The sequence below is a fragment of the Gouania willdenowi genome, chromosome 9, assembly GCF_900634775.1.
Source record: "Gouania willdenowi chromosome 9, fGouWil2.1, whole genome shotgun sequence".
Classification (NCBI taxonomy): Eukaryota; Metazoa; Chordata; class Actinopteri; order Blenniiformes; family Gobiesocidae; genus Gouania; species Gouania willdenowi.
Genome location: NC_041052.1, coordinates 19060471 through 19123558, shown reverse-complemented (window position 1 = coordinate 19123558; position 63088 = coordinate 19060471). Strand labels below are relative to the sequence as shown.

General features: G+C 37.0%; 1 protein-coding gene across 1 annotated transcript; it reads left to right on the top strand.

Moving 5' to 3' along the window:
- The first annotated feature begins 10762 nt into the window (after nucleotides 1-10762).
- Nucleotides 10763-44912, top strand: LOC114470320 (drebrin-like protein A). Its single transcript, XM_028458459.1, has 16 exons — nucleotides 10763-11027; nucleotides 28428-28483; nucleotides 28643-28752; nucleotides 30978-31052; nucleotides 37630-37773; nucleotides 38564-38641; nucleotides 38726-38877; nucleotides 39498-39552; nucleotides 39837-39911; nucleotides 40449-40554; nucleotides 40678-41160; nucleotides 41721-42080; nucleotides 42151-42255; nucleotides 42360-42484; nucleotides 43669-43720; nucleotides 43840-44912. The coding sequence occupies exons 1-16, from the start codon at nucleotides 10828-10830 to the stop codon at nucleotides 43974-43976; spliced, it is 2313 nt and encodes a 770-aa protein (XP_028314260.1). The 5' UTR covers nucleotides 10763-10827; the 3' UTR covers nucleotides 43977-44912.
- The last annotated feature ends 18176 nt before the right edge of the window (nucleotides 44913-63088 follow it).

The following is a 63088-nucleotide window of genomic DNA, read 5'->3' as shown; positions in this document are numbered from 1 at the left end:
ATCGATGTATTCATTTAGCATAAACATGAGAGGAACAGCGGTGTTTGTACAGTCAGACATGGTGTGATTAACCCCTGGTTTATACGATAAGATTTATTGGATGGTATTTACTGTATAGTATTGTTATGCACTTTTGTTTCATTTGAGTTTTTGTCCTTGAAATAACTTTCTGTCTTTTGTTGTTGTTGTTTAATGCGATAAATGGCTAAGAAAAGCACACCACTCACACACTTTTGAAGGGCTTTCATAAAACAATCAGAATGTTTTGCTGCTGTAACAAAAAACAAAAAAAAAAAAAACAGCGTTTTTGACACAAAAATTTTGTAATATTTTTGAACCACTGATTTGTAAAAAGAAAATAAAAAAAATCCGTCTTTTTCCCCCCATTTTTGCCATTTCAGTATTTTGATGTTTGACATGGATTTTATTAAAAAATGTTAATCTTTTGAACAGACTTGTCGTGTTTGCTTTTCATTTTCAGATGTCACATGTACATTTGTACATATGAAGTTACTATCATTAATAAACACTAAGGCAGAGGTGACGAGTAGTGAAGTACAAATACTTGTATTTATTTTTCGGGGGGATTTTTTTACTTTTACTCCTTACTTTTTTGAAATATATATCTACACTTTCAATTCCTTCAATTTAAAAAAAATGAGCTTGTTACTTTTAAGAGCTTCAAAGCTGACGTCACGACGTAAAGAGACGCCAAATGTTGGTAGTTTGAGCCTTTTTCTGTTAGGCAGGTCACTTAGTTTTATGGTTAACAGTTTAAGTTTTTTTTTAAACGAGTACTAAATTCTCTCTGTGTTCAAAAGTAACAGATTTAACTCGTTTCCATGTAGTGGTTTTCTACTTTTTTACTTTTACTCAAGTAAGGGAGCAACTTCAGTATTTTACTAAAGTCATTTTTATTCAAATATCTATACTTTTACTTCAATACTGAAAACAAGCACCTCTGGTGTTTTATTGTGTTGCAGTGAAAGGCTAGATTTGAATACAAAGTTAGGTTATTATTTAATTATTCCTTTATCTGCACATCACAAAAAAGATCACGACTTTTTTTTTTTTTTTTTTTTTTAAATGAGGTTCCCATGATCTTTAAAATCTGTTACACTACCAACACTGTAGCATCAAATGGTATTTGTGAATAGTTTGCAAAGCAGCAGTGATCACATACACACACACATACAGACACATGAAACCATTTCCACTCTAAGTTATTGTCTGTTTTTTATTTGTGTCTGGAACCAGCGGCAGTACTCAAAAAAAAAAAAAAATGGACAGGAAAATAAAATCCAATAGGGTCCAAAGCAGCATATTTAAAGTCCAATAAAACAATCAACATTCTCTACTGAAGTATGTATTTTAAGTTTGAATCGGTTTCACATACATACATAGATAGATAGATAGATAGAAAAACCCTTGATTAAATAAAAAATAATCAAATGTTGGTATTGTGCCATTCTGCTGAGGCTACTTTATCTATAAACTATGTCCTCAGTGCTGCACAGATATATATGTTTAGTGCTGCTGTGCCATCTAGTGAAAACCTGATAAAAATGCATGCACAACATGCAAACTACAGTATCTGGATTAATAAAATCACCAACACTATATTTTACACTGTATAAGCAAATAAAACCGACGTTTTTAGGAACAAAACAAATATTGAAACTTCAGTTCTTTCAGGACATTTTTTAATATAAGAGTTTGCAGACCCTCACTCCTATTGCAAATGAAGTTACTTTATAAAATTAGGAAACTGTATTGGAAAATCTGCTCAGCTGATTTCCTGTGTTGATTTTATATCTGTAGTCTTTCATTTTTTTTCTTCTTCTTGGCTTTTATCCTCATATTGAGTTTATTAATCTTATTTGGATTAGTGCAATTGATTCCAGGGAATAATCGATGCAGTTACATTGTGACATAATAATCGATAATCGATGTATATACTTTTAATAATCACTTATTTAAATGGGAAAATAAAATAAAAATAAAATAATAATAAAAATACTGTCGTTGGAATGTTACAATATTAAATAAATAAAGCACTATGGCTGAGCTGCTGATTTAATAACACAATAATAACAATAGACTATATATATATATATATATGTCTCCTGTGTCTGAATGCAAATGCTATGGTTTTTTTTTTGTTTAAAAAAACAGCAATTCATCAGTAATCATGGTGCAAAACAAAGAAATGCTGCGGAAAATGTGCATTTTAAGTTAAACTAATGGTTACTTTGCCCTTTAAAAATGTATTGTTTGGTGGATTTTAGTTCAAGTTTGCACTTCCTGTTGTAAATTAGACATAAAGTATGTCAGGTATCAACAACTAAGCAATAAGTGACAGAGTTCTGTGATTTATTTATTTTTTAACCAATTTTTATTTAATTTGAGAAAAATTGCAGTATTTAGTTTTCTCAACAACAATTTACAACTGAACGATTTGGTAATTTACACAACGATTCATTTCCTCCACCGGGTTGAATAGGATGCTCTAACGCAGGGGTGTCAAACTCACTTTAGTTCAAGGATCACAGTTCAAAATCAAGTTGGCCGGACCAAACATTTTTTTTTTTAAATGTTTTTCTGAAAGAAAAAGCACAAATTCAAACAAAATCCTGAATGTTAAGCAAAATTCCTTGACTTTGCAACACACTTTATTCTCTATCTCTATCATCCTTTATATTTATCATTATTATTATTGTTGCTGGCTTGTTTCTTTGTTTTTTGTTTCGAGCACTGATTACCATCTCAAATTCCTTAAAAACCGTATAAACCATTTCTGATTCTGATTTTCTGAATATTTGCACCGTAATTTGCCAGAGGGATGTAATTTGAGAGAATTTTCCGGGTTTTTCCCAAAATAAATGCAATTTAATATTACCGTAAATAATGTTGTTCTGCAACCTCCATTGTATTTTATCTACAACGTGATAATTTACAATTAAAACAAAATCTTCCTGTGGGCCGCACTTGGTGCTCTGGCGGTCCGAACTAGGCCTGCGGGCCTTGAGTTTGACATATCTGATATAGATGTTTCATGCTATGACCAGCATGTAAAATGGGGTTGGACGTGTGGGTGCACGTGTGTGTGTGCATGTTGTTTCACTCAACCTCTTTTAATGGGATCTCTCATCGCAATCAAGCAGCCAACCAAAACACTCCGTATCGATGATTCTCATCCACTTCCCTCTCATTCTCTTGTAAACAGAGAAATTCATCGCCGTGACCGAAACATTCACTGCCACGAGTCTCTGCTTTAAAAACTGATTGTTGGCTTTTTTTACGCTTGCGTCAGCTATTTAATAGTTGTGGGTAACTTTCCACTAAACTCTGCTCCTGCTTTTACACCACAGTCTAGTTGAACGCAGCCATGAGAGCCGAACGCAAGCTGACGTCACCACATCTGGCTCTCATTTTTATAAGGTTCTCTGAGGAACAGAGAAAAATGAGTGGAACTGCAGCCAGGAAGAGTGTTGTAACCGTGTAAGGCAGCAAAAATGTGATTATACATTTGGTATATTGTCCTAATATTCAAGGATGATGAAGTCAAATACTTACACAATACACCTGATGGTGTTTATTGGGAGTCAAAAATAGTCTTAGAGTTTGGGAAAGACATTGGTATCTTTTGTTCTTCCAGTGAGAGAACATATGGTGAGACCTTCAAGGACAGAGTCACACGCAAACACTACGGCCCACCTTGTTTTAAAAAAAAAAAAAAAAGACAGACCAAACATGGTTGACTAATTAGGCCAATAGCACATTCCTGTGTACTTCATCCTCCTCAAAATCTGTTCTGGATACATGATGTTTATCTAAACCTCCCGACAGGCTGCTCCAAAAACAAAGACGCTTCCTACACACACCGACAGAGAACATACACCCGACACACATATTCCTTTTTATGGGTGCTGATGATGATGCCGTGTTTCATTCCTTGCAAAACTGCTTTTGTTTGTTTTCGGTTTATCAAAAAAAAAAAAAAAAAAAAATTCGACAAAATGTCCAAGGCCTGGATGTTTATTTGACACCAAGGAGACCACGTCAATAAAAACACAGCCAACTGTCTGTGAATCCCCTTTTCTTTGGTTATTTTCTCTAAGGTGTGAATGTGATTATTGAGCACAGGCTCTCACATGTGCACACCCATCTATGTACAGCGTGCACCCAGTCCCAAGAGAAAGATTTTTCAGAGTTGTTGTCAAGACACATAGCTGAGCAGTTAGCTCACCTGGAAGAGTGATTGTGATGTGAAGACACCCACATTCACAAAGCATGAGCGCAGACGCAGACATTGTGTGTTTGACTTTTATTCTCAACATCGTCTCAAACCAGAGTCTTTTATCTCCAACTTAGCCCCATAGTCCTGATACTTCCTTCCCCTCAACATGTTGATGTGACACCTGCGTTGACCTCCATTGTCCTTGTGTGGTGTTATGGCCTCCCAGGTGCTCTAATATGTCTGAGCTCTGACGTCGTATCCCACCCAGCACTGGTGTCACAAAGATCTCACTCAGTCTCACACATCAGATACACACTTTCCAGTCATATTATTAAGTAGGAAATAATGCAGCCATGCCTGTACACTGAAGTTAACTGAAAGTAATTAAAAATAACTGTAGTGTGTTTATTCTATTTATTTCAGGTTCTAGTTGTGTAAAAAAATAAAAAAAAAAACAGACACAAAAAGTACCAGTATCACTAATGGTTCAATGTCCATTCACCCCAGAGTGGAGCAGCAATTTTATAAGTGAGGGTGTTCTAAGGGTATGGGGCAACTGTCAACTCCCAATTTAGTTTAAAGTATTTTTTTAAACTTCCTTTGTCCCATTTTTGCCCCCCTTTTTTTTTTTTTTTTTTTTTTTTTTCAGATTTCAGTTTCCTTTTGTCAATAAATATCCCTTGTTTTTCAAATTTTTGACCATTTTTGTAAGTTGTTTTCGACACTTATCAAAGTGTCTATTTGTACGGTTGCTGTACGGACAACCCCCGGTGCTATTGGTACGGTTACCGACGTACACGTACGTAGCGTCTTAGGGTTAGGTTATAACCCTGTATTGCAACAATTTTTAGGGCTAGGGTTAGGTTTAGTCTTAGTCACGTGACCTAAACTGGCCAATGAGGGGCACTGCGTACGGATAGAATGTTGGTATATTGATACGGCAACTGTACGGATAGCTGCTGCCTTTATTTTTTTTTGCCAGTTTTCATCCAAATAGCTACCTTGTTTCATTTTTTTTTTTGCCCTTTTTCACTATTGTTTGCCATATTTTGCTCATTTAAGCTGCCTTTTGCCATTACATACCACCTGTTTCCTCTTTTTTGTCAAGTTTTTAGACACTCGACTGCTTTTGGCTCATTTCAGTCATTTCTAACCCTTTTCTTGCAGATGTTTTTTGCCACTTTTTCTCCATTTTATGCCACCTGTTACTCATATTTTGTTACTTTACTCACACATTACTCATTGCTGTTTATTCTTTGTTTACCTTCTTGGAACGGCGGTTTCGTCAAATGGCTGGTTGTGATTGGCTTGATCACCATTCAATCAATCTAACTGGACCAATACGTTTTCAACAATGAATCCCTCTGTAGAAAGTGAGGTGGATGAGTTTTTGTTGAATGTGTTTATTTGTACGGTTGCCGTACGGACAACCCCTGGTGCTATTGGTACGGTTACCGACGTACACGTACGTAGCGTCTTAGGGTTAGGTTATAACCCTGTATTGCAACAATTTTTAGGGCTAGGGTTAGGTTTAGTCTTAGTCACGTGACCTAAACTGGCCAATGAGGGGCACTGCGTACGGATAGAATGTTGGTATATTGATACGGCAACTGTACGGATAGCTGCTGCCTTTATTTTTTTTGCCAGTTTTCATCCAAATAGCTACCTTGTTTCATTTTTTTTTTTGCCCTTTTTCACTATTGTTTGCCATATTTTGCTCATTTAAGCTGCCTTTTGCCATTACATACCACCTGTTTCCTCTTTTTTGTCAAGTTTTTAGACACTCGACTGCTTTTGGCTCATTTCAGTCATTTCTAACCCTTTTCTTGCAGATGTTTTTTGCCACTTTTTCTCCATTTTATGCCACCTGTTACTCATATTTTGTTACTTTACTTACACATTACTCATTGCTGTTTATTCTTTGTTTACCTTCTTGGAACGGCGGTTTCGTCAAATGGCTGGTTGTGATTGGCTTGATCACCATTCAATCAATCTAACTGGACCAATACGTTTTCAACAATGAATCCCTCTGTAGAAAGTGAGGTGGATGAGTTTTTGTTGAATGTGTTTATTTGTACGGTTGCCGTACGGACAACCCCTGGTGCTATTGGTATGGTTACTGAAGTGCACGTACGTAGTGTCTTAGGGTTAGGATTAGGTTTGGGGTTAGGTTATAACCCAATATCCCAACAATTTTTAGGGTTAGGTTTAGGGTAAGGTTTAGTTTTAGTCACGTGACCTAAACTGGCCAAACGGGGCGCTGCATACGAATAGAATGTTGGTATATTGATACGGTAACCGTACGGATAGCCAGTGCCATTTTTGTTTTTATGAAAGTGCGGGTGTCGCATCCCCCGCACATCAGTCGTCCTCTTTCCACCCTTGGGTTTAATTATACATTAGACTTCTAAGTCGTTTAAATGTCTTGCACCAATGTCAAACTAGCATTTAGACCACTGCTCATTTTCACATCATCACCTTAATTTGACAAAGTGCGTGCATGCACTTACGCCTGACCACAATCTCCAAGCATTGCATTTGGTTTGTTTCAAGCTCTGTGCTCCGCTTGCAAATCTCAAGATGTGACCCGTTTAATTCCAAGCATATGTTTGACCTTTTTTTATTTCTCAACCTCTGCAGACATATGCCTGCCATGCACGCCCTTCTCCTCAGGGGTTTGCATTGAAGACATTAGAGATGATAAAAAGGAGTTACAGAAATAGCGTCTTGTTAGTAGCGCACGTTACATATGTGGGTTTCATTTTAGGATTAATCTCGGAGACTCTCACAGGATGTTGCCATAAACTGGACCATTCAGCACCCCATCACTCACGCTCAGCTATTAGTTTGGACTCCACCAGGAAGGCCGGAAGCGGAACAAAAGGCTCTAAACAATTGGTAGAGTTCAGTAAGAGAGAAGTAAAATCCCCATTAGTGTGCACACGTGCACGCTCACCAACACAAGCATGTTTGAATCCCCAGTGGACTTGCATTCACTGCTAACTTTTAACCCCATCTTCAACAACAGCTGGTACCGCACCTCTGTGAAGGAAATGCCAGAGTCCTCTGAAGTGGAGCAGAGAAGAAATTTAGATCATATCCAGGGTGAAGGGTGGGGGGTGGGGGGTGGTTGGTGTGTGTGTGTGTGTCTTTAATAACAGGAAGTTGGAAGAATAATGGTATTTGTGTGGCGTTTCTTTGCTCTTTTTGGGGCAGATCCTTATAAAATCAGTCTGCTGAGCTATTGTCTATTCCAGTGGTTCTCAAACATTTTTGACTCAAGAATCTTCTTACTTTTGAACGCAAGTACCCCCTTATGTCCGACTGCAACATTTTGCTCAAATTCTGTGGAAAAAACAACTATGAAACATAATGATGGACTGAATGAGTGATAACACACATTTTGAAGAATCTCATTTTGTGAATGAGTGGAATGAAATAGATTTATTTCTATAGTTTTTATCATTTACGGTCATCTTCCTCCTGATGTGGGACCAAAACTGGCTTTTGTATTTTCATTTCATGTTCCAATCAAGATCATTTCTATCACCATTTTGTGTGTTTTGTGTATTTTGTTGTTTTCTCTTATTTTTCTGTGTTGTTATTGTCAGTTTTGTGTGTTATTCTATCTCAGTGTGTGTGTTTTTGGTGTCGTTTGGTTGTTTGTGTTGTTTCTCTGTTATTTTTGTGCATTTTGTTGTGATCTTGTGTACTTTTCTCTCATTTAGTGTGTCTTTGTTGTTGTTTTGTGTGTCGCTGGCAAAGATAAGTATTTTTTTCGTATAGTGCGCGTGTGTTTTTGGTGTTATTTTGTGTGTGATGTTGTCGTTTGTTCTTTTTATTATTCACTATATTCCTTTTATTTTGTGTGTTTTTGTTGTCGTTTTGTGAGTTGCTGATAATCAGTGTGATTGTAATTTTTAACTAAAAAAACAAAACTCCATGTTTTTAAATTCTTTCATTTGTTAATTTTGCTCTCTCTCTCTTTCGTACCCCCTGCAGTGCCATTGCCTACCCCAGGGTGTACAGAGTTTTACCATGTATAATCCAATATTGACAGTAAATAACACTATCCAGATCCAGTTGGTATTAAAATGTAAAAATATGCTGTGTGCATACTTTGCAAATGGATTCGCAGACAATCTTGAGAACATTCCCACAATCCACGATGTTATTTTTCTGTTCCAATGACCCACAGGCTAGTACCGTTACACCAGTGCGTGTTTGCGAGTCCACATATTTGTTTCTACTCCAACAGGGAGTGTGAGAAGTTGTGCGTGTGTGAGCATGTGGTCACTTTGTGAGTCACAGAGAGGCAGTAGTGATCATGACCGTCACCAACATCTGAGTAGCTTTTCTGACATGGAAAACTAATGCAGACCGAGTGAAACCTTTGTTCCCATGAAATAAGTCCTTTGTCTTCTGGAAATGGTGCCAGGGAGGTCAGTGGGTTTCCTGGAGTCTGCCCAAGGGCCACTAGGACGGATTCAACCACTGAGGTGCACTAAGGGGAACTGGCACATCTAAAGCTGTTGCACTTTTCTTTCAGTCTAAGAGTAACCATGTTCCGTGTTCAGTTTTTATATGATTTGTTCATGCGTAGACACAGTACTACTAGCGAAATAAAGAGTAACCAAACTTCCTATTAGAACATGAGTAATGTTATTGACAAAGGTTTTTTAAAAAAGCAACAGACTAGGGCTGGGCAATTTTGCCTAAAAAAAAAAAAAAATCTCTGAATTTCTAAAGAAAAATTCGAGTTTCAATTTGAATTCTATTTTTTTTAATGCACTTAAAAATGACTACAAACATCAGATATATTGTCAAAAGTGCAACTCTGTTACTGTGATTGTCCTCAAGAGTTAAAATGCATAGAACAATCCCCAAATAAAAAGTAAATGAGACTCTGTCATTCAACAATTTCAAGTTTTAACCCAGGTTTAACCAAACGTGCAACAGCAACTTCACAGTAGCTTCAATTTTCTGATGAAGAAATCAGAAAACTACATAATATATAACATAACATTACAATTAAAAAAATAAACTCTTCCCTTAGCATCTCAGCATAGTGCAAATAAAAAATGTACATGTCTGTGGCACATATATAGCCTACTCAAATGGTAAACATGTAAACAAAGAGGGGGCGGGCTCATAACGGAATGCAAAAAAGTCTGAAAAAACTGTGGTGGGAATTTTTTTTTTAATTTAAAAAAATAAATAAATAAAAATTAAACTCAAATTTGCAAAATAAAAATCGTTTTTATCTACAAATTCGATTAAATCGATATTTTTGGCCCAGCCCTACAACAGACTAAAATTGTGTTTGCAATCATTTGTCTGCAAAACGTCCTTCGGTTTCTGAAAGGTCACATCAAATATCACGTCAACCACTCCGAGCCATAAAAATATGTATGGAAGTTTCAGATCATTATTTCTGAAAAGATGTTTAAGTTTATATAACATTGTTCTCAAGGCAGCTACTTCCTGATTATCGACTCAAGTTACTGTGATTTAAAAAAAAAACCTCAATCCAATGCATTTTGTATTCTGCGTTATATAAATAAAGTTGAAATGAATTGAATTTTGTAAGAAATAAAGATCATATTTCTCATTGCTGTTCACACGGTTGCAGCATATTAACATTTAACAACAAGAGAGCAAACCTTTTTGAAAAATTGCAATGAAATGGGTAATCCGGATCCTATCCGGAAAAAACTCTGTAGGATAAGTATATTGATCCAGATCCCATCCAAAATTGAATGGAATCTTCCATGGCGTAAGGTCTATCATTGGTTACAATTTTGTCAAAATCGGTAAAAATGCTTTTGACATAATCCTACAAATAGACGAGCCCTGAATACACACAATAAAAAAATTATCTTCAATTAAAACTTACTATAGCATTGCAGAGTTGTTTATAATAATAATAATAATGTATTGGATTTATATAGTGCCTTATTTTGGTCACTCAAAGCACTTCATATGGCATTATTCTTTCACTCCACACTTAGTTGTGGTAAGCTACTACTGTAGCCACAGCTGCCCTGGGGCAGACTGACAGAAGCGAGGCTGCCATAGTGCACCATCGGCCCCTCCGACCACCACATTCATATTAGGCAATGTGGGTAAAGTACAATGATTTGTTTAGAGTGGGATTCAAACATCCAACCCTTCGGTTATTGGACAAACTCTACCACTGCGTTACGGTCGCCCTAAACTTTAAACTTGTTGAATAAAAGCAAACTAAACTATTTAAATAAATAAACCTCTTTATTTAAATCCACGGTCCCCAAGAATGCAGTTCTTATAATCTACAGTAGCACCTCCAAGAATAAGGTGAATAAACAACCAGTTGAAAGAAAAAAACAACTACACGTTAGGCAACACTTCTTTTTTGTTTGAATAGAATCTCGGATTATTGTATTTGGTTATGAACAGGGAGGAACACATGAAATCCTTTCAATGGTCTTCTACTAGTGACGTCATTGTGCTTTCCACTCCACAAACAGGAGGTGGGGCTTTGCACTGGGAGCCCCAGCCTCCTCCACAGTGAGTCCACACTCACTCACTGCTCGGACCAGCAGTGCATGAACCTGCAGGGCTGCAGCTGCTCTTCTCTTCTTTTTATTTTATTTTTTTATCCAGAAAGCAGACGGATCGGGACTTGCAGCAGTGATCTGTCAACTATTGCCACGATGGGGACTCGAACCGTCAACCTTGACACGTACAGCCTGTCGCTGCTCACAGCCAAAGAGGACATCCTCAACCCCAGATCCTCCACCAACTGGTAACAGGATCTGATCTTTTGTCATTAAACCAAAATCTGTTACTTTCACTCTTGTGTAATAAAGTAGTCGCGTTTAAACTCCTCCAGAAAAGTGATTGCACAACTTCATGTACTTAATGCACAGCTTCTGGAAAACACGCACCCCCAAGTCTGTTATTCACAGGGCGGTGTTCAAAAAGGGTGTCCCTAACCAGAGGTGTAAAAAGTACTGATCTATCATAATCAAGAATAAGTACTGTTATATCTCATGTGTAAAAAGGAAGAGACCAAATCTTGCACAATTGGAACTTAATTCAAGTAAAAATACTGGTTTAGAAATATACAGAAAAAAGTAATTATAGTAAAGTGAGTATTTTACTATACTGTTACTGTTACTAACCCTACATAGAAACATATGTTTATTTATTATCTAACATTATGCACACATATTGTGGCACAACTTCTTAAAACACTTTAAAAGGTGAAAATACAAATCTAAAATGGCCAAAACATTGGAAATGGATGGTAAAAATGACTGACAGTAGTTTGGATAATCTTAATGGAGACTATGGCATTATGCACAGCCAAATTATGATCTCACCTCTGTACGTGAGCAAAGCTTGTAGAATTAGTCCTATGTATATGTTAAGTAACCATGATGCTAATTTGAAAAAGAAACATTACATTTTATAGGGTAAAATAGTACAACTTTCACAGTTGAAAATATGTAGTAGGCCTACATTATGTACAATGCTCATAATAAATTATAAGAAAGCTCAATCTGGAATTTATGCGACCCTCCTTTCGAAACCACACCCCCTCCTCTCACAGGGATCACATAGTCAGATAGATGAGTTATTAGCAGCCATGTTTTACTAACTCATTCACGAATATTAAGTGGATTCAAATATTAGCGTTGACGTCATTGCTTTTTGTTGCAAGCCAAAGTTTGAGGAGCTGCTAAAGGTTATGATTGAAAGAATTAATGCATTTCCCCCTGATGTTACATCAGAGGGTTTTTCGTAACACGAACCTTGGCACACAATACCAATGTCAACTTCTGTTTTACTAGTTCCCTTCAGCATGTGCAAGGGTAACATATCAAAGTCCTTTTTTGTTTTTGATTACACAGAATACCTTTTACTTGCAGTTGGCCGAGCTCACATGTGCAACATTTGCTCAAGTCTGTTTCATCCTACTCTGTCTCACATAACGTTTCCCAGCCCAGTATGACTCTACCTTGTTCCTGGCATCAGTTCGAAACCCATTCAGGAAATTAGATTCAGGCTGAGCTCACTCACTTTCCAGTCTCCATCAAATTTGGAAAAATCTCCTCAAAGTTCCATGTTCAGTATCATTCTCGTGTTCCTACGGTGATTCAGAAGTTCTTTGTTGGAGTTGGATTTTCCCTGAAATGCTTTCAACATCTCTGGATAACGTCTCTGCTCACCAGATGCTGCTTAAACATTCACACAAACAAACACTTATCCAGGCACTTAGAATAAACTGTTTGCTTATGTTTGCAGAGGAAAATAAGAATATGTATTTTTATTGTACTTAGACCTACTGTGTATCTTTTGCAAAGAAGTGGGAGGTGGATGCAATGACGTCATAGATGAGTGAAACAGAGAAGCATATTTTATTGATTATATACGTATGCTGTCGTGTTTGCACATTAGTTTTTTTTCCTTTATGTGTACGAGCATCCTACAGAAACCTTTGTTGTGAGTTGAAGGCGTGAAGAAGTTTGCACGAAGAAGGCAGGAGGGTTGTTTTGTTGAAATGTCCCTCCCCCTCTCTGTGGCCTTGAGGTCCCTGGGTGTATTATCTAATGACCTTGTGTCTTGAATGGGAAACAGACCTTTTGTGGGTGCAACTAAAGAGAAAAAGGAGCAATTTTAATGCATCTCTAGTTCAGACCTCCATGCTAAAAACACAGCTTTGGAGGTCTTTGCTCAGTCTCACAAAGTTCAGAAGATTGGTCACTGGCCTAGATTGGTCACTGGCCTAGATTGGTCACTGGGATAGATTGGTCACTGGGATAGATTGGTCACTGGGATAGATTGGTCACTGGGATAGATTGGTCTCTAGCCTAGATTGGTCTCTAGCCTAGATTGGTCTCTAGCCTAGATTGGTCACTGGGATAGATTGGTCACTGGGATAGATTGGTCTCTAGCCTAGATTGGTCTCTAGCCTAGATTGGTCTCTAGCCTAGATTGGTCTCTAGCCTAGATTGGTCACTGGGATAGATTGGTCACTGGGATAGATTGGTCACTAGCCTAGATTGGTCACTAAAGAGGAAAAGGAGCAATTTTAATGCATCTCTAGTTCAGACCTCCATGCTAAAAACACAGCTTTGGCCTAGATTGGTCACTAGGCTCATTTAAAGTCGTCAACGTGCTGTGTTTGGTGTGGGATCAAGAAAAAGGTTTCCACTTTGGGGGATTGTGATTTTTTGGGAGGCATTTTTAAATGAAAATAAGACGAAGTACTTGAAAAACCAAATGGAGAACAGAATGAACCAAACCAAGCTTGTCAAAAAAAGAAGGAAGTGGGAGTTAAGAAGCATAATTACTTTGTACTGCTCCTGCCCCTGTAAAGTTTATTCATCAAATAAGAACTCCATACCCACATCTTTTTTTTCACTCCTTGTGTAAACTTTATTTTTCCGAGGTTTGTTTGTGGTAATTAATTTTTTTTCGCGACACACAAAGTAAATATCTGATTTCACCGCAGTTAAAGGAGCCATTCTAGACCAACTATTCACACAGAAATCAATGTATTATTCATTTGTACCGTCTCAACTCGTTAACCTGAAAATACATTTTAAGGACATTCTATTTGTGAAGCACAGAGTGTTTTAAAATGTTTTGTGTGTAACTTCCAATATGAGAACACAGTGAATTTGCTAAAGTTGAAGACAGTGCTATTCTAGTTGCTTTCATTACTAGCAACACTTAAAGGACAACCTAGGCGTGTAATTGTTTATTATTATAACCTGTTAAGATGTTATCTTTCAATATTATTAAATTATACTTCAGATACTTTTCTGCACAGGTTCCTCCTGTTTTTGTGGTTGGTGTTTTATGGCAAATATTTGCAACTTGAGCCACTTAAAAGGATTTTTTGATAATAAACTTAACTAATCCATTTCACAGTTTGGACGAAACCTTCAACTAATTTTGTTCTTTTAACACACTAACCTTCTTCGAAGGGATTGTTGCAGATGATAAATGGTGACGTCTTTAAGTTCAGATCGACCTGCATTGTTTTTTATGTGCGTGGTTTCCAGAATGTTCCATTAAGCTCATGCATGAATAAATGATACCCAAAGAGTTCTTGGGTCTAATGTTACATGTTAGATGCATTGCACCTGTGCGTGAGGAGGTAGGAAGGTAACCAGCTGTGCTGTCAGTGTGGATGTAAATGCATACAGTCTGTTTACTGCCCCTCTGCTTCGTCACGGATACGTGCACGTGGAAGTGAGTTTAAATAGAGACAACAGGCTTCTTCCCCAAGAAGTAACCGTTTTCCCGAACTAACTCATTTAAGGGCTTTGTTTTGTATTCAGTTCCGTATTTATTCTCAACAAGCCACCGCAAACAGGAATAATCGTGCTGTGCATTGATACACAAGCTGTAGTGTAAGAAATGTTAGTGTACGTTTAAAGTCTTTCTCCACTGTAAAAACCCAGAGAAAGAACAAAGCTGTCTGCTTGGCTTCCTCTTATATGGCTTTGATGTTTGTGCAGATTTTTTCAAAATCTGGTTAAATAGGAAATGTTGAATGAATCTAGCATTTTATTTTCTGAGTAATTTTCTAACACTTCACTAATACACTTTTTTACGTAATGCCTCGCCATGTGGCCACTACAACTATTTCCCCTGTTAATCAGCCATTATTCAGCTACGTGTATGTTCTTCACACGCCGTAATCGTAGCAATCACTGATCTAAATTAAATAATTTTGTCAACGTGACATTAACGTTAGACCTACCCGTTGGGTCTGCTCGGCAGGCTCGATGCCTATAGCGGATGCTTTCGGCTCAGGTGCTGTAGCATTGAAGAAGTGCTGTTACTGTTAGGAAAGCTAATTCTGTCTTGCAGTGCACACATTTCATTGTGCTTAGCGTCCAAATCAGTTTATAATGGTCCCACACTTTTGACAGTTTACGTTGTTTTCTTTGCTCTCCCTGTTGCTTGCCTCCGTTGGTCTCCGTCTCCATTTTGCATTCCGTGCTGCGTGCGCAGGTGACGTCATGAAAAGCGGAAGTGGCTTAAGCGAAGCATCGAGTCAGAGAATTTTGCCTCAACGCATTTTAGTAATTGAATAACTCGAATAACTCTAGTAACACCCAAAAGAGTTCATGGAGTATTATGTTTGTAGAAGATCTCTGATTGGCTGGATTTCTAAAGCTTGAATACAGAGGCAAGAGAAAGAGCAGAGGTCCAGAGTAGTCTCAAACCACTCTGAATTACAACATGCTTAAAGGTTATTGTAGATTTTGATGCCAAAAAAAAAAAAAAAAAAATACATACTGCAGCTTTAATGTGCAGTAATGTTTCTATGGCCCTTGATTGTTAATGAAGGCAGGTCACAAAATTGGGTTTACTGTTCCAATCTTCCTTCCGTGTTTAGGCTACTCTACTGTTTTTATTTAGGGCACACAAATAATTCATATACTGTCATTTATGTCTAAACATAAAGTTAAATTTGTTGAAGGGAAATAGGTTTTATAATCATCATAAAAAAATTAAACACCTCATTTTCTTCCCTGTTATTGCTTCTGCATGCTAATGTGGAAATTACATTTATTTTTCTTTAAAATACCTTATTTAATTAGCTGTAAAATTGGGCCATGAGATGACTGAGGGTATTTGACAAAAGATATAAAAATCTATATAGATTAAATTGATCAATGCCCATTAGAAAGTCCCAGAAATATATAAAAACAAAACAAAACAGTGCCTTCTTGATAAAAGGCCAACGTGCCGAACACCCACGCTACTACAACTAAAAAGACCCATTAGATCTTTTGTAAACTCGTACCCTCTGCTTACCTAGAAACCTTTGTATGCACTTTACGGGTGGCATGCTGGAAGATGACAGCTATAATGGCTGTTATGAGTATCTGTTTAGGTGAAGTAGAAGGGTGATTAGAGCAATACAGAATTAACCACTTAAATACTGTTTAGGCTCATGTGTGGGATGAAATGTGGGCGTGGGGTAATGCTAGGGTTTAGACATAATGAGACATGTCTTGCTAAAGGGTGTACTATATGTATATATTAAGTGTGTTTCATGTTTGAACTCCGGAGTGTGTAAACTTGTAAATTAACGATTGAAACACACTGTGTCCGTGTGGGACTATGTACTACCCTACAGGGAATACAGGAAGTTGCTGATTGCTTTCTTTTGTGGCAGTACTGCTGTCTCATGAAACAAAATGCATCATGCTTTAGTTATTGTCATGGTTTCTATACTCAAATCTGAAAACAATAGACTTTTGAATATTGTCAGTATTTTGCACACATGCCCTTTACATCATACCACCCCCTTTTGTTCATTCCAGTGCCCACATATGATTTTAATGCAGAAGTCCTTTGACACATTGTTTCCATGAGGTCCGTCCTTTATGCCGACAGAAGTGGGCAAAGACAATCACAATATTGTTTTCCTGGTCAGTTTGAGATAAAGGTGGGGACGTTCAGTTAGAAAAATGGTTTCTTTGTTGGAAGAGGATGTTTATCAAGTTAAAACTATGAAAGATTCACGATACTGGTATGATTTTTGAGTGTTGCAGATAGATTACCAAAAGTCTTCAAGATTCCTATTGAACCATTGTAATAGAGTGATGTGTGATTGATTTTGTGTCAAATGTTCCAACTATAAGCACTTACATATTGACTTGTCAGTCAAATTCATTTAATTCAAATTAAGAAAAAAGATATTCCGGTTATACAACTATCGTACTATTACATGAATCCCTTATTCTCATCATCTGTACTTATTCTACAAAGTGTCACCAATCCCAGATATCAACGTATTTAGACAAGTAATTCTATTAAAGATCACTTAAAAGATGATAAAAATGATGAAGTTCAGAGTTTTGTAAGCAGGACAAAGTGGTATTTAATAGCATGTTGATGCTAGAAAAGCTAACAAGCTGCAGATACTGATAGTCATTAGTGCTACCTGACTTTCCATAATATCCATTTCTAGATTAAGAATTGAGATGTTCCCTAACAAAGTCATCACATTCAATAATCTCATTAACACACATTTAATCCGACCTATGATTATCATTGAATAAATAGTAAGAGTTTGTTTTAGCAGCAGATCCCAAAGGTGTAGACATACTCATTAGACTCTGACTGAATTTGATGCTTCATGTTCACACAGGCTTATTTGTTGTTTTTTCCTGTAACGTGCATTGATGTTAGTCAGGTATGAACCCAGCAGGTCTCTCACATCTGTTGACACAGGTCAGATAGTGGAGCACAGAGTTCATAGCAAACATGGTGAAGCAGCTTTTAGTCGTTACGCTGCAAAGAAGTGGAACAAATTGCCCGCAGAGCTGAAGTCAGCATCCAATGGGAACATCTTTAGAATCTAAGTTAAAAGTGCTCTTTTTTTCCACTGCTTATGACAGAGTGAGATGTTTAATGTTGTTATTGTTGATTTTTAAACTCCTATTTTACGTTTTCAACATCTAAAGAACATTGAATGGCCTCGTGTATGAAAGTACTGTACAAATAGATTTGCCTTGCCTTGTGAACTGATCTAACTTTTGTTTTGGGAGAAGTTAGTGTTACTTGCTTCTCTGGCATTCACAACAGTCCCTGCACCCCACGGTCAACATGAACATTGTGTTAAGACTACACAACTGGGATTTACGTTTTAATGGATATACGAATAAAATAAATGACCCTAATTTTGTGGCTACATTGCTTTATTATGAAGCCTCAGGCTACAGTCAGAATTTAACATGTTCTGTGCCACTGATTATGAAATGTGACAAACACACAGTGTTTGTGCCCAATAGTTACAAAGTGCCTGACAGACAACATGTTAATAGTTAATTGGTTCAAGTCATAACTCAAAGTATGTGACAAAATCTCATGTTTTGTGTCTTGACAAGTACAAGACACAACCACAACAGAACACTGGGGGCACTATTCAACAAACACCCCACCACCACCACCACCACCACCACTGTTCTTCCCATAGCTGTCTAGACTCTGCAACATTTCACAAGTTGTGTTCATTAGGCTGCTCAAACATTTGCCCCAACTTCACCATAGTTACGATAGAGCAGGCTGGTTATTCTTCCAGTTTGTTTTAGTCTGTTCCTCAACTGGGAACACCACTTGCCTTTCTTTTGTCATGTTTGTTCATTTGCTGCTGGTGGATTGGGTTGTTAGTCCTTGTAGAGAGTTAGGGTAATCTCTGTTGTCTTGACGACCCTGGTGGGAAAAATGGCTTGTGTGCCAAGAGTGAATAAATGGAATGAGCTGTATGAGCTGACTAGGGAGGATGTGAAGGAGTTGCAGATGAATGGTGCAAAACAGAGGAATAATGAAATGAGAAAGGACAACATGAGGGAGGAAAGTAGAGAAATCATTGGCAACTTGAGGAGAAGTTCATCAAAGCTGTCAAGACATGGAGGATCAGCGAATTGTATATTGTAAAGGATGTGACAAAAGCTGTGTTTCCATTACCCTTGGAAATGCGCAAAATCTAAATAGCGCATTAAAAAATGGTAATGAAAACGCCTGAATTTCAAAAAAACTATCAAATATTGCTAAAAGGTTTTTAAGCTTTCATGGGGAGGAATTTCAGACGTTTCGAAATTGAAATGTGTCGCAAAAGTGCTATGGAAACCACTTCTCTCCGAGAAAATATGGCGCGGTACGTGTAAACAGAAGAAGAGACCGGGACATTTCTTAGCATTATACTTAAAAATAATTACTGCCACATTAGACATTAAATAAAGGAATATAGAGTGTTAGGAGGTTTGTATTATTGCTGCAAAGTCTCGCGGGATGAGATTTCATGGGAGTTATGAGGCTCTTGCCCAAAACAACGTTCAATGGACACAATTATACTTTGTCGACATTTAGAAACATCACTTTTATTTAAATCGGTAATGGAAACAGCTAGAGATGACGAAAAAGAAGACAGAGTAAAGCTTTCAATGAGGCTGCAGAGGAGATGGACCACATCAGGTCTGAGTAGTCATGGGATACTTTAAGTTTGTTTAGTTTAACAGGAGGAAACCATTTAAGATAAGATGCCATCATGAGGTTCCATAATAACTGAGAATCGTGTGCGCACATACACAGGAAATGCCACAAAGGGCCCAAATTCAGCTGTCAGAATTTATTACCATAATGTTCTCTTCCTTCTGTCCATCCCTTCTTCAGTCATCTTACTCCTTTATACCTCAAGGGGGAAAACAAAAATATAGAACCTCCAGTGATAACACACCATAGAGACCTACAAGAAACTTGCTTTTCACTTTCATCCAAACGTTTGTCTCCATGGACTACATACTCTTGACCCCAAAGAAACCACTCAGCTTTTCTCCCCCACCATGACCTACTAATACCTAAGCCTTTCCATTTATACTTGTCTACATCCCCTGATGCTTGTTCCGTTGTATGACTCATATATTACACCTTCACAAGCCGCATTATTCCTGAAGCATACTTCCTCTTGACATTGAACTTAATGTATGAGGTTATTTACCATTATCATAAGTGATCTCATGCTTTTTCTACAGTGCAGAGGGCCATACGCCTGTTTTTTTTCTTAAATCTCATACTTTGACAATTGTGTAGAAGGATCAAAAAGCTTTGTTAATCAGCAGTATTTAGAAGACCTCTGGCTTTTGGTTATGCAACTCCTGCCTTTGATCTGTTCATTGATAAAACTGATGCAGACAGAGGAGGCCTCAGAGTATTTGTTGCTCTCGCTCTGCACAATTAGCAGCATTAAGCTATGCATTTTTTAAGACCTTTAAAATGTTCTAGATCAAGTGACACAAAGAAGGACACCATAGCTAGAAGGTGTGTATCTCTGCTCTCATGCTGACTGGATATTGATGTCTATGGACTGACTGAAGACTGTAACATGAGAACTAACGTGCTACGAGGACTGCCTCAAACAATACCATACCAGCACCTTTGTTGTTACCTAACCCAGCATTAAAAGCATTTTTTTTTTGTTTGTTTTTTTTTGCTTTGCCTGTATTTGACAAAACAATATTTATTCAGGAGATTCTGACCCAACATCTTCCTTCACACAATCATTGTTTATCTTTTCCTTCTAGGCCCTTTCTTTGCACTTTTTCACTTTCCTCAGCACAGGGAGGGCTGTTTTCTCTCACTGGTCCTTGGCAGTGATTTAATGACTTATTTGTTTAGTTTGTCATATTCCAAACTTCTGGCTTTGTGTTTTGCTGAGAACAGAAATTGCTTTCCCTCCCTTCCTCCTCCATGCAACATTCCATCCAGTCTCTCTCTCTTCCTCTCACTCCCTCACCCCTTCTAGATGATAGTGTATGCAATCTAATGGTAAACATTTGAAACTAATTTACTGACATTTAAATGCTTTGCTTTGAGTTCTTTCTTATCATTTGGTTCCGGATTTCCTCTGTCATTTCTCTCTCAGGGCCAAATAGCTGCAATGGTCTGTAATAGGCTCCAGGGGACCAAGATTTACTCTGTGCCCTTCTAGATATAACAGTCATTGTTATTGTCTGTGCTGGATTCAAACAAGCACTCTTATGGTTCAAACAAACAATCAACTGAGTGTGTTTGTATCTGTTTGCTGTGGATTTATAATCCACAAACCCAAACACATCTGTGTACGGTACTTTTAAAAATGAGAATGATTTCCTTAAGTACAGTATGTAAGTCATACAGCTCAGAAAGCCATCAGTGCTTTTTGGCCAATTAGAAACCATGCAAGCAGAAGCTACACAGTTTATTAATGATGCAACAGAATGAGGACTTCCACACCTCTGCAAGGGTCCATGTGCAATATTAGAAGATGGAATCAGCTTTTGGATGAGATCCTAAAATCTGGTTATGTTATCATATTTTTGATGCTTGTAACCTCATTCAAACAATGTGTGATGTTGTCTTATCTTTATATTTTATAGATATTTCCACATACCACCAGCACTGAATGTTTTAACAGTCCTGGTTGGAAATGACTGCTGTACAATGACAGCTAAGTGAGCCATCTTCATGTCATCATGAGTATGACAAATACAAGTTTAGCTCTTTGATCTTGGAGTATAATTCTTGTCCCGGGTTCAGATCCTGGACAAGCCCCCATTTTGTATCGCAAACACTTTATTTGAGGCCACGCAATCTGAGCAATTCATAGAGACGCTGTCAGTATGCAGGGTAGGGAGGAGCCTCCAGACACTAATCACAGCTAACCTGCAACACAGACAGACCAAAACAGAGAAGGCGTGCTTGTTGGCTGTGCCACCATCACTACATTTTGCCCAACAATGCGTTTGTTGCATCAACTTAAAAAGACAGACTGCGTAATTCTTTGTTTGCCGTTTCTCACACTATACATTTATTTCACAGTCTTTTTAACAGACTTTTTTTGCACTGCATTTTGTGATATCGCAAGTTAATAATGAAAAATGAGTACTGTACCTAATAATGTCTGTTGTATTCCCTTATTCAAAAGTCTCCATGCTCCACACTGGGGAGGGGGAGTAATGCTTGGACCACTGAGGTCATGGTTTTGGGGGAAGGGTTTCTTTTCAGTAGTCATGTTTGAGTAGACTTATTTTTCCCATGTTTGGAGAGAGGAAACCCATCCTGTGTGCTAATGGGGGGTATTTCTGAATTCCCCCATACCAAGATCATGACAGAGTGACCAACTATAAATAGAAGTGTGAACTTGAGTCAGCTTTGAGCCAGAGCCAAGACTACAAATTAAAAACAAATCCCTACTAAACTGTTGGTCTCTTTTGGTTTTTAAAGCATTCACTTTTGAGCTGTTGGGACCAAATTAAAAAGGTGAAAACATTGGGTTAATTGACACTCGCAATCACTTCTTTAGTTTATCTTGCTTATTCAAAGATTCATTTTACAAAAGCGTACTGTACAAGCAGTAAATGAATCAATAGGGTGATTTCACAGACCTCTTCTATCCACACCGTGCTTCGTGTCCTCGGATAGTCCGGTCTTTTTCCGAAACTTGTTTGTTGCGGAGCAAACAAGCGAACTCTGGTGTGGTCTTTAATCATGTGAGAAAAACAAAACAGGTCCAAATATAGGACTTTACGTTGAAGCGCAATTGTGCCGAAGCAACTTCATCAGTGACAGGGCAGCAACATACAGCAATCACACAAACTGCCGTCGCAGCAACAGGCACGCGCACGCAACCCAGCGCTCCTGTAGGCAGCACACACAAATATCCGTCCATCGATCCATTCATCCATTTTCAGACCCGCTTTGTCAGCAGACAAATAAACATGTCAAACATTTCCTCACTCCCTTCCGTATTACTCCTACATCATTCATTTATTTCACTTCTCTCTCTTCCTCAAACGGTTCACTTGGTCAACCATGGCTGCACACCTGACTGCTCCGTTTCACCTGCTCATACAATCAGATCTTCACACATTATACATCCTTACCAGTAAGTTACCGGTGACACGACGCCTCCGAGCGCTGAAAGGTGTGACGTGGAGCGGCATCATCTCTGTGCTTAAGTAGTGCATTTCTGATTCTGATTCGCGCAGGTTGTGGGATTGTGTGATTATGGGTTATTTGTTGTTATTATAATGACGTTTCTGGGGGGTTTGTATTAGGATTTCCTTTGGAAAACATAGGAAGAAGGACCAAATATAGGACGCGACGGTGCAGCTCGGTTAAGAATCACACACACTGTCGTCCTGGCAACGAGCACATGCACACACCCAGTGCTCCTCCTTCCTGCAGCAACACGCATACATACACAACACAAACATTTCCACACTCATTGTGTTTATGGGTCATTTCTGGAGGGTTTGTTTGAGGATTTCCTTTGGAAAATGCATTTTTCTGACAGAAGTGTTGTTTTTGTCTATGGGGGCTGAAATATTCTGTCCAATGGGCGACAGACCATTTTGCCTGCGTGACGTTGTTCAGAAAGTTTGGTGCGCTTAGCAAATGGCATGTGTGAAAGTGGACCGGACCAAATGAAAATGCAACAGTGTTGCAGATTCACTGCCTGAACCGCACCGAGTCCACAGGAATGTGTGAAAGCTATACCTACTTGAACTTGACGGGAGGATGGAATGCAGTATTTTTCAGAGCAGTGTTTTGTGCTTTTGAATGAAAATAACGAAATGAAATGCACTTTTGGTTAAAGTAGAGATCAGTATAATGAATCTGTAATAGTTAAAGTGAGTTTTCTTTTTTTTTTTTTTATAAAGGGACAAGTCAGGGATGAGATTGTTTACACTGGATATGAAAAATATTTATTGGTTTTTGGAGGTTGGAATATATTTGTGACTGATTCGTTTTCGTCCTTGTTACAATACAATAAAAATAAGTACAATATAGTGCGTTCTTTTAGAAAAAAAATAAAAGTTTAAAGCACAAGAAAATGTCTGTGTGGTGTTCAAGCATTTCCCGGCATGTTACCACAGTCTATTAGTTGTGAGTTGATCCCAATGCAGTGGAATGCCTGGATAAATGACAACGAGAACTTTTCCAGCGTGGCTCACCATCTGCTTCTGTTATGCTAATCTTGAAATGAGTAGAGCGTAGCATGTTTGGGGGTGTTACAGGGTCTCCGACTGTCCAAAACAAACAATTCCCTTTCATTACTGGCTGAGGCACGGCGCAAATTATGTGTATATGGGCTATATGTTTGCATTTGTTATGCTTTTCATATTATGAAAATGGCAGCTTAGTTGTACTGCAGTAACCGGTCATTTCACAGTATTAAATCATTACTTTGTCTTGCTTTTTTTGCTTTGCAACGGCCTACGTTTCTACCTTTTTTTTTTCCTTCTCATCTCTTCTTCTCTCACACCCCGTCTCCTCTATTTCACAGTGAGGTCATAGCTGGCTAGCTTCTAAAGTGGGCTGCAGCACAGACACAAGAGAGGCTGTTTTTCTCATTAGTCAGTATCTGTGTGGGGAAGTCTACCTCCTCCATCTGCTGGATAAAACCTTTACACCTTCTTAAAGTGCTAACTGTACTTCAGCAAAAGTCACTAAACAAGTAGTGGTGGTTAACCAATGGCTTGTGCTGATATTGTATGATATGATGCTTATCGCAGCTATGCTAAAACTGAACTTGAGGTCTGTGATTTTGTTGTTTGAACTGGGGGAAGGATAGACTCATAACCTGAACATTGGACCATTGCATAAACTACACACAATCGTTTTTGGTTTACACTGAAGAAGCTGTTCTGTTTCAGTACTGCTGTAAACACGTGCAAAAATCTTTAATGGCATAATTTTATGGAATTACTTTAAATTCGAGATTTTCCATTTGTGGGTCAGCAGTGAAAAAAAAACGTAAAAGATCAAAGTATCATCACTCGATGACTTCACCATGTAGTGATATTTTGTTTAACTTCATTTTGTAGCTTTTTAACTACTTACAGTATCAATTCAGAAGTGTTTTTTTTTTTTAACACAACTTTAATAGGCTTAAAAAAATGGTGCACATGCCAGTTTAGTATTCATGTGTTTGCTTTGTAGACCAGTGGTTCTCAAACTCTTTTGGCTGAAGTACCCCCTATCTGTTATTACCGAGTCCAAGTACCTCCCCCGTCCGACTACATTTTGTTCAGAATACTATGAAAAAAAACAACTATAGAGCATAATGATGGAATGACTATGTGTTATTCCCATTTTGTGGAATAAAACAGTATTTGGTGACTCCTGAATAGATTTATTTCTGTAATTTCTATCATTTATATTCATCTCCCTCCTGGTGTGGGACCAAGACTGATCTTTGTATTTTCAGTTCATGCTCTAATCAAGAATATATCACAATTATTATTACAATTATCATTTTTAAGTAAAATAAACATTATAAAACCCCATATTTTTGATGCTTTCAATGTCCACTCTCTCTCTCTCGTACCCCGTGTAGTGCCATTGTGTACCCCCATTTGAGAAACACTGTTTTAGACCCTTATGTCTTCCTGACTTCTACTTTGGGGACTATGGGCTTTGATATTCAGTGTGGCTCTTTTTTAATCTGTTTGTGTTATTTACAGCTCTACATCTGTAATATTAACAGCATTATTATTGATGTAAAATGTGTCGCACACTGCAAGTCAGTAGCTACCTCTGCTAAGGGGGTAATAATATGTTCTCTGGCATTTACTTAATACGTCAGACCTCCACCAAGGAGGTTATGTCTTTGCTAGTGTTCATTTTTTTTTTATTTGTTTGACTGTGAACAGTCTGACTCAAAAAATCAATGGACAGAGTTTGATTATATTATCTGAAATGATCTGAAATGGGATAAAGGAACAATTGATTCGATTTTGGTGGTGATCTGGATCAATATCTCTAATCTGAATTGGTTTTAAAAATCAGCGAGTCATGTTATGTCAAGTCAGACTTTGCACAAATCATCACAATGTTGTTGCTGTTGAAAACAATAGGGTTGACCATTCATTTCAATATGTTGTATTGAAATGTCTTAAGCCTTTATAGTGTGAATGATCATGATACCATGACCAGGATCACTGACCCAGATAACTGCTAATATTTAGCAAAGAGGCGATTGGTGCTTGGTGGAGTGCTCTTGTTTGTGTTGTTTTCAGGTCAGTTCTAGTACTTTTAATGATGTTCCTCCTAAACGCAAAGTAAACACACCCACACAAACTTGAGAACCCCTTTGCTCATAATAATAGTAGTAATAATAATATCAGTAGTGCATGGGGCACCTGCAGAGGAAGTGAGACAGATATTGTTTACCAGGCCAAGCTTTATAAACTCGGGGAAGACCAAGCCCAGGTGTCACCAGGAGGCACTGATTACCTGCGGCAGGTGTGGCTAATTTACATGATTACACACCTTCACCTGCAACGACACAGCGATCTTTACACTACCACACATCTGGAAAATCATTGAACGGTCAAGATTTATATATAGGTCCCAATAAATGACTTATCTGAGAAGCAGAAAAAGAGTTAAGAGTGGATTTAGCTGAAAACAAATTATAAATAAAGATTTGCAAAGAACACCCTAATGACAGACTGAACTCATCCACATGTGCAAGCCTGTTCCCTTTGGGTGGATACGCGGCTCCTTTTAGATGCACTCTGAACTTTGACCTCAACTGCTCGTAAATGCCAACCTTTAAGGAAACTTTGACCACCGAGGATCAGTTTGCATGACTTTATTATGCAGTCTGTCTTACAAATAATACATTTGGGGATGTGCTCAATGCGCAGCAAACTTTACTTTTAGCACAAAATAAATAAAACAACAGTGTCGACTTCTAAGACTGGAGCAATGCACCACATGCTCAGTATGGCATATAATATGGTTATTGTGTCCTCGGCACACTCACACACTGACAGACCTTTGGCAGCATTGGTCCTTTAGAAAGGAAACAAAGCCATTCTTGTCTTGGAAGAACTGGGTTCACTGGAACATTAGCAACCAGTATGCCAAACCACCATTGATTTATATATTTAAGTTGGAAGAACATACGTTTTTATGCCCCAGACATTCTGACACAGACCATTGACCTCTGACCTTTGGAGCTGCAAATGGCCTCTTGCTGTCCCTTTCCAGATGTTATTGACGTATCGTCAGAGTTCTGCACAGAAAGATTTACTCTGACCCACAGTCAGGCACAGACACATGCACATACTTGCACACACATAGGAACTTGATAATTTATCTCTGCACACCAGCCTAAAACGGCTGCACTTAGTCTCAGACTCACATTTACACAGCTGGGCTTCAAACACACATGAATCAATATTATGTGAGAAGTGTGAAAGGTCAAATAGCATAAAGATGTCTTTCCAAACACTGGACTCAACGCAACTGGTGTTGATACGATTAAAGTTTTAAAATCAGAGCAAAACAAAATAGCAATTTTTTTTTTTTTTTGTTTGCAGCGACTGAATTACTTTTTTGCGCTGCATGGAAAACTCAGATACATATTCAAGCATTGTAATAATATCCCAGTGATCCCTGTGAACACATCCAAGCATTATGAGTTGTTAAAGCAGTGACAGGTGACTGATTGAAGGGTGTGGTAGGGCAGGTTTTCACCTGCAAATTGTCAAAAATAAAGAGAAGCTTCTGGATCTCATTACGTTGAACTGTCGTTCATCTGCTCAAGCATCATGAAAGAACGTTTTCACACTGCAGTCATAAGCCTTGGTTTGTTAAGTAAAAGCCTGTGGCAACAAGTGGCAGTCAGAGCGATCAAAGGTGGGAAGAAATTGGATAGGCTCACTGCCATGTAGGGAGGGAGGATTGTAATGTACCAGTAAAACCAGTGAGATGACTCACTGTAGGGCTACGTCTACCGTGTACCATTAAAGGCACACAGATGTTTACTCAACTAACCCTAAATATGTTCATTATTTTACAATTATACAAGATAATGTGGGATTGAATATTATGCCTTCAGACAGTGTTTCTCAAACGGGGGTACGTGTACCCCTGGGGGTACGCAATGGCACTATATATTTGAGATAGAGCGTGGAAAATGAACAAATAAAATGTCAGTCCTGGTCCCACCCCAGGCATGATACAAATTATAGAAATAAATCTATTCAGGAGCCACTAAATCAGTGTTTTTCAATCTTGGGGTAGGGACCCTATGTGGGGTTGCCTGGAGTTTAAATGGTGTCACCTGAAATTTCTGAAAAATTCAAATAGATTTTTAAATTTTGTAATTATTCTTTTTTTTAAAAAAAAAAAAAAATTAAAACAACACACACTCTTAAACAACTGTATTTCTATACTTTTAATTTGATATCAACATGGGGTCACGATCCAAAAAAGGTTGGGAACCACTGCACTCAAAACTGTTTCTTTCCACTTATTTGCTAAATGAGTCTTTAAAATGTGTGTTATCACTCGTTCATTCCATCATTATGCTCGACAGTTGCTTTTAAATAGTTTTCTAAGCAAAATGTTGTCGTCGGACAAAGATTGTACTTGAGCCAAAAAAGTTACACTGCCTTAAGACATACTTGCAAACCACTAACTATTCTTAAGCTTTTAGGTTATTAGTTTACCTCAAGCTTGTGCCAATGCAGAAATAGGATCCCTTTACTTTCCTTTTGTGTGCCATAGTGGTTGATTCTCAAGCATCTACAGTAATAATTACAGATGTTTGAGCCATGTTTTGTCCAATATTCCTATTTTAACTAATCTAGCTGTGTCTCTATATCCACAGGGCATTATTTACATACGAGGGAGGCACAAACAAGCTTAAGCTCGCCGACTCAGGAGGTAAAATGGACCTTTTTGTTTTGGTTTGGTTTTGAATTTATTGTAAAAGAGGTTAAATCTACATCTTGAGTTGAAGGGAATTTATTTTGTTTGTGCTTAAATTAAATTTTGCAATTTGTGAGTTTGTCAATGTCAATCAAATGTTCTGGCCTCTGGCAGCGGGTGGTGTGGCGGAGCTGGCTGAGAAGTTTCACATCTCCAAGCCTCAGTACGGACTGTGCAACGTGACAAGTGACACCGGAGCTGCGCAGATTGCGATGATCCTGTGGGTGAGTAGCGGTTAGAGTCTTTTAATCAAATTCATATTTAATCATATTGCAAACTTTTGCCATTGGTTAAGTTACATGTTTGTGATAATTATGTAACTCTATACCTAAAGTCAAACAAAACAAAACATTATAGACGAGAAGAGATTTTCCCATGAAGTTATGCGTCAAGCTACCCCCGCGAGCATAAAATCTGTTTTTTTTTAACAACCACCTTGACGTATTATGTGCACCAATTAGAGGGACTAGCCATGCATTATAAATTACTGTACCGCAGTCTTTAATTACTCCAAAAACAAATCGCATTAGATATTAGTTTGTGAACCATATTCATGCACAGACCTGAAAATAGTAGCCGTGTTACCATTACCCTTGGAAATGCGCAAAAATCGAAATGGCACTGGTATAAAAACTGGGAAAGGAAACATCTGAATTTTGAAAAAACACTCAAATATTGCTGAAATGTTTTCACCCTTTCATGAGGAGGAATTTCAGACGTTTTGAAATTGAAATGTGTCGCAAAAGCGCTATGGAAATACTTTTTCCGCAAATACACGTCACAGGATGTGACGTACCTGGTCGCATGACCACTTCTCTGCGAGAAAACATGGCGCGGTACGTGTAGACAGAAGAGGAGACCGGTGTCACGTACTGAGTTTACCTTTGTACTGAGATTATAACCTTAACCTAATCCAATAAACAAATAAAACATGTCCTTTCACTTTGAAAACAAAAATAAACAAAAATGAAAGTTCATTTTTCGGTAATGCGCATATACAATTTCAGTACGATGCGCACTCAGTACATGACGCCGGGACATTTCTTAGCATTAGTCTCGCTGGATGAGGTTTCACGGGAGGTATGAGGCGTCTGCCCAAAACAACCTTCAATAGAAACACGTACAAAGCGCAATTATACTTTGTCGACATTTAGAAATATCACTTTTATTTAGCAAAAATCTGTAATGGAAACCCAGTTATTGATCATAGATGGGCTTAAAGATTGAAACATCATCAGTGTAGTGCTGGACACATACCAGATACAAGTCAGGTTTGTTTAATGATAAAAAAAAAAAATCAATTAAGCGCCGTGTCTTAAGATGCTAATTTTTTCGACTTCACATCTGCATACCTGTTTGTGAACTATAACAAAAACTGACACTGTCATGTGGAAAAGAAAATTGAAAATTTGTTATTTTTGATGGTTTACACATTTGGCATTTTTTTTTTTCATTTTGGGAAGATAAACTTGCAAAACACTGTAAGTTTAGTCAAAAGACTTACTAAAATGTTATTAGTTTGAATACATTTGAACATAATCTTTGCTTTTCTCTTTTATAATGATTTCTATTAGACTATTAGCTGGTACTGTGGCAGTAAAGTCAACCCAAACTGCTACATTCTGTGGTTGCTTTGTGTCAGACTATAGACTACATTTATTTGCATTAGTCTAATTGTTTAAGGTGTTAACTAATGTGAGAAGCTTTTGGTGCAAAAATCATATTATTTGGCAACCTGATCAAATATGATCGAATGTCAGCAGTTCCCTGCAAGCGTTTGGATCTGTGCGATACAATTTTAGAGTTGTATTGTTCTTATTTTAAGTGTTTTTGATCTTGTTTGATTCACATTGGTTAAACATTCGTGCGCCATACTGCATAACCGGAGACTGTTTGACCAGGCATGTTGGCATGTTGCAATCTTGTAAAACCTTTCCGCTTTGATTCTTTACAATAAAATCACTTTTTGGCTGGCAAGGCAAGGCAAGGATGGATTTTTGTTGGGTTGATTTTCTAATGACTCACTTGGCAGGATTGCTAGGTTGTTGTGTGCAAAATATATACCTCAGTGCCGTATTTAAAAATGTAAAGATGTATCATAATCAAATCTATCCAAAGGTATTTTCCTTTATTGGAATATCTCAAATGCTAGTAAAATGTGACCTTTCTCATGCTGGGTTATATACAAACATTTCTAAAAGTGAAGTGTTATCTTAGATAAGACTCTTCACTGTTTAAACATTTGACAGCCTCGTCTAACTAAAGGTCATAAAAGCCTTTAATCTCACGACACATTTTAGGCAAACATGACATTTGGGATATAAGCCGTGATGTAAGACACTATTGTGAACCCTACGGGAAGTTTTCTCTGCACCTTATTTCATGAGATTTGAAGAGGAATTGCATAAGTGTTGTGCAGTAAGTGTGCATCCTGTCTGTGCATCTGCAGGTTGGACAAAACGTGGACGACTACAGAAGGACAGAATGTACCAGCCACCTTCCAGCCATCAAAAACTTCTTTAAGGTGCAGTGCGTCAATACCACTCCAGTTTTGTGTCCTCGTTCATGATGATCATGGTTGAAATTGTTCTTTATTTCTCACTGTGTTGCGTTGTAGAGAGTGGCACTGGTTTGCTTTGAATTGTTTTAGCCTTTCCTGTTTGCATCCCTCTTCCTGTTCTATTCTTGTGTTTTTGTGTTAACGTATCTGCTATAATGCTAACAGGATGACACTGCAATATTTAGAGGTTAAAAATAAGCATTAGCTAGCTAAGTGGGCATTGGGGGAAGAGAAAAATAGATAAATAAATACATGTAAAGTTAATGTTAAATGTTTATTTTCACTTAAACATTGTGACAAATGTTTTCAAATTTAGTGTATGGGTTGTGGTATATGCAATATACTCAAAGTGGATATTACAAATTTTACATGATTTACGGTTAGTGGGGATTTTTTTTTATCAATTGAATAAATTAGGAGAAATTAAGTGTCAAATGTTTAAACTTAAATCTTTCAGAACTTTTTAAGTGCCTGCTAGCCTTCCTTATTATCTTAGCCTCTAATTAAAGTGAAACTGTACCATTAAAGGAGCTCTTTTCAAACTGCTAGCCCTTCGGACTTTACAGTACCTATGAAGTAGCTCACAGCTGTGTTTATTATGAGGTTATTTGCAACTGCACTTTTTGTCAGCATTCCTCCAATTCTTTATTTTGTGTTACAGTCCAAGTAGAAACTATTAAAGTGAGCCATAGGTTTAGTAGTTTCCATATAAGAGCATCACTCGGCCAACTGCAGAAGCATTTCTGGAATGTTTGTTGTTGTTTTTTTTTGCCTTCTGTAAAATTTAAGTCAGACTGACTGACTGCCTTCTGTGTGTGTGTGTGTGTGTGTGTGTGTGTGTGTGTGTGTGTGTACTTTTGTTTATACTTTTGGGTTTCTGTTCATTTTCTTGTGAGACTGAAAGATGAGTGATTTATTGATGCTGAGTTTAGAAAATTGCTTCATATTTTAGGACTTTAGAGTAATTGAGGGTGATACCCTCTGTATGCCTTCACACACTCACTCACATACATACTTATATATATATATATATATATCATTTTTGGATGTCTCACAAAAATGCCAGTATCATGCTGCATCTTTTTCTTTCTTCTTTAACTTGATATTTTCAATTGAAAGCAACTGTTGCTCTAGCTTCTTTTTTTTTAACTCACCAAAGTACAGTAGATATTGTTTTCTCTAGTTGTGTCTGCTGTAAACTCCAATCTTTTGTCTGTTTTGTATCAGAATAATTGAAACTACAGCCATCCATGAGTTTTCACTCTTGAAAACTGTACCGTGTAACGCGACTTTCTTTCAACTTCACTTTGCTGATTTGAATATTTTACACTCGAGGCCACATAATTACCTCAAATCCTCTTACCCTTTAGGGGTGTGAAAAAAATCGATTCCACAATGTGTCGCGATTTTTTGGTTGCCGATTTTTTATTTTTTGTTTATTTCATATTTATTTTTTAATCAATATTTTTCTGTATTTGTGCAATATTTCAGGAGTTACAACGCTTTCAATGTGTTGCAATGGTTACTTGACGCACTTTATTTAATGATGGTAGTGTGTAACACCGTATTTTCTTTTTTTTCAGTGAAAATGCACAAAAACACTAATAATAAATAATAAATAGGATGTTTTGAAGCAAATAGGTTTGACTCAATTTTTCCTCTGAATGATCAATATCTTCTGATGAACATATACAGCAACTTGATTACGTTTAATTTTGATATTAACTAGGTAGAATATCGACACATCGCAATACTGCGATACATCACAATATTGCGATACATCATGATATTGCGATACATCATAATATCGTAATATCATATTGCTACCCAAGTATCGTGATACGTATCGTATAGCAACATCCTTGCCAATACTCACCCCTATTACCCATGTGTGTTTAACTTGTGTGTGTGTGTGTGTTATTCCTGCGATGAACAGAGTGGATATAACCTTCTCCGCCCTGTGCTGATAAGAATATCCGATTTAGGATTTGGTCTTGAAGCTGTTTTTCACTCTTCTTTATCCTCTCCTGTTTCTGTTCATGTCCCAGCTGGCAGTGAGGTGACTTTTTGTCAAGGCGAGTCTTGAGCCGCCATGTCTCAGTGTGTTGGAAACTGAAAAGTGGTTTGGCATCAAGCTATGAAAAGTTGAAATCTGAATAGGCTGCAGATGTTATTATTGCTCTACCTTTCCAGTGAAGTAATAACACAGTCAAACACTGTCAGAAAGAAAAAAAAGTGCTGTGTGTGGGTAAACACTCAACATACTGTAGCAGATATGAGGAAGAGAGCAATGGAAAACTGCATCTTTTTCTTAAGCATGCTGCATTCCCTCAATACTGTACGTAGTTCTCTTTCACAGTTCATTAATAGAAGATACAGTAGATGGAAAGTAAATAGGGAACCTACCAGCCATTGTTGACATGTTTGTTGGTATGAAGAATAAATATTTAGTGAAGCAGTTTGTATATGCAGCCTGATATGTAATAATGACCCAAATTGTTGTAAATAAGAAAAAAAGGTAATAAAACCCGAAATGTAACAACTGGTCAATAATGTTACAAACGGCTGAGCCTGAAATGTAAAAACTTTTCCCATATATATATATATATATATATATATATATATGTATATATGTAAGAAGAAAAAGTTACCAAAAATTAAAGGTCGACCGATATGGTATTTTCAAAGACCAATGCAGATACCGATTACATTTTTTTTTTTTAATTCAGCCGATGGCCGATATCTAAAGCCGATATTTGAGGCCGATATACTTTTTTTTAAAGCACATTGATGATGAAAGACAATTGAAACACTCATATGATATAAATATGTATATATTTTAGAAATGTAATTAAATACACCAATAGAACTCTTAACATGTATTGAACTTTAAATATACCCGTACACAACCAAGTAAAATAAAAAGTACAGGTAAGTAGCAGTAAAGCATGACAAGAATATACAATGTGCATGTAGTCGGTTTAAACTATTTCAAGCTTCTTTCTTAACTTAAATGATCTAGTAATTAAGTTCATAAAATATTTTAAAATATACAAACAAACAGTAACCTGAAAAGTGGTTTGTAAACCTGATATTATTATTACTTTTTTTTTTTTTGTATATTCATATGGATTTTTTTTTTATGTTCTTTCTTTTAATGACTACTCTAAAGTGCTAAATTAAAAAAATAAATAAATAAATAAAAAAAAATTGGCCGATGGCTGATCTTGAAAAATTTCCATATATCGGCCGGCCAAGATCTAACAAAAATGTCAAGGTTCTCCAAAAGGCTTTAATAATATACAGTATATATATGTATATATATATACACACATACGCATATTTACGCATCCTAATTTGTGTGATACTCTTTAGATTGAAGCAATATGTCCTTTTATCCATAAATACATGATTCACTCCTTAATATAATAAAATTATTGCACTATTATGGAAAAAATATTTTGTCTGCCTCATAATGTAATAACGACAGCAAAAAGTTTTTAACGTTTGTTTGGGTTCAGCATTTGTTGTAACATTTTGGGTTTCATTACATCTTTTTTTATTATCACATTTTGGGCTCAGCACTTTTTTTGTTTGATTATTGACTAATTATTACAAACTGGGTTTTATTACTTTTTTTTTTTTAAACAGTTTGGGTATATTTTGGGTCATTGTTACATATTGAGCCCTTATTTATCCCTCACTGATCCAGACTGATGCAAATCGTGTCATTCTCTTCTAAATTCGGCACAACATTATGCACAATTTTAAAGTTCTGAATTTGCACTGGTGTATCACGACTATATTTGAGCTTAGACGCTTAAAATACAGGAATCCCCAATTGGGGTTTGGAGAAAAGATAATCATTACATGCACCATGCAAATGCTGTGAAATTACACACAGCTGTAATGCTGGTTAATGTAAGCTTTGATTAAATGTTTCTGTGTATCGTATTATGCGTTGCACAAGGACAAAGGTGTAACTAATATTAATAGCAGTGATGTAAATGTGAAAATGAATAAATGAACAGATAAGTGAATTTCTCCCTGGTGTGCACCTTAAATTGTGCTCAGTTTCATTGTGCTGGCCCCTGTGAAGGAATAAAACAGATGTATGAATGTTAGATCAGTCCATGCTCAGCCATTGCAGACTGAATTAAATGTTCCATGTTCAATATTTGAAGCTCTGCTGGGAAATTTGACTGCATGCTGTGGTTTATTTCCATGATTCCTTTATTGTTCCTGGCTGCTGGATGAACTGCCTCTCTGCTCTCTGGTCCAACTCTGCGTGCACTTGGCAGCTTCAGCTCAATTGATTAAGATTAAAAGCTTGACTGACGTGCATTATCAAACATACTGTACTCACTGTTGTAGTATCAAAGCCAGTATCGTCAATCAAATCCAAGCTGTGGTTTCCAGTTCCACCAAACCTGGCTGTGTACCAACAAGCCCAGATTACTCCCTATGGAGACACTCAAAGATCAAAATGTTTATTAATAATCTTTTCTGTATCTTCAGGACTAAAACTAAAGCTACTGGAGACTCAGATGTAAATCAGATAAAGACATGGCCTCATAATCAATAAATCAAAGATCATTTTCTGGAAAAAAAAAGATGTAAAAGGTTGAAATTGCTGCTCCAAATTATCTTTTGATCTCCAAAGTAAGTTTTGTGCATTGCATTGTGGGAAGTGTCGTCCAGTCTACAGACGCATTGCATTGTTTTTCCTTCATTCTTACCACAAGACAGGTGGACAGTGATTTGTTTCACATAGTTTTTGCTCCAGTTTGTTCCCAGCATTCCCAGTGATATCACCTCATTCAAGCCCCCCCGAAATGAACATCCACCATTGTTTTGCAAAACACCAGAAATGTGTTGGGAAGTCACTTTGGCAGAGTTTTTTTTAGGGGGCAACACAAGAACTCATGGTAAGAATGAAGTAAAATTACTTCTATGCATTTGTTTATGGAATTGCACATCCAACAATGCAATGCAACAGTTACAACATCAGGGCAGCTGTGGCTGCGATAGTAGCTTACCACCGCTAAGTGTGGAGTGAAAGAATAATGCCTTAGTTCTGTAAAGCTCTTTGAGTGTCTATGATGAAGTGATGTATAAAATCCAGTGCATCATTATTGTTAATAAACTGAGTGTTTGTGGTGGAGATCAAAACAAGCAAACATTGATTAATTATTTGATCTATGATCTTTAATTAATTGATCTATTTTTTTTTTTCTCCAATGATGGTTTTTTTATAACCTGAAAAATCTATTTTTGTATTTAGATTAATGTTAAGGGTGCAAGTAGCCAGAAATATAACTTCTGTAGTTTTGTGTCCTAACGTTAATATTTTTCTATTTTCGAGGTAATGGGCAGGTTTTTTAGAAAATCGTGGAAATGTTCTAAATTCACAAAAGGCTGCAGAAATATATAGTTAAAATTTAATTTAAATTTCAGAAACAATACAATTTTTACCATGTATTTCTATCGGCTGCACCACCATGAATGTTAATAAGCATTAATAAAGTTTTTTGTATTATTGTTTTTTCTATATTTCCATAAACACTAGCCAGGGTTTGGGTAAATTATATTTTTTAGTTACAATTACGTTTTCAATTACCCATGTTCAATTACAATTACATTATGATTACAGTGACCAGCATTTTTCCAATTACAATTAAATTACAATTATTTTTGTATTCTCAGAACGTTAATCACAATTACATTCTCAACTAAAGTTCAATTATATTTAATCACAATTGCTGAGCCTGAAATAAATAATGTAATGAAAGTTAACCTTCCTCTTGTGTTAGCTTTCTGTTAGCATCTTTTATGATAATGGGTTCAAAATCAGCTGTAAAATACACTAAAAATAAATATCTATCATCTAATTTCTTTACTAACTATTGATTACCTTGTTAGGCTTCCTAATCAATGAAAATATAGGTTTTTAATATTTTTGGTGAGTGTGTCTGAGCATTTTTTGTGTCAGTATGCCTCGATTTATATATTTTTTATATTGGATAATTGTTAACATATGTGTAGAACTGTACATAGAACCGTAACATGGTTCCCCCGTTTTGCGTTAAATTATAATTGACAATTTTTTTTCAGAATTTCCATGGTAATTAAAATGACAAAGTAAATGATCCAATTCATCTACGGTCACGACAGCAACATATTCTTTAAATTACAATTACAATTATAATTACACCATAATTGTAATTAATTACCAACTACGTGATTACAATTGTAATTCACCCCAACTTTGACTACAGCCTTTGTCTACACTCCTGGTGTCTCTCCTCTCTCTCCCTTTCTGCACTAACCATCCAAAACAAAGCATTCGTTGTCTTAACATTGAAACCTTTTGCTGTTCTTGTGCCTCAAACAATCTTTATAATTGACATAGTTTCCCAACAGTTTGGCTCCAACATTGCGTAAGACCAAAACCACCAGAGTGAGAAAGAGAAGAAACAACAAGCGCACAGGTCACAGGAGTACGTTGAACACATTTTGTCTTCTTCTCTGTTTTATTTAGGAGGCGCACGTGTTTATCGGTGCAGATAAAGCTGAAGATGTCACAGAGGAGAAGGTGAAAGCTGAGCTCAGCCAGGTTTTATCCCACAATCCTACACAGTGGGTGAGAAGGAGCTCAAGGTCTGCAGACAAAGAGGAACTAGTGGTAAGTCCCACCGTGCAATAACTCAACTGGCCACAAGATGGAGACAAATAGCTTTTTTTTTGTGTGTATAAAGGGAAACGTTTAAAGAAATCTCATCTTTTCTTACTGATTTTAAGCCAAAAGTTTAAATTATTAAGTAAGTTAAAAAAAAAAAAAAAACACCTATGAATGTAGATTTGTGTCTTTATTATTCAATAAAAAGAACAATTTAAAAAAATAACTTAAAAAAACTTCAATCAAAAATAAATATTTCAATTAAAGAAAAAAAAAGTGTTCAAATGCAAAAAAAAACATCTGAGACCCAATTAACTTTTTTTTTTTCCTAAATTGAATTTTTTTTTATTGATTTTTTTTTTTTTTTTTTTTGGAATTTTTTTGATAGAAATGTTTTATTTTTTGGTTGAATAATAAGATTTACTTGAACCAAAAATGAATATTCTTAATCAAAGAAAAAAAGTGTTCAAATGCAAAACACTTTTTTTTTTTTTTTTGTCATCTTTTTTGTATTTTGGCCATATACATTTGTGTCTTTATTATTCAACCAAAAAATGTAAAAAAAAAAATCAATTAAAGAAAAAAAGTTTCAAATGCAAAAAATATTTGAGACCCATTTAATAGCATTTGAACATTTTCTTAATTGATTTTTTTTTTTTTTTTCTTGATAAAAATGTTTTATTTTTTGGTTGGATAATAAAGACACAAATGTACTACCCATAATATGGCCCAAATACAAACAAAATGACTTCAATAAATAATAAAAATTGCATTGACAGTGTTGTTTGATCCTCAGGGCACAAACTACAGAAAAACGAACGCAGCGATGGAGATGAGACGAATAAATCGAGACTCTTTCTGGGCCCGAGCAGAAGTAAGTGAATTAAAAAAACAAATATCCCTCTTCATTGAAACTATTTAATGTGCAACACAGTCAAAACAGTCTTCCTTTTCTTAGCGTGAAGAAGAAGAGCGGAAAGAGGAGGAGAGGAGACGAGCAAGTGAGGAGAGACGGCGTCTTGAAAAGGAGAGAGTTTTAAAAGAAAAGCAGGAGACGGATGAGAGAGACAGGAAGATGAATGAGAAGCTGCAGCTGATCGAGGAGCAAAGGTCACAACAAGATTGTTGATTGTATTGGTTAAACTTTGTTGTGATCTGCAAAATAGCTTTAAAATACTAGAAAGAAAATCACTTATTGTTCAGGATAATCACTGGACACCTCTATGAGGTTACGCTACGAAGTGGGATGACCTCTTATCGCGCTAACTTATGGGATTTAATCAGTGTGTGCTGGACTATAAAGCTCGCTAACGTTTTACAGAGTTAAATCACCATGGTAACTTAGGCTGAATGACTAGCCTGGTCGGGAGAAGGTTTTGTTCTGGCTAGGATCTTAGAGAGTGATAAAGTCCCGCCTCCTGACCTCCTTTGTGGATCTGATCTGACAGTTGACAGGAGAGAGAATATTTAGACATTTTTGCAATCCTATCATTTTACTGCAGCAACAGTGTTGTTTTTGATCTGAATTATGGATTTTAATTCTTCATATTTTTAAAGAATTATAAATAAATAGTTAAAAAATTGTTATTTATTTTTTATGTGAATGGAAGTTGATTATGATATGATGCTGAATAAAGATGTTTTACCAATAGTTGCTCTTTAAGGTTTATATTTATGTTTGCAAATTCAGTTAATTAAAAATGACATGTATCCATGTTTCTACTTTGCAGAAGAAAACAGGCTGAACAGGAGGAAGAGCTCCGTAAAAGTGAGAAACAGAGATGGGTGGGTACATTTCTTTTACTTGATTTAAATCAATTATTCTATTAATTATTACTCATTAAAATCAAGTTTTTGTTGCTTTACTTTTAATTTGATAAGTTGGGAATTCTTTTTTCCAAGTGTGACCTTTTTGTTATTAAGTGTGTGTGTGTTTGTGTCTCACTTTTCTAACATTTACAGTGTTGTTACCTTTTTAAAATAATTTCTTTTAACGAGCAACGAAAATGTCTATGTGGATATTGAGATGTGTGTTTTTTTTTTTTGTTTTTTGTTTTGTTTTTTGACAGGAGCAGCAACAGAGAGAGCACGAGGATGATAAGAGGGCTCGTCTAAGTAGAAGCGAATCTATTGAGAAAGCAGCAGTAAGGCTTTCTTTTATTATTATTATTATTATAGAATTAAGACATATTTCTTTTGAGAGATCCAAATAACTTTAAAGAATATAATTAGAATTTCATTTAACATAATTTTTAGATGTCTTTTCATATTTTACCTGAAGTTTATGATCTAGAGTTATCCTAATGGGAGTTCATATGTTTTTAAAGGCTTTTTTTTTTTTCTTCTACCAAGGTAACAAAATGGTAAATTTGGATTAAATGCATTGATAATATCAAAAAAGCTGTTTGGATTTTAGTAATCTGATATTGTTTATCCTCTGAACTGATTATTAGATTAGATTAGATTATGTTTTATTTTATCCTACAGTGGGGAAATTCACATGCTACAGCAGCCATAGACACAAAGAGCACGCAAACAAGAAAGCTAAATACAAATAGAGAAAGGAAAAATTAAGGGGGGAAAAATTAATAAATAAAATATAATAAAATAAAAATTAAAAATGATAAAATAAAATAAATATTGTAATTCCTTGTCTATTATTTGAACAACTTCATGTGTAGGAAGCAGCAGTTTTGGTATCTCAGCGCTCCATCAACCCCCGTGAGTTTTTCAGGCAGCTGTCGGCATCATCACAGAGTCCTACGAGCCCCGGGTCCTCTCGCACTGGTGAGATATCTAAAACAACTGTCCTGATAAACGTGTGTGCAGAAAGTCCTGGAACTATTTGAGTTTCTTCTCATAGGATTTATTTCTGTTAAAAAAAAAACGTAATTTCCTCTTTTTGTTCAGGCAAACCCTTCCGCAGATACCAGCGTAGTTTGACTGACACGGCCTTCATCTTCTCCAAAGCTGAACGAGACGCTACGTCCCCTCCTCACACCCCCCCTCTTGTCTCTCCCTTCTCCCGGGCTCCTCCGTCACCCTTCCACCGTGCCACGTCTCCACCCACGAGCCCAGATTTCCGCGCTGTTGCGTCCCCACAAAAGCCCTCCTTGTCACCCCCTACATCACCCCCTACCACCCCACCAGCTCTGGCTCTGCCCAGCATTCCTCACACCGATGCAGAGCCTAGAGCTGCATCGCCTCCAGAACCCTCTGCACCTCCAGCTTCCCCGACGCTTGTGGTTTCCGTGTCTCCAATTGCTTTGATAAACAGTTCCTCCCAGTCACATTCCCAGTCCTCACCGTCGCACATCCAAACTCAATTTGAAGTCAATCATCATGCGTTTGATCCAATGTGTTATTTCCCTCTGGATTCTCCGTCTAAGTCAGGTAAGAAGACAATGAAGCAACAAATGGCATTTTTCTCTTTACTTCACTTGTATATAACAGTGGTTCCCAAACAGGGGTACGTGTAACAGGAGCACATTGCAGAGGGGACTCGGAAAGATGTAAAAAATAATTTAGAAATAATAAGGAAATGTTCTTAGTTTCTTTTTAGGCCATTTTATGGACAAATTCACCACAAACTAACAGTATTATTGCTCAATAAAATACTATATTATCTTGTAATTGATTGAAACAGGATTATTTTATATTGTAGAGGTCATTTTAGCACACTTCTGACAATAGGAGACAACAATCAGCTACAATTTACAAAGGAGAATGTACTTACTATCAAAGTAATCACATAAAAGTTGTAGTTTAACTATATTCCAGTTTAAATTAGGGTGAAGGGAGCTTATGATATGAAGAGGGGGTACACATGATTTGACAAAAATGCAAAGGGGGTACACGGGACCAAAAAAGATTGGGAACCACTAGTATAAAACAAATATTACTCCATGAATCACATTATTTACACTGTGATAAATGTTCTCGTCATATCCCAGATAATCACAATCGTACTGAGCTGGTCTCAGACATTAGCTACAAAGTCCAGGCTGTGCTGGTGGAGGAAGATGAGGAGGAGGATGATGATGATGATGATGAGGAAGATAAGTCTGAAACCCAACCAGAGGTTTGTCCAGAACCTGAGGAGCTCATTGAGCACAAGGAGGAGGAAGAAGAAGAGGAGCAGCAGGAGGAAGACAAGTTGGAGAAAATGGAGCCTGCGGAGATGGTCCAGGTGACGAAGGATGTTGGTGAGGGCAGTGACCAATCAGAGGGAAGCCCGCCTCCGCCTGAGTCAGCAAAGCTTTCAGATAAAGAAGAAGAAGAAGAAGAAGAAGAAGAAGAGCCAGCAGTTAAGGGTAGCTTACATGTCTCATATCCTGGCATTTATGGTTATACACACACACAATAACCTATTGTTTGTTTTAGTGTTGGATGCTGAACCAGTTTGTCAAGATATCAAGTGTGAAACTATCGTCCTGTCAACCAATGGGTTGATCAATGGAGAAAACACAGAGGAGCAGAACGGAACAGGTCTGAGCTCAGATTTAAAGGTTTAAACACAGGAACGCGGAGTAACTGTGGTAAATAAATAATAATAATGAATACACGTCACGTCACATGTGGGCTTTTCACAGTGCGATCCCTGAGTCCATCCGACACTGAATCAGGCACTGGAGAACCCACAGTGTATAACAATCTACACGGTTCTGCAGAGGAAGAGGACTTTACAGATCAGCAGAGCTCAGAAAATGGACAAAAGGTGCTTTATTAACTAACTCGTATATAGTACCATCATGGATATTTTCTAGAGGCCACAAAAATATCCAGTTTATATTTTTTTACAAGTTTGAAAACACATTTTGCATTAATGAGTCCACATTACAAAGCATGTATGAGACTTTATTACTGGTAAAAAAAAGTATTAACAATGTCAATAAGTGTTCCTCTTTACTTTTTTTAACCTTTTTAAAAATAAGCCTCCTGTGGACAGGTGTTGTAAATTAGCACATGTGCTAACACACGCAAAACAATACATCTGGGTAACTAATGCATTTTTGATGTCCATATCAAATAAAGGGAAGAATAATAAGGCCCTATTACAAAATAAACATTAATGATGCTTTTTTAAGTAAATAATAAAAAAAAAACATTAATAAGACTTATTACTAATAATAAGCAGTAAGAAGGCCTTTTTAATAGTAATAAGCATTAATACGACCTTATTGATAGTAATAAACATTAATAAGACTTTCTTAATGTTAATAAGCATCAATATAAGGGCTTAGCAATAGTAATAAGCATTAATAAGGTGGTATTACTGGTGTTTGTAAGTCTTATTACTTATTGCTTAATGCTAGTAATAAAGTCTTGTTAATGCTTATTACCAGTAACACTGACTAATAAAGCTTTATTAATGCTTATTACTAATAATGAAGCTTTAATATAGCTTATTACTAGTAATACAACCTTATTAATACGTATTATTAGTAAGAAAGCCTTATAATTGCTTATCCATGTTATTTATTACTAGTAATACGGAACAAAAAGCATTTATTGTTAATAAGCATTAATAAGGCCTTATTCATTTGTACACCTGAGAGTATATCTTTATGGTTGCAGCCATAAAGGCATATGGCTGCAATTAAGTGGATATGTTAGTAAGTAATATATCTATATATTCATTCATTCTTTGTTGCTGTTCAATATATATATATATATATATATATATATATATATATATATATGTATTTTCAAAATAAATATTCTCATAAGTGTTAAAGCATCTGTTTTTCCATACAAGTTGCTGGCACGTGTCCTTTTAAATGAAAAGAAAAACATTGTGAAATGTTTCATAAAATATATTTTCTAAGCCTTGTTTTTATGTCACCTACAGGAAGTTCATGTGTTCAGGGTTTTTCACTTACTTTTTTCTTCCCACCAAAGGTTTCAGCTGAGCGACAGCTGTGCGTTCGGGCTCTGTACGACTACCAAGCAGGTAAAAAAAACTGCCACTTAAAGGATAATGGCCACACGTGCACATAAAGTGCCTCCATTCACCATAATTACTCAGTGATTATTAGGTCCTCAGCATGTTGTCTTGTGATTTCTCCACAGAGGACGAATCTGAGATCTCCTTTGAACCAGGTGACATCATCAAGGATGTGGAAACCGTGGACAAAGCCTGGTGGAAGGGGTGGAGCAAAGATGGCCATCAGGGATTATTCCCTGCAAATTATGTGGAGACCATATAGACACACACACGCACACACACACGCACGCACACACACACACACGCACACACACAACCCTCCCCTGTTTTAAGTCATGTATTTACCTTAATCCTCCCCCTCAGGCGTTGTACTTTCTGTTTTTTTGGCAAGAAGTAAAAAAGAAAAAGTGACGCCCTCTTTTGTAGCGCGCATACAAAGAAATGTGACTCTATAAACAAAAAATATTCTCACAACTACCGATATGTAAAATTACCCCAAGCTCATTTTCTTTCCATAAACCAAGCAAAGATCTTTACTGGAACAAAAATAACTTTCTTTTAGAAACATAGTAAAACAGTTGGTGGGACAAATGCTCACATATTTGCTCATTTTTTAAGAGGCACAAACAAATTTGTATAGTATATATTCAACTTTTTTTTTATCCTGACATATAACAAGCATTCCATTATTCTCACCATTTATTTTGTAGCACTGTGTTTGTTACTGCTCAGTATAATTACCTTTACCCACCACCTGAGCAGAGACAAAAGAAATGATGAAAAACAGAGGACATATTGATGTGTATAACACTTTTTTGACTTTTGTTTTTGGATGGGGTTTTGTGTGTCTGTGTGTGTGTTTGTGTGTGTGTGTGCGTGTGTCTCTCTCTGTGTGTGTGTCTCTGTGTGTGTGCGCGTGTGTTTTAAATTTGTGACTTATTCCATGCATTTCATTTTGTGCATTTCTCTTAATAGGTTTTAACCAGACGATTCATCATGTCAAAACAGAAATACATCTTCAGCTTTGTTAGAATCGTTTTTTTTTTTTGTATATAAGAATGTATAAAAACTATCAAAGACACTTTCTTTCTTTCTCTCTCTTTCTTTTTTTTTTTTTTTAAGTTTTATTTTTTGCTTTTTTAATGCAGATGAATTTGCTGCAAACTCACAAATGACCAATTAAAACAGCTTAAAAATGTGGTTTGTGCTTTATTCTTCAATTTTTTTTCCAGCAAAAACTTCTGACCGGTCACTACTATCGTATATTGGGTGCAAAGCTTTTTTTTTTTTTTTTTTTTTTAAGCCATTTCAAAGCATGAGGATCAATCATAAAGCCACCATGCCCAACTTGTCAAGTTCCTGTTTTTGTTATTTTATATATTATAAAACGAAAAGTTGTCTTTTGGTCAGTTGAAGGTCGTACATACATTTTCAGGAAAATAAGTATCATTAATATAATAATCCTAGATTAGTGCTTATAAAGAGCTTAAATTAAATATTAGTTTTACTTAATTGAATATACTCTACTTGTGTGTAATTTTTAGTTAACGCAGGGTAATTGAATATATTCTACATGAAAAAATATAAGGTCAATAAATATACTTTACATTAAAAAAGTTGTGTTAATTTAACACATAGAAAGTTTGTCGAACAATCATTGTTAGTGAATATAACATTAATATGTGCAACTGATGTACATGTTTTTTTTTTTTGTTTTTTTTTTAATGTAAATTCAACAGACTTGTTTTTCAGTGCGTTTAAATCTCTCAACCCATTTTAAATACCAAAATTAGTCACCAACTACCAGAGCTCAATTCAATTCAATTTTATTTACACAGTGCTAATGACAACAATAAGTAATCTCTAAGCTTTAGTCTTGGCAGTTAGTGCAGCAGTCTTTACGCAGTTAAAAAGAAGAAAACTTTTTTTTTAATTGTCATACTTTGCTTCACTCATACTGAGATATCTGCATTGAGGCAAAAAAAAAAAAAAAAGCCTAAAACTTGTAGTACTAAATTTTCACCTATAGGTGGAGACATTACCTTTTCTAGTTTAACATTTTTAAAACCAACTACTTCCTCAAGACAAAAGGCAAAATATTTTGACAGGCAGGCAGAGAGGAGCCTCATTGTTACACATAATTTTTTAAAGCGGGATATCCTGACATTTCCAAAGCTAAAAATTGCTAATGCTTCTCCTCTTTAAACAGGATTTTACCACCTGTGTAAAAAGAGATTGATTCAATTTGACATTAATATTTTTTAACCACACACCTTGAGTATTTATAGGGTGAGTAGGGCGGCCAGGTTACGCTCCTGGAGTGCCAGTGCAATAACAGCGTTTGGCAGAAGCACCTCTGTTTGGAAATTAGTTGACATGAGTCTCAGCCAGTTTAGAATGATGTTCTTTGACAGACTGACTGGATCAATCCAGGAGATTATTCTGGTGAGTTTATCCCAGAAGGCTAATCATCACTGATACGTGTGACAAGGTGATGAGCCTCTTATGAAACACTAATTGGTCTGGGAAAAATACAAACTCAAATGAGCAAAAACTTAAATATTAAAAAAAAGTATTTAATGTGATAGTAACACACACACACGCACAGTTTATATGACTACAACATTAATGTTTACCCGCTTGCCAATGATAATTTAAAGATATAATGTTGCAAGGTCATTCAGTGCCCTAGGCAAGAGTGGACTTTGTCGCATAAATGAATGAAGATAAACAAAGTAAAAAAAAAAATGAAAATACCTATACATTGTGTGTACACATTCTTGTTTATTCTAACTATCAAGCAAACAATGCAATTCTGCAACACAAGGAACCATAAAAAAAATTAAAAAAAAATACAACCCATTTTAAAAATTAGAATAATACACTAAAATACAATAATGATAAAACATAAAAAAAAAAAACACAGGCATAGTGCAAATGTCCTGAGGGAACAAACACAAACAATGGCGCAAAAACAATGTACAACAGTGCAATCAAAAGTGAAAATAAAAATATACAAGTTTTAGTGCAAGGAATTCTTTACTTTCCTGTTTGGTTTTACTAGTCAGTAACACAAATCTTAAAACCAAAGAACACAATGTGCAACCAACACAATAGAATGATATAGAACAGAACAACAATTAAAATAAAATAAATATAAATAAAATAGATATGGGCAGAAGATTAGCAGGTATAGTAACAGATTTTTTATATTGATATTAAATTAAGAGAAAATATGTAAAGTGATTGTAAAGGGTGTGTTTCACATATATTATAACTTTTTTTTTGGGGGGGTGCAATTTGGCACCCCTCCAGCAGATAGCGCCCTAAGCGGCCGCCTGGGTTGCCTAGCGGGAAGGCCGGCCCTGGTTGCAAGCTATCATTACCTTCAACTGAACCGCTAACAGCAGCGGCTGTTAGCATCTGCTATGTCTCTGTCTTTGTCCAATCGGCCAGTGCAGGCGTGTGGTCACTGAAAGCACACTTGCAAACATACTCGTGAACTAACGCAGCAGTCCCTATTGCCTCATGTGCGCACCAACCACTTTTATACCACTCACTTTTTCTGTGGACCGAAGGACGGGGATACAGTGGGTACGGAAAGTATTCAGACCCCTTTAAATTTTTCACTCTTTGTTTCATTGCAGCCACTTGCTATAATCAAAAAAAGTTCATTGTATTTCTCATTAATGTATAGGTCAGTACATATAGTGACAGTTTGTCTGTCGAATATTTTAAGAATAACATCAATGACACAAATATGATAGATGGACAAATTATTTTTTTTTTTACAACAGTTCATTGATATATTGTTCTATAATCACTTCTTTCACTTATTATAAAGATGATTTATAGAAGATATAGCTCTGTAATTGGCGATAATTGATTTTTATTGGTTTGAATAAAACTAACTTTGTTGATTATGTATCATTGGAAAAAATTGACACCAGCCAATAATACATTTTCCGTACATTATAAGCCAAAATGTAAGAACAATGCAAATAGATTATATAACTTAATTTAATGTATTATGGTTACTATACCTTTCCTAATAATCTACTGACATAAGGTCCACGTGGACACCAAAGTCTTTGTCTTTACGTTCAGGCAGACTGTCAGGAAAACACTAATGAATTACATTTTTAGTTGATTCAGACACACAATAAGTTGAGGTAAGTGTGCTGACTCGTATAAACTGAATAAACCTAAATAATGATGTACTTCGGTATCTTTGTTGGTAAAAGAAACACATCTTGGTGAGTTCCAAGGCAAAAATGATCAAACAGTAACATGTGCATGTTATATATGTATTGATACTGTAACTGAATGGTAGTCGTGGGACTATTCACTGAGTGCACGATACAATACAAGAGACAATATTTGGCTCAAGATAAAGATACAATATTTTTGAAAAGGAAAAAAACACAAAAAACCATATATATATTTGAGTAACCCAAGACATACTCTGGGAATTACCTTTTCACTTCAATATGAATTAATAAAAAAACAAAAAAAACAAACCATAACAATGTGGTGTGTAGTAGATCATGTGATTATTTTTTTTTGTCTGACCTCCTCGTGATACCACTTGTACCCTCGATGATACATCTTGTGACGTTTTCATACATAATTCCACCTTTATTGAATGGTTAATAATTTTAATCAGTATAGTTTGCTTTCCTAAATAAAATCCTAACTTATGTGGCAAGTAGATTGGATGCCCTACTTGACTGACATGACAAGTGACCTTTGAAAGGTAATGTAGAGCGTCGGCTTATAAAGCAGGAGGAAAAGTAGGATTGGAAGGATATCATGAAGGGTGAAAACAATTGAGCTGCATTCATTTCACCCACTTTTCCAGTTTCTCATTTCTTTGGTCATCACGAAAACTCAGGATATAGCTGAATTCTTCAGAATGTACAGGAAAGCATTAGCAAGTTTCCCGTCTTCTTTTCCTTTGTCTTTAGACTCTTGCTTCCTTCTGTGACCCTCATCAATAACAAAGCCCCTGGTTCACCCCTTATCTCTTGTTGAACTGACACAACCCATCTGACTGACGGTGGACTGATGAGTGCGAGGCCGCAGAGGTGAAATGGCAGTAGGGAAGTGCCACTCACTGCAGTGTTATCCTCACAGTCGCAAGAGCAGTAACCTAATCTGACCTGGCACCTGATGGCTATTGGATGGGATCTTCTGAAACAGATTCTGGGAACCCAAGAGAGGGAGATGGAAGAGAGGTTAACCGCAAGCAGACATAATGAGATTTGGTTTGGTACTCATGCTATTAGCAGTGCAAGAAACAGACATACATTACAGTTTTCCTGCAAGTTTACAGAAGATAGAAATCTGAAGCAAGAATTTTCTCAAACTTTGAAACAAGTAAGTGCAAAAAGGCTTTCATTTCTATCTGCTCTGTGTAAGGAAGCAGAAGGATAGGGTCACTCATTGCTTCTTAAGGCATCAGGCTGCATCGTCAGTTTTATGACAAAAATAAAAAATAAAAATCAAGCCTGGATGTTCCTCACTCCAAAGTGCCATGAAAAAAACACCCATGGAGGCCATGCTTCGGTATGCCTTGTAATTCCTTAAAACAGGTATGGATCTGTTGTTCCTTTCTTCTGTTGCTGAAATACAGATCAGTTGTGTGTAAGAACCCTCTGTGAGACAATGGGCTTTAAATTATTTTTAGACCGTTGCTTTGTAGGGCAACCAGTCACCGCAGGCACATTTTTTATCCAAAGGATCAAACAGTACAATGAAAATCAAAACTCCATGCTTGCATGGTGGTGAATCTACGTCTACAAGACTTTTCTTTGTAGACATTTTAAAGCCTACAACTGTTATCTTGGAAGGATTTCTCTCGACTGTTATCCAACAATAATCAGCTTTAGCCGAGTGATAAATCCTGCTGGTTTAAGTTCTGATTAAACCTTTGCTTTTAAACATGTCTCTTGTTCTTGACATTGTCATTTTCAGTTTTTCCTTTAAAGATAATCTTCAAAACCACTGAAGTAGATAACGCCTTGGAAGCTAATGATGGCTACAGCCAAGATATTACTGTCAGGAAAGAAAACCGGCCCATTAACTTCTGAGGCTGTCTTGGCAAAGCCCCCTATCCCTTCTTGCATTGACATGAAAGTGCTTTTTCTCTTGGCCAGTCCCATACAATCTGAACAATAAACAGACGATTAAGTCGTCTCGTTGTCTTTTTAAACCAAAAATTAAAGTAGAATAAAGAAAAGGATCTCTATTGTCATTATTGAAAGCTAGTTGGCAGCACTTCCATCTCAAGATTTTTCCTGACAAGATTCCCGAGAGGCTTTTGCTTTTACAATACAATTCCTTCGCTTGCAATCAGCCAACATGTGGCTTTGTGATCCAATCATAGTGATTTTTCCCCCCTTCAGTTTGTAAATGGTTAAGTCTCTTGGTCTATTGTGAGGAAATCTTCAAAGTAACTGGCACCCACATGGGAACGTTGGTAGTTGTTAATTAATGCAGAAAAATCTATGAATGCTTTATTTTCCCAAATCTTAACAAGGAAAAGAAAAAAAAAAACTATTGTATTCTGAAAACTATCAATAATGTGTTATAATACGTTAGTATATCAGAAATCATCACATTTTACCTTTGGCTTTTTGTACTTTTGTAGACATTCGTCATCCATGTCTTAAGCTAAAACACATTTATCTTGTGGTTATGCATATTATTGACTTTAACTAAGTTGGCTTAGATTAACACGGATAACACGGTGAAAGGGATAATCCGAACCCTTTATCCTAACATTTAAAAAAGGGTTTCAAAGCTTGGAGTTGTGTGCATTTTCTTATTTTCACATCACAGTAGTAAAGACTGACAGAAAACCTCATAGACATTAAGATTGCAAAGAATCTAAACCAAAAGGTTAATTTGTTTACAGAGCCACAAGTCAACATATCAAAGTGGGTAAGGTCAGGAAGGTCAATAATAGAGGGAGCTGTCTCTTGCCCTATAACCGAATGAGGGTGAAACCCCCCCCCCTTGGTGCGGGTTAATACACAAACACACCCTTTCTGGGATTTACACACCGCCCGTGGCACCACAATCACTGCCAGATGCTGTGACATTCTTTCTCTCAGACAATTCATTCCACAAGAATCTGCAAAGAAGCAAGGCCGATGGTTAGCATTCAAGAAAGACAAATGTTCATATGCATGTGTGTTAGCGAGTGATGGAGCTGTGCCAGCGGCAGTGTGTGAGTAAAGGACACATATGAGATCAGATAAAGTTGAAGCCAATTCTACAGCCTGGCCTAGGGGCAACAAGCACGATAATGTGAGACATCTTTTCTCACACCATTTAGGCTAAGCCCATGGGGACACAGTATTTATTTCTTGGCTGCACTGCATGATTCCAGCTCACTTATGAAACACTCCACTTCTGAAATACAAAAACTGAGCAAAAATCCAAAGGCAAGAAAAAAACAACACTAACGCAATTTTTAAATGCATTATTAAATGTTTTTATTTTTAAACAACGCCCTGAATTTGAGTGAGGCTTTTTATTTCACAGTGACTGTGATTCAACTAAGCAGATTTATAGTGGAGGAGACAACCAGTGCCAGCCCTTGGCAGACCAGGCATGGTTCCCGTCCCAAGGGAGGTTGATGATGAAGAACAAACAGCTAATAATTAATGCCATGATTACAGATTGTGCAGAAACAAAGAAAGACAAACCTTGTCACACCAAGCAGGGAGCGGACCAAGACTGATGGAATGGTACGATAGGAGCTTTCTAGTAATGATAAAAATAATAATGTGCAAAATTCACACTGACAAAACAATACCACAACCTAATTGTTATTATCCTTGTTACCATGGTGATAATTAATAGACAAAGTATCTTTTAAACATTTAACAGGTCACTTTTAAATAAAAGTCCCTATTCTTCCATTAATCTACATCTATTGTATATACTGTAATTCTATTGCACAATTCAAAAGCTTGCAGGCAACAGCTGACCTACCATATTTGATTAGTTTGTTTTTTTTTTTTTTTTTTTTTTTTTTTTTTTTTTTTTTTTTTTTTTTTTAAAAAAAAAAAAAAAAAAAAAAAAAAATTAGTTTGTTAAATAGGCTGGGGCAGAGAATTTGTTTACTATGCCTGCCCCCCACAAGCGCACTGCGAAGGTACGTATAGCATTTAGCATTGTACAGTTACATCCAAAAAGTGTAGAGAGCTGCCTTTTTACATAATGGTTTTCATCTTGGAGAACTGACTGTGCATGCGTAAACACATAAAAACACGCTATGGGGCCAGAGACAGAGCAGCAATGTGCTTTTGGAAGAGGGTGTGGCCTCTTCCTGGCTCCTCCTCCTGCCTTACAGCAGAGTGAGACTGTGCAGCCGTACAAGGAAATTGCGCTGTTTAGTCATTTGGTCTACTAGTACAGTGCCCGTCGGAGGTATGTATTCATGTGGGAGCATAAGGGGTACATTTGCGGGTGCAAAATGTGGTGCAATTTTCCTGGTTTAATTCTATGGGAGATGTGCATCACTTTTATAATTTTTTGTTTGGTGTATTTTTCTGTAACGTATGTTTTTTAGAGTCATGTGTTTGTGTGTATCTTTCTGTTGTCTTCTTGAGCATAAATGTTTGCTGTTTTTTTTTTATTTTAAATTTTTTTTGTAATGTATGTTTTTTGGAGTCATGTGTATTTTTGTATCTTTCTGTTGTGTTTTTGTGCATTTTTTGTATAATTATTGTTTTTGTTGCCTTTTGTAGTATGATTCAGGAGTCATTTTGTGTATTTTTGTGTAAATATTTAGTTTTGTGTACTTTTTGTATAAATATTTAGTTTTGTGTACTTTTTGTATAAATATTTAGTTTTGTGTACTTTTTGTATAAATATTTAGTTTTGTGTAATTTGAGCCATTTTCATATTTTTGTTGTATTTTTCTGTAATGTATGTTTTTTGAAGCCATCATTATGTGTATTTTTTTTTTTAATCTTTCAGTTGTCTTTTTGTGCATTTTTTGTATTATTATTGTTTTTTGTTGCCATTGCAGTGTGATTCTGGAGTCATTTTGTGTATTTTAGTTTTTTTTTTTGGTGTAGTTTCATGCATTTCTGGTGTCATTTTCATGTTTTTGTTATAGTTTGGTGAATTTTTCTGTATTATATGTTTTTGGGAATCATTTTGTGTGTTTTTGGAGCCTTTTTGTATATTATTGTGCATTTCTGTTGTTGTTTTGTGTACTTCCTGTATAAATATTGTTTAGTTTTTTGTTTTACCTCATTTGTGCATTTTTTGTATAATCATTGTTGCTTTAAGTAGTGTGATTCTGGAGCCATTTTGTATCTTTATTTAGTGTAGTTTTTTTTTTAGCATTTCTGTTGTCTTTTGTGTATTTTTGTTTAAATATTTAGTTTTGTGTATTTTGAGTCATTTTAATAATTTTGTTGTCGTTTAGTGTGTGTGTGAGTGTTTGGGGGGGGTCCATTCTAAATTTATGCACACCAGTCCATCCACGTGTACCTGCCTACCTAACTTTCACTAAACTATCTATTTTCAGTAGTAAGATGTAGTGGCAGGTGTGTCGTGAGTGAAGCTGCAGTAATCAGGTGACCTTCACTATGTAGCACCATCTACATAACATGTAAACACTGAGATCTGACTCATAGCGTAGCACTACAGTCAATACCACGCTATGGATGGATGTCGTGACACAGACTGTAACCGGACTAAATGGTGGTTTGTTATACACTCAACACTCGCATACCTGTACGCATGTCACGTAGACGGTGATCGATAGTGAAGCGCACCTGATCGACGTGTGTGTGTGTGAGACTCTCTACCTGGGACTCTAATCTCCGTTGGTTCTCTCTCACACACACACACACACACACACACACACACACACACACACACACACACACACACACACACACACACACACACACACACACACACACACACACACACACACACACACACACACACACACACACACAGACCATCCTGAAATTATAGCATAGATGAAACGCACAAAATGCTGACACTTTCAAACTTATAGGTACTGTAGGCTATCGGAAATTGAAAAATAAATTATTTATAATTATATTATAATTAAAACAAATAATCAAATGCACCCTTGGGTAGGCACTGCCTACCTTGCCTACCCTGACTGCACGTCACTGGTAAGAAATGTAACCTTTATTGGAAAAGGTAATCATTGTGTATACTTCAACATAAAATGTGCAGTCACACATTTTAGAACAGTAAATTTAAAGTTATTGGAGTGCACTGACATCATGACCCCCCCAGGGGACACAGACAAACCCTTTAGGGTTTTTTCTAATAATGCACCAACACTTTTGTATCAATTTGGCTGCTACGAGACATTCCAAGTAAATAAATAAAACCACTAACTCCTGCTTAAAACCTGTAAAACTAATATTTGAATTCAAAAAAGTGCATCACATCTGTGTCGGCTGTAACAATACTGCTTAGAAACCCCTATGTGATTGAGTGTGGATGAAGCCTCCCATTTACTGGGTACTACCTAAGCCACAGAGAAGTAACAACATAAAAACATCACGCTCACCTTCATTAGCAGCTAGGATGAGGTTCCATTCATTCATACGTGCATGTATGCGGCTTGCCAATGGTTTCCATCTGGGCACCCTTTCATTCTTTAATATGAGCAGTTTCATGTTACCCTAAGATGAAGTGAATGCAATTTCTCGAAAACCGCAAGTATTTTTGTAAATGTTCCCGACATGTTCAGGATATCCCACCATTTCAGGAGATGCAGAGGTGGTTGGTGCTTTCACAACACTGCGGCTCGTTTATCGCCTTCCCATATACGGAACATAAGGGAAATTATACTGTACACATTAAAGTGTATTTGTAGATGTGTGTCTTCAAATGTATGATGAAGTGACCCCAACAGTTTATGGGCCACTGCATTGACTGTGTCTTGACAGTAAGACGAACGATTAAAGCATGTTGTAGATGTGCGGTCTACTACTAACTACTGACCCAGACAGATTAAACAAGCTATAAGACCTAATAATCACATTGTGTGAATTAAGTCTCAAAGGCTTGAATTGTAAAGGATTCCATAGGTGACTACGGAGCACTTTAACAACTGATGACATTGAGTCAGACACACTAATGTGTGGTCTAGAACCGAGCACAGGTTTTAATGCAGACTTGTTTTAACATCTCAGCCTGATTAAAATGTAGTTAATAACAACTCAGGCACTATTGCTTTTCTACACATGTATTTACAATATATATCTTAATTACAATATTCTATTAGTTTGTTTAAAATTAAATCAATGTCACATTGTATGCACCAGTCAGCAATTACACTATGAGCACCGGCATGAATTTGTTGTGATGGTCCCCTGTATGCTGCCAAACCAACTGTGATTAAAGCTACGACTTTGTTAGACCACTAAAAATAGCAACAGAAAGTCTGCAGATTATCGAAGTCCTGTAAATTGCCAAATGGCATCACATTGAACTGCTTTATTTCAGATGCTCCCTTAGAAGATCTAAGGAATTTTGGAGAAAAAAATACCACAAAGTTATTGCTGTAATTATATATAAAAAAAAACCTTATTCAATTTATATAATATAGCAAATTTTCAATATTATTAATAGTACATTCTTGAGCCACAATATCATCTTAAAGCGAATGTAACTGTTAAGTGAATGCAATTCGTAGAAATTTCAACAAAATGAGACTTTAAAGTGAAAACTAAAACAAACTTTAAAGTGGCAATTTCCACTGGAGTAAATGCTGTTCGATTCATTGATCTAGAAAACATACACTATGATTTAAGGGGTGATCAGGGATAGCAGCTTTATGTGATTATAAATACTTTAATTTGGTAAAACCTTGCTTTATGATGACAGTGTTGTGACTTTAGAAAACAATTTGATTACTGCTTTTAAAGAAAAGAAGAAACTAATCAGCAGATAATCTGCTATAGATGGAAACCATGTGTTAAAAATGGAAGCTAATGTTTATTTCATGCTTCTAATGCAACAAGGTGCAGCGGATGTAGCCACTGCCGAACATTATTGTTACTTATAGCAGCATATCATTCATGTTGCAGTCATGACGACCGTTTCATTTTCAAGCATATTGAACGCACTTGTGCTCCCCTAAACAGGAGCTTGTTCACTCTGTAACAGAGATGCTCTTTAGCGGAGACAATTGCTTTGGCTAATGCTAATTAAAGACAGGTGGCTCAGATTCCAGAATAGAAAGCAAAAACTATTGACCACGGGCAGAGCAAACGCTTTGTTGTTGTTGTTGACATTTAGTGTAAGGTCTGTTAAGTGAACGGTGTTGATTCATACACCTAAATATCCTTACAAACGCAAGCATTAGCCACGGTTACATGATGTTTTTAATTCGGAATTCGTTTTTACAAATAAAATTATTTGGAATTAAAGTGTTCTGTTTCGTGTTTACATGGAAATATTAATTCCGAATTGAGGTTTAAATGAAAAACTGGTTTCTTCGGCTTTATTCAATTCCGCTTTAGGTGTGGGGGTTGGGAAGGGTTCTGATTGGACAGGGAGTGAACGTAACGTATCACGTCTATCTGGAAAAAAACACCCAACAAACCTTTTATTTTACGCCACAGCATTAAAGACCTCATGAGAACTGTTTTGACTTTTATTTTGATTGTAGTTTTGAAGTGACTATGTCGTCACCAGCGCGTCATCGCGGAAAGTCGAGCATGCGCAAATCGACTGGAATTAACTTGGAGCGGAAAGATGAATTAGTCGATTCGGAATTAAGATTGGAATGAACCAGCCACCTAATTCGGATTTAAGTTGGCGGGGGGCCTTGGGGTTGGGGTCGATGGCGGGGTGTGCTGGATAATCTGCTCCTTGGGGCTTTCTCGTGTGTGTGTGTGGTGTTTGGGTTCGCAGAAACGGTTCTTGCACAAACATTGGTCATGGATGCAATGGCATGCCTTGGGCGGTGGGATAAGCTCGTACTGGGCTTAACCTTAGGTACATTGATCCCAAATACCAGTTTTAGGTATAACCACTCACTCCTTCCCTCTGTTCACGGCCACCACCATTATACTTAAGCTGGGTGCACCAGACTGGCAACTATATATATATATATATATCACATCTCACTCGTTTATTTAATTGCAATAACAAAACCTGCATTGCTGCAATTTTTGTACTGTTGACCTTTAACAGCATGCGCAGAAAGTGAAGAAAAAACCCCCCCAAAAAACAAACTTCGTGCTTCAAGATGACTATTGTTGTAAATTGCGCTATATAGATAAAATTGAATTGAATTAAAACTGTAGAGGTGTCAGAAACAATGACAGCTTTGCTTTACTTATTTACCAGACTTAATGTGTTTTAAAAAGATATTAACAACTTTGCAATGCATCATTTTTTATTTGTTATTGCTGTTATTATGTTAAGCACTTTGTGTTGCAATCAATTAAATAAAAAGTGCAATACAAATCAGATTTTGCTTGTTTGGTTCTTACCCACCTAGCGCCCAGTGTGAGCCAGAGACAGGCACCGGCAGACCCCCGCGACCCTGAAAAACAGGAACGAGCGGGTCTGAAAATGGATGGATGGATGCATTCTTAATGAACATCCTAACTATCTCTGCTTCACTGCAAACCATCTTACAATCAACAATCTATCACCGCCTTAAAACCCAAGCTTTATTTGTCACCAGATTTAGAAAATATATATTTAAAAAAACTTTCATAACAGGCTTTAATGTATAATATTGTTTATTCAATTTATTTATAGAATAAGTGATTTAGAATAGGAAAAATAGATAGTTACACACTGGATAACTTTAAAAAACCAAAAAAGAATGACATTTTATGTCAACTATCAATTTTGTTTTTGGGAAAAAGAACAGAAAAAGACAATCTAAAATGATTATTTCCAATTTGTAAATATCGTATTACTGACAAGAATTAGCTGATTAGCTCATACAAAAAAGCCATCTCATTTCTTTGCTTCTTTGTTTGAGGAGATGGTGACACATTTGATCCTGTCTCATAGTGTCACATGTCAACCTCCTCATGCCCTGTCACTTTGACAGCTCACTGCCTGCAAGGCAAAGGATCATGGGTGCTGTGTCAGACACAGCAGGAAGGTTGGAGGATGGTGTGGTTCCACATCACTGTGTGTGTAAGTGTCGGCATACGACTTTGTGTGTCAGTCTCAAAGGATGGATGAATGCCAGAAGCAAGAGCAACACCATGTCAGTGTGACAGAGCTGCCTTCCTGTTTACCGAATCCTTTGCTCCCAGTTATTTTCCGCTCTCTTTGGCCACTCCCCCTCCATTCACCTGAATCACACCTGCTCCTCGTTAGTAATCACCCAAACCCAGTACACAAGCCCTTGCCATGTTGTATTTACAGCTTGCCTGACTCTCCAGCACTTTCACTATTGGTTCCCTGGTTAGGACTTCCTGCCTGAGATGTGGACCCCCATAATAATAAAGCACTTTTATTTATCACCAATGGGAAAGGACCCACGAGCCGCTTCCTCCTGATCTCAATGAGGATTCCCAATTTCCTGCACTTGCCCCTGAACCCCAGGTGGTTTCCCAGTGCTACGATGGATACCCAGAAACTTGTTCCCTATTTCTGATTAACTGTTCCCTGCAGTTTTCCTTTCAGCACCATACATTTGCCTCAGAGCAGGCAAAGGCATCCTACAGTGCTTCTTGGGGTTTTCCAACTTATCGCTGCTTCTTCCGCAATCACTACTCAGTGGCTGTCCAACTCACTGCTCTGACCAAGGTGCCATTCCAATTGCCACCTGTGGCCAACAAAGCATTTCAAACTCCCATTCTCCTGGTGCCTGACACTGAAAGCCAGTTTGTGGGTCACTGGCTGATCCAAATCTGGATAGAACTCCTCTCCTGTGAGTTCTTCCATCAATGCCAGTCCTTTGTAGATAAGAACTATGATATTGAGAAACAAAAGCTGTTAGCAGTGGAGATGGCTCTAGAGGATTGGCTGCATTGAATGGAGCAAGCAAAGAAACCCTTCCTGGTTTGAAATGACCACAAACCTCTTTAATACATCAGTGCTGCTAAAAGACTGAACTACCACCAGGCTTGCTGGTCACTTCATCTGCTTTAAATGTAATCTTACTTGAATCCCGCAAAGCCTGATTCCCTGATTCCCCTGTCTTGGAACATCAAGGACAGAGCAAAGGCTGCAACAGTGAGCCAGTCTGGTCCTAGTTCCTGTCCACCCATTATCTTGTATGCTCCATAAACCTTGAGGTAAGAGGTTCTGCGATGGACTCACGTTTCTAAGCTCTCCTGTCATCCAGGTTCCCAGCAAACTGCAATGGAACCTTTCAACTCTAATGCTAACCAACCATGGGACTCGTCCAGCATCTCCCATTCCCACATGAACTCTGGTCCTATATACAGTATCTAAAGGTTTTGTTACAGGTCTACCACCCTCTGATGGGAACAGAGTAATCCAAATGGTGGTTGACCGTTTCAGCAAAATGGCCGACTTTGTGCAACTGCTCAAGTTGCCATCTGCCAAAAAACTGCTGAACTACTTCTGTTCTGCATCTTCCGTCTCCATAGTTTCCCCATAGATGTTGTTTCTAACACAGTCTCCCCTGTCTGAGAGACGGCACTGCCAGTCTCCAGGTTCCACTCTCAATCCAATAGGCAGAAAGAGAGGATGAACCAAGAAATGGAGATAGCCCTATGCCGCATTGTGTCCCACATCCGCCATCCTGGTCTGAGCAGCTCTTGTGGGTAGAGTATGCATATAACTCTCGCACCAGTTCTCCCTCATGCCCCAGTTTTGGAAAGATAGATTCCTTGCCCGTCAGCCCAAGCATATGTCTGCCGCTCCCACATAATCTGGAGTCAGTGACGTTCCACACTCCTGAACACTGTAGGCTTTTACATCACAGAAGCCAACCAGCGACATTATGGAACAGCATTCTACCCATTTGGTCAAGAGGTGTGGCTCTTCACCAGAGATCTGCCTCTAAGGGTGGAATCCAAGAAGCTGGCACCCAGTTTCCTTTCCTTATCAGGAGGAGAATCAGTCTAACAGTGGTGAGACTAACATCCACAGACAGAGAGCAAGCAGACAATACCCATTTCTGATATACTAATACAAAAAAAGAATGAATGAGAGCTAGTTTTTCAAAAGCCACCAAATACAATGTAATGTTTTTTTCTTCTAAGGATAGGTTGTAACCCCCAAAAATATATATTTCAGATTTTGGGTGCTCTGTCAGTTGCATTAATAAATGAGAGTTTTTAATGAATGTATAATTATGAATTCATAAATATAGTTAGTAATCAGATTATTTTAAGAGCTAGATTAAAACAAATTTGAAAAATTAAGGACAGAAATTTAGAAGTTTATCGAAAACATTTCAACAAAGAAAGACCGAACAGATGAAAGTACATCATAGCTTAAAAGGTATTTTTCACCAATATTATAAACTTTAATTGTTCCTAATCATCATTGAAAAGAAAGTTATTCACTCACCTTTCTTCATTACTATGTTAATGTATTATTCTGGCTCACCAAATAATTACATATTTTCTCAGCGACTGAGGGTAATATGGAATTTTGAATTGCTCAAAAACAGTCTTAACACTTTGCTGGTATTGCTAAGGAAGCTACGGGATAAAATAAATAATTGACTCCATCTACAGAGTAATTTTTCCATTAGAAGCTGGAACAAGAGCTCTCCAACAAAGACCATTTTGTAGTTTTAAACAACAAGCAATCATACGACAGACGGAACTATTGAAATTGTGTTTGCTTAATATTAGATATGAATAGTTGGCCTGTAATTGTTGAGGCTTTCTTTGAATGCGCAGTTGGAAATAGCCTTGCCTTCAATGCTGTCTGCCTCTGTCAGACCAAAATGAGCCACACATGCATTTTGTGTTTTGGTCAACTTATAATGCTTTCTACAGGTGTAAGATTACTTTGGGTAATTGGTAATGGGCAGCAGTAGCAGCAGAATTTGTGGGCCCCTCTGCCACCTGCAGAACTGCACTCACTTTGCCAACCACTACCCATTTACTCCCCTAGCACCCACTCAGAGTCATACACACACATGCTAAAGCACTCACACACTCAAACCCACATGCATACACAGTCACAGAAGGATGTTCCTTGGAAGCAGAAAGCAAAAAAAAAAAAAAAACTGGCTCTTAATGTAGATGTATAAATAGTCCTCATACTGCACAACATGTTCTGGTTTGATGTAATTATGGTGAAGGCGGTGCTGGGTATAGCAGGGAGCGTTCTTGGACAATATTTCTGAGTTCCCTAACATGAGATTTGGGATGAAAAATGATTGCACCTGGTTTAGCTCGCTGGGATTTGGAGAAGGAAGGAATTCAAAAAAGAGACGGATATATGTCAGAGGATGAGGAAAGTAAGACTGACACCGTACGAGATGACAAGAGGCAGACAAAACATCGCCTAACAAACACACAATCATTGCACACACTGATGTAACACCTGGACTTAATGGGAGATGGATATTCTGGCCAGTAAAGCTTTCTGTAAAGTGGAAAGCAAAGGGAAATGGGAGTTAGCACAAGCTACTGGTCCATATAATATTGGACTATGGGTACGTTTTCCAGACCTTTTCTACATAGGCGTAATGTGCCTGAGTTTTCGCCGTGTCAAGATGGCAAAGTGGTTTCCGGCGCCTGAATCAAAAATTCTTCCTTCTACTGCCGTGGTTTCGAATCCTGCTTTTGTCATATATATTTTTTCATTTTAACATATTTAACACTGCAAATTCCACCTTTAAAAACACATATACAAAAAAAATAAACATTTTAGGATATTTCTTGGGTTAGGGATAGGGTTAGGGGTATAATAAAAGGGTTAGCGGGGTGAAAATACATGAGCGAAATGACGGAACTTTAAGTGCATCTATCACGTCACCTAAACTGGCCAATGAGGGGCGCTGCGTATGAATAGACTGGCAGTCCATTGATACGTTTCCGTATAATCTTTCATTGGTAATTTCATTCAGTCAACTCTTCCCCACCCTTTCCATTTCCTACCCTGATTCCCTCTTCCCTGTTCCCTTCCCCCTCACCTTGGTGTAACGCTGCCATCTCTTTTTATGTCCTACCAATAATAAAGTGTTTCTTACCCTTCTTTAGGGAGGGCTGGTGATGGTCACAACTATGCAATAAAATACATTGATTTATTTAACAAAACATGCATTGCTGTGCTAGTGTTGACCTTCGACAGCATGTGCAAAAAAAAAGTAATTTCATTCAAACTGTTCATTTAGGCCCCCGTGCAACCTTGTGTCATTTGCCAACATGTTGGAATGATTCAATTTACACAAACCCCCTGAGTGTGATCAGCCTGTAAGTGAAAGCTGAGAAGACAGACATTTCATTTGCAGATTTTGTCTCTCTTTTGTGTAAAACAAACCAGCTGATTTATGAGGTAACACTTAATGTGCTTAGAGGAAGAAAAAAAAAAAAAAAAAAAATCAACGTGATGTGCTTGGCTAGAGTTTTTGTGAAAAGATTTGTCTTCAAAACAGTTTTACAAATTTGCCTTTGATTTACAGAGTGACAGAGGGAGAACTGCATGTGGTGAACACAGGGGGGAGCACTTATCCTTTCCCCATGTTTAACAGGCATCATTGCTCACTATCATTTCAGTACTAAGCAATCTTTTCCAGTCCATTGTTCCCATTATAAATCAGGAAGACCTCAATGTGCGTGTGCTTATGTTTAATATGGTGAACAGGAGTAGCCATGTCTGATCAACCAAACCACTGCCACACACATTTTCTTTCGTTCTCTTTAATATTTCCCTAAAGCCGCCTTATACTTAAACTTAATTCTTAAACATAATTTTTTAAACAAAACTTAAGTGCTCAACATTAAAGCTGAATAGAAATTAATCAAATATGGAGGATTTAACAGTAAAGTCCGATGTAACCCAACATTCTACTTCCTTAATACTTGTGCAGGCCTTTGGCATTGAGTGATTTGAATCCTTACTCTGGTGAGTTTCCCCCTCTATGAATTAATTAGTCTTTGCCAAAGCGGGCCACATTTGTCATTTGAATTTATGCTAATGAGTGCCGAGAACTCGTGGAAGAGCTGATAGGCTAGAGCAGCTGTTTCGTCCTTGCGGGGCTTAACTGTCTCCCCCCTTTTTCACAGTTACATCTCCCCGTCTACTCCTCTGTCTGCTCAGCTTCCATTTCTCTCTTTCTTGTTTAGTCTGTTTTTTTGTCCCCCTGCCCATCTTCCCTGTCCCCCCCCCCCCTTTTCAGCTCTTTCTCCTTTTTCTATCTCCCACTCCTCCATTGCGTCTCCT

Excerpts from the sequence above, each read along its gene's own strand:
- LOC114470320 (XM_028458459.1), top strand. The coding sequence starts at position 10,828 with ATGAACCTGCAGGGCTGCAGCTGCTCTTCTCTTCTTTTTATTTTATTT. Across the intron at positions 28,753-30,977 it reads AGATTGCGATGATCCTGTGG|GTTGGACAAAACGTGGACGA; the intron begins GTGAGTAGCGGT and ends GTGCATCTGCAG. Across the intron at positions 38,642-38,725 it reads CTTTCTGGGCCCGAGCAGAA|CGTGAAGAAGAAGAGCGGAA; the intron begins GTAAGTGAATTA and ends TCCTTTTCTTAG.